Below are 72,089 nucleotides of genomic sequence, written 5' to 3' on the forward strand. Positions count from 1 at the left end.
TAGCTGGTGCGACTGACACAGGTAGGGAGTAGCGGCGTCTCCCGTGTGCCTGACAGTGCATACTGAGAGTGGTGTGTAAGCAGGGGTAATGGCTGTCAGCTCCTGACAGCTGTAAAATGGCCTTTTAGTTTGCCACGCAAAAGCTGTCACGGAGTCTCGCGTTACAAAGGCGGATGTAGTTAGCTGCGATGGCAAGGCACATCATTATTAACAAACGTTGTAGTGTTTGCCTTACTGGCCCCCACTTGCAAATGGAACATGCTCTAGGTACAGCGCTCCACCCCCACACCCCCCAACAACACACCTGAAACTGAGTTGTCAGAGGTAACAAGCCGTGGAGAACCAGGGCAACGGATTCGGGGTGCCAATCATTGTGGGGCACTGCGTTTGTTCAGTGTGAAGATGAAACAATCCCTGGTTGTGTTTGTCTGGTGATTCCTCACACTGGTCCTGGACTTTCCTGCCTATTCTTCTGATGTATACAGTACTGTTTTTTTGTGTGTGCGCTTGTTTTGTAGTGGATTACTTTGATACCTGCAGGCAAAACACACTTTTAAAGAGATACAGTTGCTTCTAGAAAAATGCAATGAGAACAGAAATGTACTTCAAACAGCACTTCATATGTATATATAACGTGCTGTTTGAAGTAGGGCCACTAAACATTTTTGGATTGTGAAATTTAAAAAATAAAAAATAATTTCTGCAATGCAATTAAATAAATCAAATTACACATTTGTAAAGTATACATACACAACTAATTTTATTAAAAACATGCCAAATATATTTGGATAAATGTATCCAAACATGATACAATATTTTCATTTTCATTATTATTATTGAGTTTGTATAGACCTAGGCATTGTAGTTGTCATTGTTTAAATATTATTATTATATTTTTAAACTGAGGAATTTGGGTTTTTAATTATAGTTTAATGTCATGATAAAAAAGTCTCAAAACATGCCCTTTTTTCCCTCTTTTGACTTAATATATGAGATTCACTTACATTATATGAATACTAGTGTACTGTTTAAATACAACTAAAATATAACCCGTTTTCTCTTTATTTGTCACCAGTTGGAGATGGAAATAAGAAATCCCACAGGTTTAGTTTGTTTTGTTCCTTATTGTATTGTGTAGACTTGACTCATATGCTTCCCCAGAGGCCTGTGTCGTGTGGAGAACTCCATGTGCCTAGTGTAAAGTCAGATTCACTTCTCTTAGATGGCTCTTTATTTCTAATTACATGATTGGCATAAGACAAGCCACGTCTGGTGCCTACTAGCCATTTGTGTTGTTTTAAACTATTCGCATCACAGGATTTAAACCTGCATCATCCATATGAGCACCACTCATGAGCACATGCGTTAACTATTGCAGCACATTTTCTCTCTTATTACATCAGTGTTTAATTGTATCCTAAATACACTCAAAAATGATTCATTGATGCTGTTCATTAATTATTTTTAATTTAACACCATTGTATCATGCTTCTCGTTTAAACACAATTGCATCATGCTAAACTGACTTAAGACAATACTCTTTGGCTTAACTGGATGTTTCATGCCCTGTTTACATCTGGTATTAAGATGCGTTTTGGTCGATCAGATAACAAGTAGAGACAAGTTCCCTTTTACACCTTGTGTTTTAATCCGTCTCTTTTGCCCACTTTCAACCACTTCTGTCCTGATTTCTTCGAGGGGAGGGTCTGTGGATTTGTAAATGTATGGGCTTTTTCTGATCTTTCTAATGGACGAAAATAAGTTTGCACAATTTACATATGAACATACATATGAACGTGACTGGATATGAGCATGACATTCTGTCACCTGACATTCTGTCGCCTCTGGCTTGCTTAGTTGACGACACTTAATATTCAACATTATTAATGATCTGACTGTACTCACGCTGTTTAATTTAATACTAATTTAATAATTGATGTTCTTTATAACAGAACTGAATCAACACTGAAATGACTTCAGCCAAAATGCATATTTTTCCTGTTATCACTGTAAAGCTGCTTTGAACTGATCTGTATTGTCCCATACGGAAATGTAATATATGTGCATATATGAAATGTCAATATATGCAATATATGCTCATATAAAGTAAAAACATATATGAAACCTATTAGAAATTGAATTGGAACAATTCCATATATTATATATGTTTATGTACTTATTTAAGGGCAAAAAATGTCAGATACGGTTTTACAGGTCCATTTACAACCTTAGAAATTGTCCCTGGAATGAAATGGTCTGTTTTTGCGTTATTTGGAAGGGTCATGAATATTAATGTAGAGTTCTGCTCTGATTGGCTGTTTCAATGCGCAATTTCAGTAGTTTCAGTGCCAACAAACTCATCATGACAATGGAGAGATTATGCATCCAACCTTATATGTTTGATCCTGTTTCTGACGAAGATGCAGATTTTGAGGAACAACCAATTGTTTTGAGATTGGAAATGGACTTCTGAGTGGTAAGTTTAGTCTTTATTTTCAGTAAGAACCTGCAGCATATAACATTAACTTTACACCTTAACTCATAACGTCAGCAGTCACAACTTTGTTTTTAGCATTGTAAAAATATTTTAATTATTGTAATGCGTCACCGTATGATTTTACAATGATAGCTTCTTCACTTTGAATCACAAAGTCTAAACAGCGAACTGGATAGCGCGTAAATATGTTGTTTGTACAGTACAGTAACGTTTTTTTTTTTAACAAATTGACTAGATGCATTGTCAAATGACTATCGTTTCAACTTAAAGCTACAAATATATGTGCTCCTTAATGTATATTTACTTCTTTCAAGTAATAAAGTATTCTCGTAAGTTTATAATATGCCATTGAAAATACATACGGCTGAGGGGTTCGAATGCCGGTCGCCATGTTGCCCCTCCATCGTGAAAGTTCATTAGCCAAAGAGGGACATACCCGTAAATTCAAATTTGGCCTTTCGCGTTTTAACACTCGATTGCACCGTGTTGAATGTGGACAAGGTCGAACTGGAAGCCATGTTAATCTTGGACTAAATCGGCCACTGTAGGAGTTAAAACGAAATCGGAATTGAGAGGAACAGAAACGTCTCGGTTACGGATGTAACCCTCGTTCCCTGAGGAGGGAACGGAGACGTAACGTTAGTGACTAACGAATGGGGGTTTCGCTTAGAAGCCTTTCATCTTCGAGCTTAGAGAAAACGCCCAATGGCGTGCCAATGCCAAGGGCATGCGGATTTTGCATACGTAACTCCGCCTCACCGCGTGAGTATATAAGGAAGTATGTGGCAATATCGCATTATGTTACCTGCTTGAGGAGCCAAGACTGAACTCCTGCGTTCCAGGTAGCACAGCTGATGTGGCAACGGGACGTTACGTCTCCGTTCCCTCCTCAGGGAACGAGGGTTACATCCGTAACCGAGACGTTCCCTTTCGTTCAGTCACTACGACGTAACGTTAGTGACTAACAAATGGGGGTCCCAATATAATCCCGCCACTCAGCTGTCTTCCAGTGCCCTGCGTAAGTGTGAGTACCCTGTCGTAAGACTAGTACAGACGAAGGACTCCCACTTATCACAGGATTACCAAGGTACACTGGGAAGCATATCCCAGTGAGGGAATGCCAAGGATGCCTACCCGTGGGGAGGACTTAAGAGATACATATGACCCGGCTAGGGGCTGCATATGGAGATCTCTAGGGTACCAGCCGAAGGTGGATTTTTAAACCTAGGGTTGGCGGGGGACACGCCAAGGGAAGAAAACCGCTCACTGCGGAGACTTACGGTGAAATACTCGTGTGGGGGTCGCCGGAGGGGAACCATGCACACGGGGCACCTGGCCGGAGACGAGGGTCTGGGCTCGCTACAGGGCAAACACACAGGTATCGGCGTAAGCAGTGCTGGAGGAGCTCAGGGCTCTCGGGGAGCTCACCTGAGGAAATATCGCACGTATCCAGTCCGTGGAGTGGAGTGGCGAGCAAGCGAAGACACCAAAGCCTGGTCCAATACCGGCCCCTCGGGGGGGCGAGTACATAGTCGGACACTGGCTCCACTCGGAGATTGTAGAATCTGGCGAATGTGTTGGGTATAGCCCAGCCTGCAGCTCTGCAGATGTCTGTCAGCGAGGCGCCATGCGCTAGAGCCCAAGAGGAGGCCACACTCCGAGTGGAGTGTGCCCTCACACCAAGGGGACATGGTCGACCTTGCTGCTGGTAAGCCAAAACAATGGTGTCCACTATCCAGTGAGACAGCCTTTGCTTTGAGAGAGCACTTCCCTTCCGCTCTCCACCATAACAGACAAAGAGCTGGTCTGAGGTCCTGAAACACTGCGTCATGTCTACGTAGGCGCGGAGCGCGCGTACTGGACAGAGCAATGCCAAGGCTGGGTCTGCCTCCTCCAAAGGCAGCGCTTGCAGGTTCACTACCTGATCTCTGAAGGAAGTGGTAGGAACCTTGGGCACATATCCAGGCCGGGGTCTCAGGATCACGTGAGAGTTAGCCGGCCCGAATTCCAGGCACGCTTCGTCAACCGAAAATGCCTGCAGTTCCCCGACCCTCTAAGAGAGGCCAATGAGGTCAGCAGAGCCGTCTTCATCGACAGGAACTTAATATCAACCGACCGCAAAGGCTCAAAGGGAGGCCTCTGCAGAGCACTTAGAACTACTGAGAGGTCCCAAGAGGGTACGAGAGGAGAGCGAGGAGGATTCAGTCTCCTCGCTCCCCTCAGGAACCTGATGATCAGGTCGTGCTGACTTACCTTTTTGTTCTCCAAGAGATCGTGGTGGGCAGATATAGCGGCCACATAAACTTTGAGGGTGGAGGGAGACAGCCTTCGCTCCAGCCCCTCTTGGAGAAACTCAAGCACGGACCCGATCGGGCATTTCCAGGGGTCTTCTTGGCGGGAAGAGCACCAGGTGACGAAGAGCTTCCACTTCAACGCATAGGCATGCCGAGTGGACTCTGCCCTAGCGGAAGTGATGGTGGTGACCACCGCAGGTGGTAGGCCACTCAAACCTGCCGCGTCCCGTCTAGGAGCCACACGTGGAGGTTCCAGAGGTCGGGACGCGGGTGCCATAGGGTGCCCCGTCTCTAAGTAAGGAGGTCCGGTCTCAGAGGAATAGGCCAGGGAGGGGCTGTCGCAAGGAGTATGAGTTCGGGGAACCAGGTCCGGCCGTGCCAGTATGGAGCGACCAAAAGGACCTGCTCCTTGTCCTCCCTGATCTTGCACAGGAGTTGTGCGAGTAGGCTCACTGGGGGGAACGCATATTTGCGTAGGCCCCGCGGTCAGCTGTGCACCAGTGCATCCGAGCCGAGCGTGCCCTCGGTCAGGGAATAAAACAGGCTGCAGTGGGAAGAGTCGTGGGAGGCAAACAGATCTACCTGTGCGTCGCCGAACTGTTCCCAAATCAGCTGGACCGTCTGGGGATGGAGTCTCCATTCTCCCGGGAGAGGCTGAAACCGCGAGAGCTCGTCGGCTGCACGGTTCAGGACTCCCGGAATATGGACAGCACGAAGGGACCTCAGACGCTTCTGACTCCATAGGACGAGATGGCGGGCGAGTTGAGACATACGGCGGGAGCGTAGACCGCCCTGGTGGTTGATGTACGCTACTACGGCCGTGTTGTCTGTCCGGACAAGCACGTGTTGACCCTTCAGCAACGCTCGGAAGCGGTGCAGGGCGAACCGTACTGCCAGCAACTCGAGGCAATTGACATGCAGTAGGCGCTGGGGTCCTGTCCAGGAGCCCGCGGCTGCTTGTCCATTGCACATGGCACCCCAACCCGTGGCAGAGGCATCCGTCGATACGACAACATGCCTGGAAACTCGTTCTAAGGGGACACCTGCCCGTAGAAAGCTGAGGTTCGACCACGGGGTGAGCGTCTGTAGGCAGGGCCGGGTCACTTGAACCCGGAGCGTGCCAGACTGCCATGCCCATCTCGGGAATCGATCGCGAAGCCTGTGCTGAAGCGGTCTCATATGAAGCAATCCGAGCGGCGTTACCGCGGCTGCAGATGCCATATGCCCCAGGAGCCTCTGAAACAGTTTCAGTGGAACCGCATTCTTGCTCTCGATTTGACGGAGGCAAGTCAGCAGAGACTGCGCATGCTCGCTCGAAAGCTGCGCGCACATGGCGACCGAGTCGATGTCCATACCGAGAAAAGAGATCCTCTGCGCGGGGCAGAGTTTGCTCTTCTCCCAGTTGACCCGAAGGCCCAGACGGGCTAGGTGTTGGAGCACCCGATCTCTGTGTCCGCAAACCTGCTCCCGAGAGTGGCCCAGTATGAGCCAGTCGTCGAGATAGTTCAGGATGCGAACCCCGTGCTGCCGAAGGGGCACAAGGGCTGCCTCGGCAATCTTCGTAAAGACGCGAGGGGACAGAGATAGCCCGAATGGGAGGACCGCGTACTGACATGCCCGCCCCTCGAAAGCAAACCGTAGGAACGGTCTGGGTCGAGGAAGGAGGAGATATGGAAGTAGGCGTCCTTCAGGTCAATCGCTGCAACCAATCGACCGGACGAACGCATTCGAAAAGGCGTAGGCTGTCAACATCTCAAACGGAAACCTATGTAGGTAAGGTGGCAATCTCCGCACACATGACGGGGGCATGGGCCCCAGTCACGGTATAGCGGACTCCCCTGTAGCGGGGAGGAGCCTGCGCGAACTGAATCGCGTAGCCAAGCCTGACGGTCCGCACGACCCAGCGGGACAGCCCCGGAAGCTGAAGCCATGCTTCCAGAGACTGCACCAACGGGGTCATACGGACGGCAGACGTACCCAGGGTGGGGCAGCGAGGCAGCGTTACCGGCCCGGACAGGGGAGGCTGTTGGGCGTCCCGGGGTCGGGGCACGGTTAACAGCTGCGTCCTGACAGAGGAGACAAGGGAAGGACGCACGTTCCACTGGGGTCTGCTCTGCCAGGAGGCTGGCGACAGAGAGGGATGCGAGTGGCGGGACCCGTGGGTGGCGCACAACGTCATCACCGGTCTCTGGGTCCTCAGAGACAGGAACAAGGTGAAGGCTGCTGCTGGGGCCGGGCGGGAAGAGGGAGGGCGCCCTTGGCGGCAAGCGGACTGAGGTGACTGAGCCGGCGGCTGGTGCAGCAGCTGGCCGCCGGGGCAGTACGTGTTACAGCCTCAGTCTGCTCTGGGGCGGCCGAGAACCGTTGGGCACAGTTCTCAGCCGCGCCGCCAAAGAGGCCAGCCTGGGATATGGGTGAGTTGAGGAGGCGGGCCCGCTCAACGTCCTCCACATCACCAGGTAAGGCCAGGTGTTCTCCCGGACCACAGCTGTGGACATCGCCCGACCCAGGGAGCATGTGGCCACCTTCACCGCCCGGGGACGGGATCAGTTGCGGCACGCAGCTCAATGAAGAGCCCTGGGTCGGCTCCACCCTTGTGCATGTGCAAAGGGGCAGCGGCCTGCCCGTAGCTCTGAAGGACCACGCCACCGAAGTAGACGAGCCCACAGGCTTTGGGAGGGTGCTTAGGACAGCCACACCACGCCACGTCAAAGCCCTCTGTGGACACCGTAGAGCGCAACAGAGAGTTCAACAGTGGGGGGGAGGGGGCCCCAGTGTACCCTAGGCCGCGGCCCCATCAAGGGCAGAGAAGGCGGAGGAGGCCACCAAACGGTCGCGGGAAGCACGGGGACTTCCGGGACCGCGTGATCTCCTCATGCACCCCGGGAGCGAAAGGCATTGGGGGCGGGGCCCAACAGCTGTCGGGTGCCGCCCCCAAAAACCAATCGCGCAACCACGAGCACCCGCGACTGGGCGGAGTTCCACACCAGCGCGAGACTCGCGGCTGCCCGAGATAACATGGCTGTCAACTTTAGGTCGGATCAGGCAGTGCTGACACACCCGGAGGCGAAGCACAACCTAATCGTCATCCCCAAAGGACTCCAGCCCACCTTGGGATGCGGCGATCGACATCTCACTGCTATCCGGAGCGTGAACTGAACGAACGGGGTGTCAGAGACGGGCCGTTGATTCAGTCCAACACTCGCGGGCAGCGATGTGTAAGAGGGGGGCGTGGCCCGAGGAATGAACGTCTGGGTTTTTAATACCACAGCACCGCCCTCAGGTCACCCTGGCCACCAGCCAAAGTACCATCTCACTCGGGGACGGTAGATTGGGGTGTGGCAGAGGGGACTCTCTCTCCTCACGGAGATCATTGAGTCTCGACCGCGACATCGCGATGGTCACGTTCCCGCAATGGAAACGTGACACATTCGCAAACACTGCCCGAACGTGCTGAAGCCCAAACACGCTCGAGCAGTGAATGCGCCCATAGACAGCAGCGGAAATCGATCGCACCCGGAAGTGCACGGGCGAGCCGTCTTAAAAAAGACGTGCCACGCGCAAGCTCTTTTTGTGAGAGGAAAGCCTCGCAGTCGATGCCGAAGCGCCCAGGGAAACACACACCAGCTGTCAAACGGACCACTGCGCAGATCAGCAGGCAGGAAGTATGCGATCACTGGAACGCGCCGTTACACCAACACCGACTGGAAAGCTGCTCGTCTTGAAGAAGCTGACAGAGTCTCAGAAGGCTGTAGGAGTGAAGAGGTAGGTTCTCTTGGCTCCGAAAGCAGAAACATAATGCGATATTGCCACGTACTTCCTTATATACTCACGCGGTGAGGCGGAGTTACGTATGCAAAATCCGCATGCCCTTGGCATTGGCACGCCATTTGGCGTTTTCTCTAAGCTCGAAGATGATAGGCTTCTAAGCGAAACCCCCATTCGTTAGTCACTAACGTTACGTCGTAGTGACTGAACGAAAGGGAACTAATATTCACTGTATGGTCATATACCTTTTCACCGCTAGATGGGGGAAAATATCACACAGTGTAGCTTTAACTCATAACGTCAGCAGTCACAATTTAGTTTTTAGCATTGTAAAACTATTTTAATTATTGAAATGCGTCACCATATGATTTTACAATGATAGCTTCTTCACTTTGAATCACGCACTCTAAACAGCGAACTGGGTAGCGTGTAAATATGTTGTTTGTACAGTACAGCAAAGGTTTTTTTTAACAAATTGACTAGATGCCTTGTCAAATGACTATTGTTTCAACTTAAGTGGTGGAGAAGGTGACGTTAGCTAGAAGGATCGAGTGAGCTATAAGCATCTAAACTAACGTAGTTAGCTCCCGAGTTGTGTGTTGTTGATGAAATATACGCTAAATTATAATTCTATCCGACAAAAGGGATTGCCAAATGTATCTAAGGTTTTATTTTGTAGATTTATATGACAACACTGGCAGGAAATAATATTAACCTTTGTCATTTGTCATGCTGTTATGTATGCTACTTGGAGTTTCCTAGTGTTACTGTTCTAGCATCTTGCGTTGGATCTAGACAACAGGGGATAAGATCGTTGATGTTGTCTCACTAAGAAACTTTCAATTTAATCAGAAATTGTTTAGACAGTCAATGAGTGGATAAAATCACTACTTACTGCTTGCGGAAATATAGTTTGAATTGCCGCTTCTCCAGTATCAGACGCTGAGTAAAGCCTGTTTGATATTGTCCCAGCCAGGTTAGAAAAACTGTCCGTGGTGAAATGGGCAGAGCAAACGAACAACTTTGAATTAAATTGTTACGGTGTCCGGTTATGGATAAACATCAACCATGCCTCTTGACAGTTTTGTTCTGTGGGAAGAGTATGAAAAGTCCTCAGATCCCCAGCACAGCCTGCAACATGACATTTATTTCCATGATCTGCCATTTTCGTTATCCTCGCTTGACGGTTGTTTCTTCACAATACCTGCAGAACTTCCGATGATTCGGCTGTGCAGTTCCGCCTGGCCTTGAACATGTGCTGGCATATGCAAATGTTGGGGCCGTACATATTAATGATCCAGACTGTTGCGTAACAGTCGTTGTTATGTTGAGATTCACCTATTTTTCTGTGGTATTTTTCACGCATGAGATTTACATATGAAGGAGGAAGCAATGGTGTTTGAGACCCACTGTATGTGATGTCCATTTACTGAACTCTTGTTATTCAACTATGCCAAGGTTAATTACATTTTTCATTCTAGGGCACCTTTAAATCATGTCTGGCTATTGGGCTTCCCATAATGTTTACGCATTAGGTCAGTAGGCGGAGAGATATAGTCTTTTGTGGCTGTTTGAACACATTTGACCACATGAGCATTTACTAGGGGTGTAACGTTACACGTATACGTACCGAACCGTTTTGGTACAGGACTTCCGGTACGGTGCACGTGTGTACCGAACGGTACCAAATGCAGGCTTTAACAGTAGGCCTGTTTTACGCCTAGAACATACTTCAATCCAAGTTCCCACACAAACATATTAAAGGTACCATGGCATCAAATTTTCATTTTATGAGGTTTTTCAACATTAATATGAGTTCCCCTAGCCTGTATATTTTTCCCAAGTGGCTAGAAATTTTGGTTGGTGTAAACCGAGTTCTGGCTGTCTTTCTCTGCCTTTGAGAAAATGACAGCCCAGACGAGCTGATCTTGAATTTTCCTGTTATGATGTCATACCAGGAACGGTAACCTCCCTTTCCTACGCCCAGAGAATTTGGCACGTTGAGCGCCATATTTGTTTGTCCTCGAGAGATCATGGCTTGTGAATGAGTCAATGCTGGCAGTTTCTCAGTGTTTGGATGTACAAATGAAAACAGAAGTCTTTTTTCAGTTCCTTATGATCTGTGATCAGTGATTTCTGATGTGTAGCTAATTATTCAAGTTCACACAGAACTTTATTATTCGTGCTGCGGCTCCTCTCTCTCCCGACAGAACAGTGTTTTCGTATTTTCTATCTTGAGTCAGTGTTTTTGTACGTCCTCATCGCGTCTATCTGTTCTAAAATGTGCATACAGTGTTGAGTTTCTGCTCAACATCGGCAGAGCCACATTTTAGAGATAAACCTCACGTACGCCAAGGCTCGGGCTGTACTGGCCGGTCGGCCTTCAACACCACCGACCCCCAGTACTGCATCTGGCCCACAGCGGAGGCGCCATACACGGTGCGAGATTAAGCAGAAGGGGGGTAAGCGCGAGGGTATCCGGGCTAGGCTAGCCAGCTATCCCCACAATAAACTGGAGTACATTTGATTACTGCGCTGTTGTGTCTTTGTTTGCGCTGTGTCCTCAATGCTCGTCACTGACGCTTTTCATATGATAGGAAAATATCTAAAAAATAATGCTATAATCAACACTTACTCGTAACTCGTTCATCTCTACAGCTGTAATGGTACATTACATGTGTTACAAAGTTGCCAGAATAAGGAGGAAGATGGCTCGGCGTGACTGGGACTCGTGTTTATTAAGAACTCTCAGATACAAACAAAATAAACTCACGCTGACAGCGCTCTCACAACTCAGTAGTTACGATATAACTTTGTTAGCAATCGCTCCGTCTCTGGTGATGTCCGGTTCAGAGAACGAACCGTTCTTTTGAACCGTTTTTTTTTTTGTGAACCGGTCGAACCAGTTCACCAAATCGGACTGAATCATTCTAAACGGTTCGCGTCTCCAGTCAGCGCTGATCCATCATTTACTAAACTTTCTGACATGAGTGACAGTCCCTCCGACTAGAAATAAACTAATAACCTGAAATATATGCTAGTAACTACAACAGTTCACTGAACTGAGACGTGCTGAGAACTGATGAGAAGTGAACTCCGTCTCTCTGGCAGGCTCGTGCCTCGTAGACCTCGTTAAACCACGCTCCCTCCGCTACAAGATCTAGTACTCATTTAAAATGCAAAGATGTCAGCCAATCACAACAGTGGGCGTTTTTACTGAAGTCTCACAGCTATACGCCCCTTGAAACAGGGCATTCAGCCAGAGGGCAAACATCAGTATAGAAAAAATGCCTTTTATTTCTAAATTATGACATTTTATGATGTAAAAATCTTACTAACAATATAAGTACACCTCAAAATACATTATAAAATAAAATAAAAAAATCCATGCCATGGGACTTTAAGTATTCTGTCTATTTTATCATGAAATTCAAGCGATAAATGACGTTTTGACGCTCTTTACTGCTCTGTAATGTCAGATCACTGTATAGGCGCATCAGTTCGAGCAGCAGCGGGGCGCGCAAGTGAACACGATCATCTCTTCCTTGTCAAAAATAAACATGAATCAGCATCTGAAGCTATGTTGATGGTACATTACAACTTACTGAAACGTATCATATGTCGTGTAATCGCTCAATCAGTGTTTCAGCGGTGGAAAGACCCCAACAGCTTGTAAACAATGTCACTAGCATTACATTTACCTCAGGCAAGTCATTCAGTGTCCACAGCTGTTAGTTCACTAGAGAAATCAACTCTTTCGCTAAATATATGCACTATATAAGCCTATTCTATTCTACTTAACTTGTTAGTGATGCCTTGTTTAATGTATGTTTAAATAAATATGTCATGAAAATGACAGACAATGTGTATAAATGATTATATTTCAACAACGAATTGGAGAAAAAAAAAACTTTCATTATTAGATTTAGAAGTTCGTGCAAAAACTGCCTTATGTGAAGTTTATATGTTTGCATAAAATATGTTATTTGAGTGTTGATTATTATATCTAAAAATAAATAGCAACTGAATTTAGGCTAATAATTTGGGCTCTGTTGTTAACCTTTAATAGCAATGTGCAAGTAGGCTCCCTATATAGTTTACAGCATTATCTTTAAGAAAAGTTTAGTTATAATTTAATTCATTTAAAGACAGACACATTTTTTTCAGTAAACCATTGTTTAATAAAAATAAATAAAAAGTAATTTTGTAAAACTGCTGTACCGAACCCGTACCAAACCGTGACTTCAAAACCGAGGTACGTACTGAACCGTCAGTTTTGTGTACCGTTACATCCCTAGTGTTGATTATTATATCTAAAAATAAATAGCAACTGAATTTAGGCTAATAGTTTGGGCTCTGTTGTTAACCTTTAATATTATAGTAATGTGCAAGTAAGGGCTTCCTATATAGTTTACAGCATTATCTTAAAGAACATTTTAGTTGAATTCATTAAACAGTGTTTGTTCAATAAACCACTGTTTAAAAATAAATAAATAAAAGCAAGTTTTTATTTAGTTTTCTCTCCCCTGCTGTACTGAACCCGTACCTTACCGGAACATCAAAACCGAGGTAGTATGTACCCAACCGTTGTGGTAAAGTAAAGAGTAAAATGTGCTTGGATTGAGGACCTGATCACAAGAATTCAAGTTGCTTTAATATAAACCAGGGGTGTCCAAAGTCCGGCCCGCGGGCCAAATGCGGCCCGGGGATGAATTTCAAACGGCCCGCGGCGTGTCTATTAAAATGTATTATATGTGGCCCGCCACGGATCATTTACAAGTCATGCAGTTTCACGATGTCACCGCAAGGTGGCAGTACTAGACTTTAGGCCAGGGAAACAGCGCCCAAAGCGGAACGAAACAGCGCTGCTTGTGCTCTGCGCAACTCGCGAGCTCTGACTCTGAACAAATGTGTTTACCTGCTGAGTGTCTCGATCACGCGCCCACTAAACAGCCTTCCGAAGCCCGTGAGAAGTGTTCGAGTTCAGCGCTGAGGTCTCCGGTACCGAATCTCTCTGTGATTTGATTTAATTTAAATCCAGTTAAACAGCGCTGACTTAATAAACAACACTAACGTGCAAATCAGCTGAGCCGATTCAAAATAATTTTCAAACAACAATTCGCATTTCGAATTCATCATGCGTTTACTGTGGTAACACCTGTGACCCTGGTAATTTGTCAGAAATGTAGGTTAATATCTAATTTTATTTAATTTGTAATGTAGACATGTATTACATGAGTAATAAAGGCCAAATTGCAGACTATTTTTTGTCATAAACTTGCAGTTTTGTGCATTTGTATTTATATGTCTATAGACTAAATACTTTAATACTATTCTATATATATATATATATATATATATATATATATATATATATATATATATATATATATAATATATATATGTATTACTTTTTGCCTTGTGCGCCCTGCAAAAAATGCTGTCATTTAGTATTTTTGTCCTGTTTCTAGTCTAAATATATCTAAAAATTATATCTAAAAGATGTTACGAGATAAGTAAAATGACATTAGATATTTTTTCTTGTTTTCTGGAAAACACTATTTAATTGAAGTGAGTTTTTGTTTAAAATAAGCAAATATATCTGTCAATGGGGTAAGAAAAATAATGTTTCTGTTTGGAATCTTTAAGGAAGATTTTGGAAGATTATTTTTCTAATCCATTGGCAGATAATTTAGTTTGTTTCAAGCAAAAACTCAATTCATTTAGATTTTTTCCCCCAGGAATGAAGAAAAAATATGTAATTTTCCTTAGTAAAAGCATCTTGATTTAAGAATTTTTTGATATTTGGACTGGAAAAAAGACAGAAATACCAAGTCAGAAAAGCATGTTTTGTAGTGTGGTTTTACCTGTGGTGATCTAAATAGAGCACTTATTAAATTTAAATTAGAATAGAGTTCTAACTTCTAACTCCGTAATAATATTAAAATTTCACCCATTAAAACTCGTTGGTTGATGAAAGTTTTACAGATATTGTTAAATATCTATACATTTCCTGTGTCCTATCTCAAGCTACTCTACTGTCAGCTCAAGCTTTTGTCAAATATATATATATATATATATATATATATATATATATATATATATATATATATATATATATATATATATATATATATATATATATATATATATAATAGAAAAGGGACCGGCCCCCAGGTATGTCCACAACATCAAATCCGGCCCCCTTTAAAAAAAGTTTGGACACCCCTGATATAAACTGTTAGGGAAATTCCATGGATGCAAAGAAAAGCTCTGTTTAACTGTTTTGCTGAGCTTGATTCAGTCATGGGAAGTCGATCCACTTGATGGAAACAACTAACCGTTGCATGAACTAAACTTAACTTAGACTTGTCTGAATCGATTCATTCCAGTTCATGCTACAAAAAATACTTGAGTGGCAATAACATGTTTCCATCATGTTGAACCACTGAATCAAGTTCAGCCAAAAAGTTTTTTGAGTGATAGTTATAAAATATGAATTCCTTAATCTCTAAAGTTATTGTTCCCTACACAAATATTCTTCAAGAAGTCACTTTGAAAATGGAAGAAATGTAAGGCAGAAAATAATGCTGTCATTCAAACAATGCACAAAGCACTGGTAACCCTCCAGCTATCAGGAACTGCCCAACAAGGCCATGGTCAAGTTCAGGTCAAATCAACAAGGGGTTGTGGCACCGCGGTCCGCTCAGCCATGAAAGCCAATTGCTTAACTCTAATTGGCTCTAAGTGCAGCATAATTAGACACACTTGACATTTGCATTACTTCCAAATTACATTGACTCTGATCAGTGCCTCTGATCATTTGACTTAATGTTAAACTGGCAACCTTTTGAAACTCTCCAGCTATGGAAACTTGGCATTCCCAGTGGAATGGCACCATTTAGATGCAGAAAGACAGACTGGACACCTGTCAACAAATCTCTAAGCGCTGATGAGCTTGGCTCTGGGACATTTAAGCAATGATCAGAATTTAAAATTGAAATGATTGAGCATTCCACATGGAGCTGAACATGTGATGGCAAGAAGAACTGGAAGGCAGTAATGCATGGCAAATCCTACAGGTTTTGGCAAATCCTAAAGGATCTGCATTGCAGAAAACCTCTATTTATAATATAAATACGGAACTCGATGCAAATCTGCAATAATTAAATAATATAACTTTCCCCATTCACACTTTATGAACAAAATGGTAACACTTTACAATAAGGTAATCATTAGTTAACATTAGTTAATTAGTTAACATGAACTAATATAAAAAATAATAACTAACCAAATATTCACCCCTCATCAACCGCGTGAAGCCATCAGTAAAGACCATCAAGGTGTGGCCTGCGGGGGCAGACTCCACACTCCAGGAAAGGTTTCTAAACACAGACTGGAGTATGTTTGCTTCTCAAGCCACCAGTGGCGCTCACACGGACATTGACTCCTACACCTCCTCAGTATTGGATCATATCAATACCACCATCGACAGTGTTACAACCCAGAAACAGATCACCACATACCCAAATCAGAAGCCTTGGATGAACAGGGAAGTACGACTCCTGCTGAAGTCACGCAATACTGCCTTCAGATCAGGAGATGCACAAGCCTACAGCGCATCCAGGGCAAACCTGAAGAGGGGCATCAAAAAGGCCAAGCACTGCTACAAGCTTAAGATTGAGGGTCACTTTTCCAACTCTGACCCTCGACGCATGTGGCAGGGCATCCAGGCCATCAGTGACTACAAACCCCCCCACTCCATCCCCGCAGCCACTGATGTCAACTTCCTGAATGAGCTAAATTACTTTTATGCTCGTTTTGAAAGAGACAACAGAGAAACTGCCACCAAGCTCAAACCCTCAGCTGACCACCCACCAATCACACTCTCCACCACAGATGTCTGCAAGGCACTGAGCCGGATCAGCGCGCACAAGGCTGCTGGACCAGACAACATCCCTGGACGTGTGCTCAGGGCATGTGCGGAGCAGCTCGCTGGGGTTTTTACAGACATTTTCAACCTGTCTCTCGCCCAAGCAGCTGTACCATCATGCTTTAAACGCACTTCCATTGTGCCAGTGCCAAAACACTCTAGCCCGAGGTGCCCTAATGACTACCGCCCTGTAGCACTCACACCCATCGTCATGAAGTGCTTTGAGCGGCTGGTCCTGGAACACCTAAAAGACTCTATACCATCCACATTGGACTCACACCAGTTTGCCTACCGCAGCAATAGGAGCACAGAGGATGCCGTTTCCATGGCACTGCACTCTGTGCTCACCCATCTGGACAGTAAAAACACTTATGCACGCATGCTGTTTGTTGACTTCAGCTCAGCATTCAACACTGTCATCCCATCCAAGTTAATTGCCAAACTTGGAGACCTGGGCATCAACACTTCAATGTGTAACTGGATTTTGGACTTCCTAACTGACAGACCCCAGAATGTTCGATCAGGATCCACCTGCTCCACATCCATCACACTCAACACTGGTGTACCACAGGGCTGTGTGCTAAGTCCGTTTCTCTACTCCCTCTTCACCTCCGACTGCAAGCCTGTGTATGGAACTAATTCCATCGTCAAGTTTGCGGACGACACTACGGTGATTGGTCTCATCAGCAACAACGATGAGACTGCCTACAGGGAAGAGATCCAGCACCTGGCCACATGGTGCGCTGATAATAACCTGCTCCTCAACACCACCAAAACGAAGGAGCTCATCGTGGACTTCAGGAAGGAGTCAAGAGGCACACACGACACCATCCACATCAATGGAATGGCTGTTGAACGTGTCTCCAGTTTCAAGTTCCTGGGGATCCACATCTCGGCGGACATGTCGTGGACGACCAACACCTCCAGCCTGGTCAAGAAGGCTCACCAGCGCCTCTTCTTCCTGAGGACACTGAGGAAGAATCAGCTCTCCTCTGCTATCCTGGTGAACTTCTACCGCTGCGCAATAGAGAGCATCCTGACCAACTGTGTGGCAGTATGGTATGGGAGCTGCTCTGTTGCGGAGCGCAAGGCACTGCAGCGGGTGGTGAAAACTGCCCAGCGTATCACAGGGACTCCACTGCCTGCCATCGAGCACATCCAGAGGAAACGCTGCCCGCATCGAGCTCGCAGCATCCTCAAGGACTCCTCTCACCCAGCCCACAGACTGTTTTCTCTCCTGCCCTCCGGCAGGCGTTTCAGGATCCTCCGGACCAGGACCAGCAGACTAAAGAACAGTTTTTTCCCCAGAGCTGTCTCTTTATTGAACTCAAACCCCCGTTGATCCACTTCCCTCATAAACTGATAACTCTCCTACCTCACATCTGCCTTCACTTTGTTATTTGCACTACTGACTGTTTATTACAGTAACAACTGTTTACTTATGCATTCTGCACCACCATACCGTAACTGGATTATGCTCATTTGCACTGCCGACTGTATTTACAGTAACAATGTTTACATTTGCATTTTGCACCGTACTTCTAACTGGAATATGCAACCACTTTCCACTGCACTTTTACACTTTCTTTCGGATAGCTCTGTCCATAATTTATTGTACTAACTTAATCCACTGCTATATTCCTCATATTAGCCTAACATATTATTGTATACCTCTAACTGTAAAATTCTGTTCAAGTAATAACCGTCTGTATATTTATTCATAGTACATAGTCACCTGTAAATTCTGTTTATAGTAATAGCCATCTGTATATTTATTCATAGTACATATTCACCTGTAAATTCTGTTTATAGTAATAGCCATCTGTATATTTATTCACTGTATATATTCATCTGTAAATTCAGTTCTACTTATAGTAATAACCATCTCTCTACTTATACATATTTATATATATTCAGAACATTTTTATGTCCTGCACTTACGCAACCATTGTATATATCCTGCACTTGCTGCTATTGCACTTCTGGTTAGACCTAAACTGCATTTCGTTGCCTTGTACTTGTACTTGTGTAATGACAATAAAGTTGAATCTAATCTAATCTAATAATAAACTGCACTTATAAAGCATTTATTTATCTTTGTTAATGTTAATTTCAACATTTGCTTTATTCAAATCTTGTTAACATTAGCTAATGCACTGTGAACTAACATGAACAAATCATGAACAGCTGTATTTTTATTAACTAACGTTAACAGCTGAACAGAGTTGTTGTTCATGGTTAGTTCATGTTAACTAATACAAACTTATTGTAAAGTGTTACGACATAATATTACATGTGCAAAGATGCCTGGTCATCTGGTGTTTGCATTTCTGTAAATAGCAGTGTTTGGCTTGTGTGTGATATTTCACTTATTGAGTTTGATAATGATTACATTTCACCAAACGAAGATTACAAATGATTTTACTTTAAATGTCCCATCTGGGTTGGATTTATAAACAAATGACCAGTAAAGAAGGTCTTTCTATATTTACTGATTCTACTTGGCTCTGCATGTTTGTGGTCCTGGTATACCCTATGAAGATAAAATATCCCCAGAAAGATGGCAATATTTGAAATTCTTGTTCTTCTGGGGACTATTTTTGATCCCTTTGAGGAAAACGGCTTATAAACAAGTGATGTTCTTTGAAAAAATAAAAATGTGGAGATTTTACATTTTTCTTCTAAGTTTTTTTTTTCAACATTGCTTTTCAATGAATGCTAAGTCAAATGTGATTTGAATCTTCACAAATTTGTAGCCATTATAAAGCAATGGTCCCTTGAGACTGTAATATAAGCACATATCACACGCACTGGATCATCACATGTTAAACGTCAATTCACCCAGCACACCTGAAATAAAAAAAGTCAGTGATGCACAAGACCTAATTGGGTTCATAAAGCAAACGTTTGCAAATTCTCCTTTTTCACAGGAAGCGTTTAGGGATGTTATATGACAAACTCCTTCAGTCTGTCAGCACACTGAGTCAAAAGCAGTCCTCTGACAGAAGATAGCGGTTACTGAAGCAATTCTTTATCCAGAGAGACTCAATTTAGCTGAAGTTACTTCTTCATGAGGGAGAATGGAAATAACTTGTTAGATCAGCAAAAAAAATGTTTTGCCATCTACATACACACATTTGTTTATGAGGTTGTTTAATGTTTACAATATTATGGTAAACCTGAAATGTATTAAATTAAATTCCCTAACAAGATACTTTGTAACAAAATGTATTGTGAAAAGCATTTGACAAATAAATCGGAATTGACATTAAATGTTTCTCTTGAAAACATTACTCTAACAGTAGGCAGAAAAAAATATGCTGTATAGATGATATAGGTGTGCTAGATATTATTAGAAGATATTTTAATGTGTTGTGGCTTCAAATGGCGAAATAATAGCGTTTCCATTAACCAATGTTATGCGTCCAAAACATATTTTTTGATTCCAAAAATCATGACAATGGATGTTGGTAGGTTTACAAATAGCCTATATTTTCGCGTGTTATCCAAGCATCAATGGCAAGGAAAGCCCCTTATTGGGAGCGGCCATGTATGAGTTTCTGGGTGGTTCTCCCTCTATTGCTTTTAGTCTTGATAAATTGTGGAATTCCTTTGTTGTTTAGAATCCCGTATTCCCGTAATTCTTCATGTAATGTCTCCTCCTCTGTCCATACCTCCATCTACGCCAAGTGACCAGTAAACATTTTCCATTGCAGTTGTGAAAAATGTTCCTTTTTCAAACTGCTTGAAAAACCACCTCATGTGAGCATACATACTTTTTTGCGATATATGGGAGTTTTTGCAAAATGTACGTGTTTCCATTGGGTGTATTTTCAATTAGTAATTTGAAGGGTAATGAAAACGCAGTGACACATTCTTCTCACGCAGCATAAATGAACCATCTTTTTATGATTTTTTGTTTTGTTTTGTCTCATCTCGTCTCGTTTTGTTTTATTAAAGGTAACTTTGTACTTTTTAGTGGTTAAAAAAATTAAACTGCATGCATTTTTGCAGAAGAACGTTGTTTTGGCTCTACGTGACTGTGCAGATGGAATATGGCAACCCATTCTCCCTTCCAAGGCGTCAAAATCCGAAGCATGGTCAAGTGCCTTCCGCGTCACAATGAAGACGTTAAAGGCACCCCTAGGTGTCACTATATCGAAGCGCTGGGTGCTCGATTAATTTCAGTTGTTTTCCCAAGGTGCATTTTATTCTTTGCATTTGGAAAAGCAGACATGATTTTATTTATATTTAAAGGTTACTTTTAGATTTTGGAGCAGCTAACCCAACTCCTACCCTAAACCTACCCACTTCTAAACAACATAAAACATGTAACAGGCAAATACAAGTACAGTCACATGTATTTATTGCAAAAACTTACCAAAGCAGTATAAAAGTATTAACTCATGTTGCATTCCAAGTATTCTGAAGTCACACGATGTCTTTATGTAAACATTCAAATAATACACACGACTCTTTAGCATGACGCAATCGGTCACAAGACACACGAGAGCCAAGGACATTTTACAATCAAAGCTGACGTAATGACGGAATTGGTCACGAGACATACGAGAGCCAATTCAGTTTCACTATGAAAACTGACGTAACAGGCTGCAATATTTGAAATTTAATGTGTTCATGATCTTCGGCAGATGGAGACGCTGATCGCTTTTGGGGATTTCCTTCACACAAATCAATCGCTTGGCCTCGGAACACTTGGATTATTTGTACTTTTTGAATAAATTTTGCATGCAATCGTATCTGCCTGTTATATCTGTGTTTTATATACCACACAAATGGGTAGGTTTAGGGATGGAATGGGGTTGGGTTACATGTTAAAACGTGTCTAGATAGCGTAAATAAAATTATGATGGCTGATTAAATTGAGAATCACACTCCAACATGTCATAATGGCAAAATCATAACCCAATATATGATCATCATGACGATAACGTTCCCATGCCCAACACGTCTCTGTATGACGCCAAAGGTTTCTCATTGAAATGAATGGAGCACTCAGCGCGTCGATATAGTGACGCCTAGGGGTGCCTTTAGCATCTTTATTGTGACGCGGAAAGCACTTCACCGTGCTTCGGATTTTGACGCCTTGGGAGTGAGAACGGGTTAAATATGGTTATCCTTCTGCTCATAAAATATGAGGCTTAAGAGATATAAGCACTTTAGATGGAAAGGATCTCAAGTTGACTAGCTGAAAATGTTACTGTATTTTTAAACATCAATAGACATGGTACTTACTTGAAAATAAATTTCAGCACAAGCTACAAAAACCATAATGAAATGACCCTTCACAATAGATAATGCTTTAATGAACTCTGTTAGAGAGCTACATATGGCAATTTATCTGTTCAATAAAATACCTTACTGACCTCTTGAGTAATAAAAACACTATTTCAAATCCCTGTTCTCGCTGTCTTCAAAAAGACAAGCCAATGTTTATTCTTGTTTTATTACAAGCTCTGTCGCATTCTCTTTTTGCCAGCAGATTCTCCTCTGTTTAGCGTTTTTTTTTTTTTTTAAAGATGATTCCCCAGAGGTTCGAGATTTAGCTGCTCCATATCAACATTACTCAACGTTTCTCTATTTATGGATATGACAAGACATGCATGAACAAGTGACGCAAGTACGCAATTTCCAGTGAAAATCATCCCACTAGGTCTAAAATATAAACACCATGGGCTTACCATGTGAATCAGGGTAAGACAAAATCATTGGTTGGATTGATGGTGTATATTTTGTTAATTTTGGAAAAAAAAAAAATTACATAGTGCACCTTTAAATAAATTACAATTATTTTGAGCTAATTATTTTTAAGTAACTTTTTGGGGGGTTTCTATATATTCTGCAGTGTTTATTTTTGTATAGTGCTTGTTTTTTATATTCTACAAGCTATCATGAATTGGCTACCGACTACCAAGTACCCAACAGAGCAAACTTCCATGTGAAACTCCATCCTGTGCATTAGCTGAAGGAAGTACATGTGTGTGTTGGCCTTTAGTCTATGTCATACAGTCAGCTCTATGGACAATCCAGACGGGTTAATAGGCTTGTCAGTGGCTGTGGGTGTCTGTCAGCACTTGCTTAAGTCTTTTCAGTAGCACCAGGACACATGTGGCACAGATCTTTCCCTATATTATTCTGTTTTACAGGGATCTCTCTTGGCTTGAGCTGGACCAGTGTGACAGGTGCTAACAACGGGTGGACGCTGTTAAATACGAGACTGACAGGTGAGCACAATGCAACGATGCCGAGAAATTTAGTAAAGCATGGCATCTGCTCCGGCAACTGGGAGGACAGTATGAGGTTTCAATTATCCAGATAGAGTCATTCGTAACTAGCTAAGATTAAACTGCAGCCGAGCGGAAGGCTAATTGGGGGACAGTCACTAAAGATTTGTGGCTTGAAGCCAAGTGTAGCCTACACTGCAATTTTTGGTTCTTATTCATTGTTGCTAGTAAAACTGGATGATATGACAGCAGTGTAATCTTGGGTAAATGATCTTTACAATAGCAAATGGGGCTTATTCACTAAGAAATTAGAGTCTGTTCTTTATTGTTATAATTCTTTATTAAGCTTTTAACTCAAGTGTTACACAATGTGAAGCTGCTTTTGCACTAATGCCATCTGTTATGAATATTCTAAAGAGAAAATAATCAAATGAGATAAGTAAAATATTTTTTTTTAAAAATTAAAAAAGAATAGGCATTAAAATATATTATTTAATATTATTATTATTGGTTTAAACACATTTTCATTGAATTTAAAGATAAAAATAACAGTACTTTTAACATGATATAACATTTCTGATATCTCATGATATATGATTTTGGCCAAACTACACTTATATATTTGCTACAACCAACCCCTAGTATTGTCAACACTTCTAAAAGGATTAAAAGGTGTTATAAACGGTGAATAGTTTGAAGATTTGTCTTAAAATGCATTTAAAAAAAAAAAAACTGATTATCATTTTCAACAAAGGGAAAATGAATACTTTCTGAATATTAATTTTCACTCTTGCTTTCCAGATACGACTGCACATAAAACATACAAATTTGTAGATATAAAAAACGTATGCACAGCACTGTAGTGTTGCGAAAACCCATGGGCCCAATTTATGCAATTTCACCTGGAAATGAAAAGTGTTTTTAACAGCTTTAGAGAAGTGCTTTGTCGTTCCAAGGTGAAGATGGTTTGTTAAAAGGATGTGATGTGTATTTTCACCTTTTTTCACTCCTTGGGTTTGAAATCATGTGTGTCAAAGTCCTATTTAATGGAAAAACTTTTAGGTAGGTGGGCTACAGAGCAGAAGGCAGATCATAATGCCGAACCTCATTCTCTTTTATGATTACACAAAGGCTCGTCTTTGATTTACAGAAGACTAAATCACAGCTCATGAGAAAAGCCATACATATGTTCCTCAAACAGCTATTTACACAACCAGTAAAAAGTTTGGAATAATTCAGATTTTTTTTATGTTTATGAAAGAAAGTCTTTTCCAAGGCTGCATTTATTTGTTTAAAACACAATAAAAACAGTAATATTAAAATGTTATTACAATTTAAATAAAATTTAAGTTTTCTATTTGAATATGTTTTAAAATGAAATTTATTCCTGCGATGATAAATCTGAATTTGCAGCAGCCATTGCTCAAGTCTTCAAGTGTATCGCACAGCAAAAACATTCATAATACAAATTTAAGTGACGTTGAATGACTTTACGTTCAACCAAAGTTAGAGGAACTTAATAATTTGAGCAGAAACAAACATTTTTAAGTTGATTACTCAAAAAAATTAAGTCGCTCCAACTACCAGAGTTGTAGTCCTGGAACCAATTAATCTTATTTCAGTTCAAATCAACAGCTATCATATAGCATATGCTAACATAAATTATTTAACATGTATATTTAATGAATATATTTAACTGGAATTAGCACAGTCATTGCTTATAGAGTCAATGTAGTGTTTACCTTCATGAATCTACTCTTCAGCACAATGGTAACCACAAAAACTTCAACATTATAGAAACTTGTTTAAATGTCAAACTACAGGTCTTTCCCTTCACTAAAAACAAATAAATTAACACTTAATTTCAACATTTATGTTCCTTATCCAGTCCTATGCAAAGCATGCTGGGGAACTAGAAATCCACTGCCTAATTTCCGAAGTTCAAGAAGATTTAGTTACTACAAACTGATTTAAAAAAAAAAAAAAGTAAATGAACGCAGATTTTTTTGTTTAAATTACAGACAATATTAACTTGATGTAATGATCAACATAATTGTGTCAACAGAACTCTACAGAATAATGTTTGCAACTTAAAAGGTTTAATTAAAACATTACATTTGAATTTTTAACTTGCAACCATGAATTTATTTAAGTTGTGGTAACAGGTCCCCTGAATTACCTTTTTGACGCAATAAATAAATTAATGACATTTTTAAATATACTAAAATAAAATAATATTTCATAATATTACTGTTTTTACTGTATTTTTATGAAATGCAGTCTTGGTGAGCATTGGAACTTCTTTGAAAACTTAAAAAAAAATCTTAATTATTCCAAACATTTGACTGGTAGTATGCACACTTTGGACAGAAACAAAAAGAGTGTGTTGTCATGACCCCCGTGTGTAGAAAATCCCAAATAGTCTGCAATTTGACGTATACTGTAGTTGTTTAATGACAAGTATTTTGGCTCCAATCAATGGGAACGCTCCTAATAGATGTGATCTTTATCTGGGTTTCCATGTCAGGTCCTCAGACTTTCACTTCTTATCTTAAGGTCACTTTATTGCTATTATAATGAGGCTTGTAATGAGAGCCCATTTCAATAAGTCCATTTTCACCCCCCCTTCTAAACAACCAAAATTACCCAATTGGAACATGCTGTAGGGTGTAGTGTGTGCTGCGTTCGCGCTTGTGCCTTTGTGTGTGTTTACTTGTTGCTTCGGACTTTGTTGAATCATAACCTGTTTTCATCACCCAACCCACCCTGCTCCACGGCATGTGTAGTCAGCTTATCTTGGCGAACCATTAAACAATCCCAATCTAAATATCTAATATCGCTGTCACACAGCATTTAGCAAGCACAAGGCATGCTTTGACAATGTCTGGAGCAACAATAAAAAAAAGAGCCTACCAGTACTTAAAGCATTATCATCTGTCTTGGACCCATAGCCGTGACCTTGTTCCTGCATGTCCTTCAGTATGTGCGAACATGTGGTAGTGACCTGCCGGCCAACCGCTGATAATTATTTCCACTGAATGTCTTGCTTTGGGCACAAAGTCTCGCTCCGTGAGCCCAATTGGGAGCAATTTGGTAACCCATACCCCTGAACATTAGTAATGAGAGCTGATCGAGTGGAGACCGGGCCTGCATTAACCTTAGGGACGCCTGGTTGTGTTGAGGGGGAAGAGCTGGCTTGCCTCCAGTGCTGATTCCTGGGGGCTGGAAGTAGGGCAGCCCACCCAGGACTGGACTCTTGATTGAAGGGTTACTGAGAGAGAATGGGCGGCAGCTGCACAGGAGGCTATTTTTGAAAAGTGGACATCTTTGTTTCTAGCAGGAACTGTCATGAAACTGTGAATAACACTATTCAGTTGGTTCATTCTATGAAACGGGTGACCGTTTCTGTTTGATTGAAGTATGCTTTTATGTGAATTTTAAACAATTTTCAATTATTTATTGTTGTTTACTGAACAAAATCATGTAACAGAGTTGAAAGAAACTATCTATATGAAGAGTTCAATTTTAAAGGATGATAATGTCACTATGAAAAGTGCTTTTGAACTAATGAATAGCACAAAAATTATGGTAACAGGTTTGATCAATCTAATCAAAGTCACAAATACTATAAGATGCTTACATACTGTAAAATCTGATTAGTTAGACTTATACTTTAAAAAAAGCATGCAAAGTGAAATAGGAATAGTATGTTGTGCTAACAAATGCTTAGTTTGTATAGTTCACTTACACAAGAGTTGTAAGTCACTAAAAAAGAACTTGATCTTTTTCTTTAGATTTACTCTTGACTTAGTATAGCTACCATTGTTGGGTTTTGCATGCTGGATGTTAAAGTCTGTGTGTGACTCAAGCATGGTCAAATGCAAGATTATTGTTACAAATAGATAATAACAACCCAATTAAAGGTTTCACAGGTGTTTATGACGTAAGTGTTACCAATACAATTATAGACGATCATTATACGACATAAAGAGAAATATTACAAATATTACTATAGTTAATTATTCAGTCAGAAGCTAGGTCAACTTTTAAAAGCAACTTATTTATTACTTTGCTTCCTTTGAAACCATTTAACTGTGGTTTCTTGTTGCTTCGCTGCATCTAGGAAGAGAGTTATATAATATGAATGTTCCAAGTAGCCAACCAGGTGAGTTTTTGTTGTTTTTTTTGGCTTGACAAAATTGCACTCAAACCAATCAATTAATCTTAACTTAGGTTTTCTGAGTTCTCACCTGTTCCCTGTTCCCTGTTCCCTGATCCGTAAATGATCTTCCCCTGTGTATTTGACCTTTCTGTTCATACTGTCCAACGTTAAAGTTATTTCGTTCATTCTGCATTATGCATCTGTTGGATTGACTACACAGCTCACTGTTACAGTAACAGGGTTTTTACAGTTAAATTCGGCTTTACAAGTATTGTGCTCAAAGTCCTGAAACTACTCCAGAGAAAGAGAATTCATTGTGGAGACTTTTTCTACTGTAAATTTCAATTAGTTGTTGTTGTTGTTTACTGAACAAAATCGTGGGAACAGAGTTGAAAGAGACTTTATCTTGTCCATGAAGAGTTTAATGTTTAAATGATGATAATGTCACTGTGAAAAGTGTTTTTGTACTAACGAATAGCAAAAATATGATGGTAACAGGGTTGAAGCATGCCATCTACAGTATCTAATAATGCGTTGTCAACTAAAATGTAAAAAAATGTGCTACTTTTCCCCCAAAACATTTTGTTTTCATCAGAATAGGTCATTGTTTTACAAATATTTAAATGAGGGACCGAGATGTAGAATGACTATGTATACATCACATATGGTAAAAATCGCAAGAATTTGCTCTATCGCTTATACTGCATTTCTATTATGTAAAATAACTGGTAACACTTTACAATAAGGTGCGATTCATTAACATTAGTTAATGCATTGGGTCTCATGAAATTAAGCTCTAGCGTAAGTTCTGCCAGGAAGATTCAATGTTATGTCACATTACAATCATACCTAACCAATCATGTCCCAATACTCAGAGTATAAAAGATCGGTTCTTACATATGTCTGAGTTCGCAGATGCTGACGCCAACATTTACTTCCATCCTCCCCACCACCACCAGGATGGTCCCTGCCTATACCTCCCAGGGGGTCGGCTGCACCCCTGCCTTCATCTCCAGGCAGGAAATACAGAGTCCGTTACCCCTGAGACGGGAGCTATGGACTGTCTGTTAATAAATTTGTTACTTCATTGTACTTCATCTGGCCTCCCGAGTCTTTCTGGTAGAACTAACAATAAACAACAAAGGTGTTTATTAATCTTGGTTAATGTTGATTAATAAATATAAATTATATTGTTCTGTGTAAATGAACTACTGTGAATGTATACACCTATATGGGTATAACTATACTATGCCTATATGTAGAAATGAATGTCAATGTAGATGAACAAATGCTGTTAAAGTATCGTTAACAAACTGAAACTAATTGTAAAGTGTTACCTAAAAACTCCACCATGAAATAAGATCTTGGCCGTACAACCCACTTCTGAAGTCATTATAGAGTAAAAGAGAAGCCTAATAAAAAAAAATCCAGTTCATTACAAATGACTTCCAAACTACTCGAACAGACGTTTTAGCAAGCTTCCACTTACGACAGCTTGCAATTAGTAGTTGCTCCTGATTGCATCAGGTTCTGAACATCTCAAAACTGACACCAGCTAATGATCATCCTAAATAAGGTAGCTATTTAAAAGACAGAATCTCATGAGTTCATCCTGCAGCACTGTCAATCAATCATTCAATGTTACATGACACCTCTCACTCTCATTAAATCGGGTGTAGGCCACTTCCATCCAGACTTCAGAGGAATCAGCTAAGAACTGGAAAAATGAGGGGATTTGATTCATTTATTGAGCATATACTTGACTAGATGAGGTTGGTCCCAACTAACTAATAAGGTGTTTGTTGACTGCTGTTGTTCCCACCGCTTAATTGCGTACTTTCATTAAACGACAACAAAGAACTCAAGTAGGAGTTAGCAGAAGAAACATTCGCCCCGGATCTCATTTCACGCGCATGAAGTTGAATATAGTCACCGAGTGCGTATTGAACATCTACTGTATGGAACATCAAACTTATTACTTACAATTTGTTTATTAATACAGAGGGTAAAGAAAAGTTTCAGATGAATCTGACATACGTATCAGAAAGACTTGCGCACCCCACTGATTGGGTGACAGAATGGCAAACAAAGCAGCTTTTTGTTCCCGTTTGTATCCGCGGTAATTACCGCCACAGCAACAACCTCGCCTTTCATCTCTTCAGTCACATCACACAGGGAGCTGCAGTCAGAAGCGGCAGACGCCACTGTGCCACATCTGCCGCGTGCCGAATCGGTGCGCTGTCCCGCTGGCAACATGGAGGCGTGCCTGAGATACGTGTGAGAACATGGAAAACAACAGCACACTGGTCAGACGTCTAGCTAATAGCTATTCACTTCAGTCAAAGTTGACTTCATTTTGCAAAATGGGCCTGTGAGACTGGCGTTCAGTATGTCGTAGGCCTGCCATCGTGTATATCATAAGGCCATGTTTACTTTTCGCTACTGTTTTCTCAACATAGATACACGGCCATCATTAAGGAAATTTGTTGGCATACAATTTAGAAGCTATAAAAAAAGATATCATAGCATATTGGTACGGCAGCAAAGTTCTTTGATTATTACGCAGGAATGAGATAATAGTTCCTAGCCATATCGGCCTAGAAAATCACAACTTTTCATTTTCCGTCTGTCTTAGTACACGATGTTACTATACACATAACAACATGTAAATAGGAAAATGTTGGCTTTATTTTGTCACTTATTGAGCAGTTGGCTAGCTGGAGCCGTTTACCTCCAGTGTTTGTGCTAAGCTAGGCTAGCAGTGGGTGTGTCAGACAGAGTTATGGCACGCACGGAGATGAGAATGGTATGTATGGACTTCTCTAACTCTGGGGGATACGGTGAATAAGCTAAAGTCCCAAAAAGTTGCCGTGTTCCTTTAATTGTCTCTTATAACCAAAATCTGGTAACACGTTTCATTTAATGTGTTAACTAACATGAACTAATATGCAGTACATTTATTACTGTATTTGTTAATATTCGTTAACGTTAGTTTATAAAAATACAGCTGTTCATTGTTTGTTCATGTTACTCCACAGTGCATTAACAAAATACAACTTTTGATTTTAATAATGTATTAGTAAATGTTGAAATTAACATTAACAAAGATTAATAAATGCTGTATATTCATGTTAACTAATACTAATGTTAGCTAATGTAATCTTATTGTAAAGTGCACCCAAAATCTTTTATTCAAACCCATGAAAATGCAGATCCTGTTTACATTTTGAAACTTTTGAAACCTATTGTTCCATTATCACTGCTTAGCAAATTTGGACTCATATCTGAAGTGTTTTGTCCAAAGGAAAACAGTAAAAAGACAAATATTTATTGTTGATCAGTTAACTGTCGATTGAAATTGCTTCAACGAAATAGACACTAATTAGACAATTGTTGGAATACAATAAGAATATAGAGCTATAAAAAGAGATATCATAGTTCTGGTAATTTATTTTTTGGCTGAATTTATTGAGAAATGTTTGAGTTCATATTAAGATTTCTAACCTTTGATTTCAGATTTTGGTAGGAGCTATTACCTTCAGTCAAAGTGATTTAATTTGTCACAAAATAGGGCCTGTGAGAGTAGGTTCAGTAGGCCTGCTGTCGTAGACCGTTTGGTTATGTTCACTTTTCGCAAACCGAAGTGTGTTGTAGAAAGACACTATAGCAGGGGTGTCCAACCCTGTTCCTGGAGAGCTACCATCCTGCAAATTTCAGTTCCAACCCTGCTCCAACACACCTGTCTGTAATTATCTAGCACCCTGAACACCATGATTAGCTAGTTCAGGTGTGTTTGATTGAGGTTGGAGCTAAAATCTGCTGGGTGGGAGCTCTCCAGAACCAGGGTTGGACACCCCTGCACTATAGTATAGGCTATTTTGGGATAGTTCACCCAAAAATTAAAATTCTATCATCATTTACTCACCCTCAAGTTGTTCCAAACCTGTATGAGTTTCTTTGTTCTGCAGAACACAAATGAAGATATTTTGAAGAATGTTTGTAACCAAGCAGATAGAGCAAACATTCACTACCATAGTATTTTTTTCCCTACTATGGTAGTCAATGGTTGCTCTATCTGCTTGGTTACAAACATTCTTCAAAATATCTTCATTTGTGTTCTGCAGAACAAAGAAACTCATACAGGTTTGGAACAACTTGAGGGTGAGTAAATGATGACAGAATTTTCATTTTTGGGTGAGCTATCCCTTTAATGTTAATCAGATAACTTCTCCACATCCAGGTACACACATTCAAATTCCAAAAAGAATAATTAATACTATAGGCCTACTAATAATAATACAAAAAAATAGGCACAAATGAGAGGCCTGTTCACATCAAGGACAATAACTATAAAGATACATAAAGATACGACAGTACAGACATAGTTCTAATAAACGGAGCAATTCCAATAGGGTCCTCACACCATCGGTGCTTGGGCCCTAAAAATCCTTCTCAGTATTAAAGAATAGCAGAGTTCACACCACAGCTATAATGATAACGGCACAGATAAATTATATAGTTGGAATCACTTTCAGAATGATAAAAACACTGCCAATCAGAATCCATCCTGCTGTACTGAGCTTGAGACGCTGGTGTGGACGCTAATATAGTTATCGTTATCTTTATATGTATCGTTGTTGGTGTGAACAGGCATTAAAGGGTTAGTTCACCCAAAAATGAAAATTAGACCACGATTTTTTCACCCGCAAGTTATTCTAGGTGTATATGACATTCTTGTTTCAGATGAATAAAATCTCTTCCAAGCTTTATATTGGCAGTGACTTGTTGGTTAATTTTTGAAGTCCATAAAAGTGCATCTATCCATCATATAACTGCTCCACACGGCTCCGGAGGGTTAATAAAGGCCTTCTGAAGCGAAGCGGTGCGTTTGTGTAAGAAAAGTATCCATATTTAAAACTTTATAGACTAAAATAACTAGCTTCCGGCGGTCAGCGGTACGCAAGTCGACTTGCGCTAAAAGAGTAACCCCTGACCCTTGGACCCTTGACTCGTATTGACGAATGCAGAAGCGCCAGAGAGCAAAACAAAACACCGGTCAAGAATTAGAAGTCTAAAACGAGAATTTTACAAGAGAAATGGGGGAGGATTCCGACATAATAGAAGAGGGGCTTGAGTTTGTTGCCCAGCCCTATCCGCGAGAGGTGTCAAAGCTTGCTCCTGTAAGCAATGCTCCTGTACATCCCGTCAGGTGTTGCTCTTTTGCGTAAGTCAACTTGCTTTCCGCTGACCACCGGAAGCTAGTTATTTTAGTCTATAAAGTTTTAAATATGGATATTTTTCTAACACAAATGTGCTACTTCACTTCAGAAGACCTTTATTAACCCCCGGGAGCCGTGTGGTGCAGTTATATGATGGATGCACTTTTATGGACTTCAAAAATGAACCAACAAGTCACTGCCATTATAATGATTGGAAGAGCCAGGATCTTTTTTAATATAACTCTGATTTATTTATTCGTCTGAAAGAAGAAAGTCACATACACATAGGATGACTTGAGGGTGAGTAAATCATGGGCTAATGTTCATTTTTGGGTGAACTAACCCTTTAAGACACAGTTGATAAGGGTCTTTTTCTCCAGGAGAAAAGTCTGAGGACCATTTGACATTTCTGTTTAGAAGAAACAACTGTGATCTCTTTTTTTAATTTTATTATTTTATAATTTTGAATGGGCTGTAGGCCACTGTGTGTACTGTAATATAACATCTAATAACTCTGCTCAAAGTGTATTGTGCTGTGGCAGATGTGATGTATCAATAACTTTTAAATGACAACACAACTTTAATATAATATATTGCATGAGAAATTGCAGGATATAAATTAAGCTTTGTCAAATAGGCTATTAGGTTTTTAATTATCTGACTAATCAATTACAATACTCAGTTCAGCAGACTCACACTTTTAATTCTGATGCAACATGGATCATGAAACGTTATGTTTGAAAATACATAAAAGACCAATAACGCAGCAGAATATAAATAGTCATGATTTTTTGACTGCTTGTTGGTTAATCAAATATATATTTGACGTTTCACCTATATATTTTCATTACAAAGCACAATATATTTTAAGGTTGTCTAATCTGCAATTTCACAGCTGAAAAACAGCACATTTTCAATGAATTAAAACTGACTATTTTCTTTCATCATATTTACAGTCAGCTCAGGAATATTCACAAGAATGCTTAGCAAATATGACTGCAACTATAAAAACAAATATATATTATTTTGTAATAACATTAGCATCAATCTAACTTCCACAGGGAAAAACAACAAAACAGACATACAAATAAATAAGATAAAAGACAGCTGGGAGATCTGTCATCCATAAACACGTGTGCATGAAAATAAAGTAAATGTCTAAAAATCGGTTTCGTTTTTTTCAAAATCTCATTCTTATTTATAATGAAATTAAAATCTTGTGACTTTTATTGAATGCATTATATTATCATTATTATTTTAATTATATCTCAAACATTGACAAATGGTTTTGGCTCATTCTTTTAAATGTGACCAATCTTCAATCCGCACATGAATCAAACAGAACTATGCTGCCCTCTTTTGGTCCTGAAGAATCATACCTTTGGGTCAAAAGTCATTTTGAAAAAGAAAAGAAAAAACAAGGTAGTCCAAGCTTGTCTATTCCAAAAAAAAGGGGGATGCAGCTTAAGAGTGCCTAAAAGAACCTATTATGTAGTTTAATAGTAACTGTGAAACGTCACAATACCATCTGCTCTACAGAAGAGTGGAGCGATTCATTGGCAGCATCCAAAGTGTGCGTCCAGACACCCTAATCTGACAGACCATCACCTCCCAATTGCTTTTGTTTGCATCATTTGCATGCACCACAGACGAAAAGGGCCTCCTATGCTACAAAACTAATCCTCAGCCCTTTGTTGCTAGTGGAGATGATCTTTTGACCTCCATAATGCAGTGATACTGGAAGCCGTCAGCCCTGCGGTGTGGGGTGAGTATCATCCTCACCTGTGTCCAGATGTCCCTAACAGCTGCTCAGCGTTATGGATCTTTCTGATGCCACCAGGAGTGTGCTAGTCACCTAGGAGGACGGACAGAGCGGATGCTTGCTAATCCTGCTCTGTTGTTTGCTAGTGATAGCGTTTAGCGAAAACCCAAGTGTCTAGTGATGAAAGAAAACAAAAGGGGTATTAGCTGCCTAGAGATACAAACTGAATATTAAATGGTCCACAAAATTTCATTTGCAAGCCATGGAGCACAAGAGTGTTGCTTCATGTGAAGCTTGCCTGCATTTATTATGCAAACATAAATTGAAAATTGTATTAATGCGAAAACTGACTTCTTCTATAAAGAATATGCTTTTGATTTCTGAATTAAAGTCATTTTGCTAATAACTATTATATTAATATAATCGAGTCTACTTTTGACATTCTACTAGTAACTCTGCAACTACATGTCAGCTAACTCTCATTAATGCGATAGCCAACAACACACAGACATTTGAAGCAGTTTTACTTCTTTCGGCATTAGACAACCTGCAAATCCGGAGGTGAACCGGGTCTTGTTTATAAAACAATCATCGCCGAAATGCAGGGAACAAACAAAAACACTTGCGCAACTCCATTGCTGCTCCGGAAAAACAAACTCCGTCCACTGTCCCATTAACGGTGGGTTCTTTGGGAAGCTGAACAGGGTTGTCTTGCCCTGACAACCAAAAACACACTTCTTTGGCAATTCGCTATGGCATTTTGGCGTGCTATCAAGACGCATAATCGCTTTTTAGTGTGTTTATCAACGCCGTTTCATTCTATCCCCCTACACTACCCCTACCCCTAAACCTACCCATCACACACATACACACACACACTGCCCCTGCCCCTAAACCTACCCATCACAAGAAACATTCTGCATTTTTACATTTTCAAAAAAACATAATTTAGTATGTTTATAAATCCATTTACATTCACGCGGAATCACACGGCGTAGACATACGCGCAGAATCACACGGTGTAGACATACACGCGGAATCACACGGTGTAGACATACACGCGGAGATTATGGTTTGTTTCGGCGTACACATACACGCGGATAGCTCAAAATGCGTACAGATAACACGCCATTTGGCTTTAGAAAGTGGCGTGTATGTTTACGCAAAGTCATGATGTCATGTTGTCTTTGGTGACATTGTTGATTTTGTGAAGTCATGTGACCAGTGCAGCGCATCCGATGACTTCCCTAAAGCTGAGCACAGCACGTTGATGGGCGTGTTTTTTGCGCTCTCGCTCTGGTCGATGTGTGTGTGTGTGTTCGCCCTTACGGGAGAAGTGCCCGAACAAGGAAATACGGCACAGAAATACTCCATCAAACGCCCAACTTATTTTTTGAAACTTTGGCCATGTTTAGCATGGGAATCCAAGTCTTTAACAGTGTAAAAAAAACTCAGAATGCATGAAATAGCATTATACATTTTATAAATGTAATTTTTTTTTAATATACTTTTTAACCTTAATTGTTCATCTTGTGCAGCTCTGCGAGATGCTAAGGATTGCGCAATCACGTCAGAACGGTCAAATGCCCTTTACCAAAAACACTAAATTTTCAACTTCAAAATTAGGGATATATCGTTGTTTTACCTTTTTTTTGCTAAAGAGCGTTTGTTTTAGTCTTCACACAAGCACTTTGTAAACACGGGGGCGGTACTTCGGCCTACGTCTAGCGTGACCGTTCCTACGTGATTACGTCATCCTTAGCACCTCGCAGAGCGGCGCAAGATGAACAATTTAGGTTGAAAAGTATATTCATTTTTTTTTTAAATGTATCCCCTCATCTGGGATCGTTTTGAAACTGCATTGATTTGGACCTTCAGCATTTTGGTTGCAACTGAAACCTAGTATGTGATGAAAAAACCTGGAACGTTTTCTTCAAAATACTTAATTTATTTTCGACTGAAGAAAGAAAGACATGAGCATCTTGGATGAGATGGGGGTGAGTAAATTATCAGGAAATTTTCATTTTGGGGTGAACTTATCCTTTAACTAATTAAAAGAAAAAATATAACTATCCCTTCATGTTTGCTCAGGTCCATTTATATTAACAGATACAACTTTTGATTTTAACAATGTATTATAGAAGGCTGAAATTAACATTTAATTAAGTTGTAAATGTTTTATTTTTAATTGTTAGTTCACGTTGACTAATGTAGTTAACCTATCTTAACAAATGGAACCTTATTGTAAAGCGTTATCAAATTTTTAAAAAATAATTATGATTACATGATAAAAAAATTAGCAACTGTTTGGATACCTTTACCGACAGAAAACAAATCATTGTTATATAGCTCAACACAGTTAGACGTATTGTTTGAATCTCTTGTTTTCTTGTTTTACCGCAAGTAACATGTTTGTGCCATGCCTCAGAGATAACACTACTTTGTCAAGTTAAATAACAAAATCAGAAAGAGCTTTATTTGTAGTAACAATAATACAGCATTTTCTCCACCATACAATATACACCGATTAGGATTAACATTATGACCACCTTCCTAATACTGTGTTGGTCCTCCTTTTACTGCCAAAACAGCCCTGACCCGTTGAGGCATGGACTCCACTAGACCCCTGAAGGTGTGCTGTGGTATCTGGCACCAAGATGTTAGCAGCAGATCCTTTAAGTCCTGTAAGTTGCAAGGTGGGGTCCCCATGGATCGGACTTGTTTGTTCAGCACATCCCACAGTTGCTCGATTGGATTGAGATCTGGGGAATTTGGAGGCCAAGTCAATATCTCAAACTCGTTGTGCTCCTCAAACCATTCCTGAACCATTTTTGCTTTGTGGCGGGGCGCATTATCTGCTGAAAGAGGCAATAGACACCAGGGAATTTCGTTTCCATGAAAGGGTGTACATGGTCTGCAACAATGCTTAGGTAGGTGGTACGTGTCAAAGTAACATCCACATGGATGGCAGGACCCAAGGTTTCCCGGCAGAACATTGCCCAAAGCATCACACTGCCTCCGCCGGCTTGCCTTCTTCCCATAGTGCATCCTGGTGCCATGTGTTCCTCAGGTAAGAGACGCACACGCACCCAGCCATCCACGTGATGTAAAAGAAAATGTGATTCATCAGACCAGGCCACCTTCTTCCATTGCTCAGTGGTCCAGTTCTGATGCTCACGTGCCCACTGTTGGTGCTTTTGGCGGTGGACAGGGGTCAGCATGGGCTAATAGATACTGACCCCTGCAGACCGGGAACACCCCACAAGAGCTGCGGTTTTGGAGATGCTCTGACCCAGTCGTCTAGCCATCACAATTTGGCCCTTGTCAAACTCGCTCAAATCCTTACGCTTGCCCATTTTTCCTGCTTCTAACACATCAACTTTGAGGACAAAATGTTCACTTGCTCCCTAATATATCCCACTCACTAACAGGTGCCGTGATGAAGAGATAATCAGTGTTATTCCCTTGGTCATAATGTTATGCCTGATCTGTTTATTTTAAAATTAATTGCATGCCATTTAGCAACACAAGTCATCCAGCTTTTATTAATGGTATTCTAATATCGATCTAGATTACTGTAATGTGCAACAAGTGTCTCATAGCAGCCACTTAGCGAACGCACAGAGTAACGTTAACATAACACACTCAAGCTTATTTTTAGTATGATTGTTTTGCCCAAGTAAAAAAGCGCTGCATTACCCAACAATTTTAATTTGTCAAATAAAGTGATCTTTAAATAATATTTCATTAGAATTAAATAAAATAATGTGATTTTCAGTGATCAAACATACCTATAACAAAGTTCAGGGAAGAAGAACCGAACTTTAATCGTATAAACAACCAAAAGAGCAGCAGCATTCGACTGCATCATATAAGCATAATAAATACAGCACCATAAAATGTCCAGGCTCTGCTTCGTAACATGAATAAAACTTTAATCCATTTGCTAGTCCATGAACATGATTTCTGCTCTCCATCGGCTGTGGAGGGGAAGACAACTTCCATGATTCCACGCTCATTCCCGGCGTCATCAAGCTACACCTTTGTTAGTGTTTTGAATAAGCGACCTCTAGCAGCGAAACTTACATACTGTGCCTTTAAAAATGGTGTGAAAATCTAGTTCTAATATTACTATGACTTGAAAGCTATATGAAGGAAGTGTGGCCAGATGGAATAGAGGAAGTGAAACAGGTAAGAAACCGTAAAGGGGTATAACTGTGCCCCACCTCACTTTCTTATAACCTCATTGTGTGCCAACATCATCCTTTAATAGCCATCTGAGGTTTTGGGGGTACATACTTTGTTTCAGCAAAGAAAGTTGCTTAATACCCATACCATCAAGAAGCCATTTCCGTTAGTCCAAAATGGTCACGGTTTATATATTTTCCATCTGCCTGGTTTCATAGAAATTTTTTCGAAATGGCGAAATCCGAAACCATTGAAACAAACCCAACCTTGATTTGTACTTGTATTTTACATGAGAGTATGGTGAAATACTAATGTCTTATAAGGCAGCAAAATGGCCTATTGCTCAGCACGATCATAGCTGGTTAGGAGAAAAACATTTCTCATTTAAATATGAAAAAAAAAAAACACTTATCGCTCTCCATCAAAAGCATTATAAAAGTGGACAATACGATTCACATGACATTCCAAGACTTTTGAAGTAATATTATTGATTTGAGAGATGAACAGAGAAATAATTGCAATCAGATCATTATGGAAGTTATTGAGCATTATGTTTTTGTTTTTATTAGGGGCCAAGCACCGAAGGTGCGAAGGCACCTATTGAAACCGTTCCCGTTCCTATTATTATTATTCCTCCGATTCTTCTTCCGCCACAAAGTCTATGGCAGCCCATAGAACCGTATGGTAAAAAGTTGTGAAATTTGGCACACTCATAGAGGACAGTCTGAAATGTCACCATAGCAAATTTGGAGTCTCTAACTCAATCCCTCTAGCGCCACCATCAGTCCAAAATTGGATTCATGTTTATGCTAATAACTTTTGAACCATAAGGGCTAGAAACAAAATTCTTTTTTCCTCTGATTCCTTGACAATTCGATTACACCATATGACGTCATTTTCCGTCATAATAATTTTCCCGCCATTTTGTATTTTCCGAAAAACCTACTTTTGCGAACTCGTCCTAGACGGTTCATCCGATTTGCAAGAAAATTGAACCAGATCATCTTCAGACCATGCTGACAAAAAATCTTGCAAATCAAGTTGATTCGTCAAATCGTTTTTGATAAACGCGCAAACAAATTTTACGTAACGCTTGCCAAAACACACTTAAGGCAATATCTCTGCAACGCTTTATCGTATTCAAACCCAACTTGGTACATGTAATCACAAGCATGACTTGAGGCAACATTCAGCGTTTCGGTGCAGCGCCACCTACTGGTCCGGAGATACGAAAAATGGCTATTTTTGCTTATAACTTCTTATAACTTTGTCCAAAAATCATAAAAGTGGTCTCGTTAGAATCAGGACGATATGCCGAGTCGTCTGATATTCAATTTTACCATATCGGCCATTTTGGCTGTCGCCCATTTTGAATTATATGCTAAAATGCTGTATTTTATGAACACATGAACGGATTGTTACGAAACTCGATATGGGTCATCAGCTCGATGCCCTGAATGAGCACAAGAAGTTTCGAAACAGCGCCACCTAGTGGAGATTTTTTTTTTCAAATGCTTATAACTTTGGGTGAGCTTGAATTTTTGTCTCCTGAATCCTCGCAGAGTCCAATGATACCAGACTTGCCAGGTTTCGGCGTATGGTTTGTGCAGCGTTGTAATTTAGCGCTTTAAAAACATTAGCTGATATCTTCGAAACCGCTAGTCCGATCGAGACGAAACCAGCGTCAGAAGTTCGGAAACATAGGTCGATAGATAATTGTAAATGCCCAAATGTCAAAATATTGATAGTTAGGGGGTGTAAAATCCAATCAAAGTCAGGTGTCAGTCATTTTTCATGTGTTTTTTCATATAAATGTTTATAACTCTAAAACGAAACAAGATATTTTTCACCAAAATTGACACAGACATGTATGGGCTCACTCCGAGGACACTTAAAAAAATGGTAGAATTGTGCCTCTTGGTGGCGCTATAATAGAACAAAACATGAAATTTCCATTGACTACAATGCAGAATTAAGATATAAAATGCTATACTTTACAAATGAATTGGTGTATCATTAAGAAACTTGGTATGTGCCATCAGCACCATGCCTTTAAGCTACTTAAAAGGTTTCAAAACAGCACCGCATGTGGTCCATACTTATAATGAAAAGACCTCTTGAGGCTATATCTCTGCAATGACATATTGACACTATATTGACACCCTGCTTTGATATATTGACACCAATCTTTGCATGTGTCATTGTTCCCTTATTCTGACCACACCACATCAATTTCGTAACTGTGCCACCTATTGGTTGAAAGTGATAAATCATTAAATCATTATTATTGACTGTATTTATCATTTTACAGCTATTTTGCCTAAAATCACCTTAATAGGTCTTTAATTGCTCATTGCTGCCGTTGATCTGACATTGCCAGCATATTTTGGCATGTCTTGTCTTCTTTGCGCTTGGCCCCGGTATTGCTGCTTGCAGCTATATTTGTTATTATTTTTATTGCATTTTCTGTATAATCAGCATTGAGAGTACAGGCACGTCATTAGTGGTTTATTACTGCAATTACTGAGTTGAACCAGGGTTATTATCATTAACTAAAACTAAAATCAAAACCATTAAAAAAAAACACATTTTCATTACTTGAAACAAAATAACGTTAACTTAAATAAAATTTAATTTAAAACAAGGCAACATTTTTCATTTTCTTTAGTTTAAGTTGAAGTACTATAATACAATGAATAAATATAATAATATAAATGAAAAGAAACCAAAATGACATATTCAAATACAAAAAGAACTAATACAAATTACTACAACTGAACTAAAGTTAACATGAAAATAGAAATACAAAAATAAAATCTAATTCAAAATATTAACAAAAATGATAAAAGTATATCAATAACAATACCATTAACATCATTGAATTAAAAAAAAAAAAACAGTCAGGATATTCTTCAAAATTCCATCTTATGTGTGGTACGGGGAAAACTGATTTTGACTCTCATTGACATGAGAGTAAATAAACGATTTACATTTTTGGAATCTATTAATTTTTTTATTTTTATTTGAAGGGGAAAAAAAATACAGATGATTTCTGCCCATGGTTATATTCCTGTATGACATCTCATGCTCCTTATACTAATAAACGAAACACTCTAAGACTTCCATTGATCTCAAAAGTAATTAACAAGAAGAGATTCAGAAGATTCTCTTCATTAAAGCTTCATTTTAGTGGTTAGTCATGCAGAGATGCCAATCACCTGTTTTTCACATGCTAAGTGTTAATAAACTCCCTAAAGAGGGGCAACTTGATTGAGTTTCTGAAGGTGAGATGACAAAAGCCGGATGGGGGATGAAAAGAGGAGAAATGAGGGGAAGGGTGGAGCTATTGCTTGATACACAGGCCTGTTGAGACAGGATGAGGTGGGTGTAATTGTTGGTGACACCTGGCTCACAAATTATCACCATAGAAAGATAATCTCCAAAGACTGCGGCAGATGTCAATGGTAATGCGGCACCACATTACAGACAGCTTTTATCTTTTCCCTATTGCCTAATGAGACCTTGTTCTGCAGACTAATAAAGTGCTCTGAATCGAACAATGGCACAGTATTTACCTCAATTTACCTTAATTTCACCACTGGAGAATTAGCCCTGATTAATTTCCCTACTAAACTCTTCACCCGGAGGCCCGAGCTTTAACAGAGCTTCAGGTCCACATACATTCGACAGAAAGTGTACCACTTTTGAGGCACTGATAAAAGTGTAAAACATGACAAAAGTATATGACAGATCCCAAGGCACTTGCGGTTCAGAGAAGCCCCTTCTAAAGCCCAGTGGGCATCAGCTATGCCAGTCACGAGTGGCACTAAACACAATGGCAGAGTGCCCTCAGCAAAGGAAAAAGATGGAGAGCGAGGGAAATGGAAGCAATTAAGTTTCTAGATCACCATGTTAAGAGCGAAAATTGAGAGTTTCCCACAGAGACCTGCCACGGGGCTGTCCTCTTGTTTTACCCATGCTCCAGGAGTGTGAAATGCAAGCACTTATCAAAATGTAATTATTGTAGGCCGCTAGATTTGTGTGATGACGTCTATAGCGCATACAGTGGATTAGGGTGATATAACCAAATTCTTTTTTCACGATAACGATATATACCACAATATACAATAGGACAAATACAATATAACACAAATATGAATTAAACAAATTAAGTTTTTCAAGTACAATAGGTTTATTTAATATGTAGTTAGAATTAGTACAGAAATGTAATAATCAATAGTAAAATATTGCATAGTCTTCACTGTATAAATGCAAATATATTCTTATTAAAACTAAAAAAAAAAAAAATCAGTCAAAACCAGTAAGTTATTTTCTCTTTTGTTTGTTTCACATTAATGACACAGAGATCATTATGTATATTAGGCTGCTGTCACTTTAAGACCAAACGCACGGATCCATTATACTGATACACATCCGGTTTATACCCAACTGTTTACTTTCACTTGAGACATAAATGGCTGTGTTTACAGGAATTATTTTTAACATCAAGCGCGTCCCGCTCTTTATATTCTCATTGATGCATTTTCAGAAGTGTCAATAGTGCTATATATTTACATACCGCGATATACACAACATAGCAAAATCTCCCTACAGTGGATAAAAACATTTTAACTTGGGCATTCTGCTTTTGAGAATCACTTGTTAGGATGTATGATTTTTCATGAAAAATCGGTGCAAAAACCCATAGAGATTAAAAGAGGGTCCCATAGCATATCTAGGGAGTAGAATATCAATAAGAGGGGGGGTGGGCTTTTTCGCCATGAGCCAGATACCAACCCCCAACTATCCAGAACATCCTATCAAGCTACCTAGAAATGACAGTTGAAGTGAATAACACTGATTATCTCTTCATCACGGCACCTGTTAGTGGGTGGGATATATTAGGCAGCAAGTGAACATTTTGTCCTCAAAGTTGATGTGTTAGAAGCAGGAAAAATGGACAAGTGTAAGGATTTGAGCGAGTCTGACAAGGGCCAGTGTGCAGTGTTCAGCTCTTGTACCAAGGAAGGAACAGGCTGGCCCGTATGGTCCGATCAAACAGACGAGCTACTGTAGCTCAAATTGCTCAAGAAGTTAATGCTGGTTCTGATAGAAAGGTGTCGGAATACACAGTGCATCGCAGTTTGTTACATATGGGGCTACATAGCCACAGAACAGTCAGGGTGCCCATGCTGACCCCTGTCCAGTGGGCATGTGAGTATTCCCTGGTGGCTGTGGCCTCTTTCAGCAGATAATGTGCCCTGTCACAATGCAAAAATGGTTCAGGAATGGTTTTAAGAGCACGAGTTTGAGGTGTTGACTTGGCCTCCAAATTCCCTAGATCTCAATCCAACTGAGCATCTGTGGGATGTGCTGAACAAATAAGTCCGATCCATGGAGACCCCACCTCACAACTTACTCTAAAAAAAAATGGTTCTTTGCTCGTAATCATAGGGCAACCACTTTAAGTGTCTTGGTGCTTCAGTGGTTCTTCAACGGTTCTTTGGGATGACTGAGGTGCTATATAGCACCGCTACCATATACAGAACCTGTTAAGATATCGAGACAAGAACAACTTTTAGTTCCATACAGCACCTTTTTTTTATTTTTTTTTAATGTAGGACATAAAGCATCTGCTGCTAACATCTTGGTGCCAGATACTACAGCACACCTTCAGGGGTCTAGTGTCCATGCCTCGTCGGGTCAGCAAAAGGGGGACCCACACAATATTAGGAAGGTGGTCATAATGTTATGCCTGGTCGGTGTATATATATAAATATATATATATATATTTTTTTTTTTTTTTTTTTTTGCAGTTTATATTATTATTAACAAATATTTTTGTCTTTCAGTTACAATATTTTAAAATATTCGAAATGAACTAACACTTGTTTTCAGAGAAAATATCTTGAATAAAAGTATATTTTGGCAGATGTTTTTCATTTGTTTTAAGTATAGACATTAAGGCAGTAAGACAAAATACATTTATACTCAAGATACACTCTACACTGAAAACAAGTCTTAATATTTCATGCAATCTTGCTTCGTAAAGAGATGTATGTTGTTTTTAGGATTCCAAAAGGATGAATTTACTTTGAACTCCATTTATAAGCCATTTTTGCACTGTATAAGCTAGTCTGTTTAAGATTGAATTTAGAGATATTACCCACCGTCTTTTTATATCAAGTTTTGCTATCAAAAACAAGGTTTGAAAGCTCTTACATCTGTCATTCAGCACTAGGTATTTTCATTTCATCAAGTTAGGACTGATGACGCTCCAGTGCTTTTATAGGAAACTCCCCTCATTTCACTTCCCATAAAGTGCGAAGATATTTCACCTCAACCTGTGACAATCGAACATAATCCTAATAGTAATAACCTTTAGTCCACATCTAGTTTCATTGTTCAAAATAAGCATGGTATGCGCAGACAACCCTGCTAATGAGGTATTGACCTCGGCCCAGACGCACTACATTGTTTGAGCTGCTTATTTATTTATGACTGTTTGATGTATAGCGTGCTACTCATGATTAATTCCTTAACACCGACCTTGATCAATATGCAAGATTAATGGCAGATTTACTTTAATGTTATTTTTATTGGAAACATGGATGCAGTGCATTTTCCCCCTCTCTCCGACACTCGCAACACTTGATTGATGTCTGTGCCGCATCAACTCCAGCTTTCCTTTAATTCCCTGCATAATAATTCCTTTTTTCTTTCCTTTCGTGGGCTCCGTCAGTTGCAGAGAATCTGCCTTTGTGGCACATTCCAAATGTCTTGTTAAAAATTAAAGTGATTGTATTCTGCTTTCTAATGCAAATGCCGTCCCACGTGGCCTGCACATGCATATGAGGTCCAGAAGACGAAGAGCGTGCAACGGTGAGAATGCAACTTGCAGCAGAGGCACACACGAAACAATGAATAGGTATGAAGTCGGCATTATCAAAACGTCCCGATAACCTGTCTGTCTTCCTGTCAATCAAAAAAAGCAGACAGAGCTTATGGGACAACGTGCTTATGTTTTCTTCGTTGGTTTTGTTTCACTGGCTGTGAAGTTGGACCGCATGCTGTTGGTAATCATAAAACTATATGTGCATGAATTTCTTTATTCTTTTTTCTTTTTTTGTCTGTACATCGTCCACCGATAGTCCACTCAAAACTGAAAATTCTCACACAAATCACAAAAGAAGATATTTTGAATATTTTGATTCACTTTTTGGGTGAACTATCCCTTTAAACTGAACATGAGATCCAGTTTAATAGCACTAATAGTGTGTGTGTGTGTGTGTGTGTGTGTGTGTGTGTGTGTGTGTGTGTGTGTGTGTGTGTGTGTGTGTGTGTGTGTGTGTGTGTGTGTGTGTGTGTGTGTGTGTGTGTGTGTGTGTGTGTGAGTGTGTGTGTGTGTGTGTGTGTGTGTGTGTGTGTGTGTGTGTGTGTGTGTGTGTGTGTGTGTGTGTGTGTGTGTGTGTGTGTGTGTGTGTGTGTGTGTGTGTGTGTGTGTGTGTGTGTGTGTGTGTGTGAGTGTGTGTGTGTGTGTGTGTGTGTGTGTGTGTGTGTGTGTGTGTGTGTGTGTGTGTGTGTGTGTGTGTGTGTGTGTGTGTGTGTGTGTGTGTGTGTGTGTGTGTGTGTGTGTGTGTGTGTGTGTGTGTGTACATATGCCAGTATGAGTCTGATGGGTTTCTCGAACTGTCTTGTGCTTGACTCTTCAAATCTTCACTTCTCAAAGGTGAAGCACAGGCAAAAGCTTCTTCTGCTCTCTCATTGCCATTAAATAGTCATTCTAGAACTGTCTAAGATTGCCATGTACTGAAATATTTCAAGAACATATGAGAACCATATCAAGTCTGGTGGGGACAAGAACAAGAGGGCATGTGTTTCATTGAAATTATTACGTTGACACTTGGGCCATATGTAGGATTAATGAGATCTGTCATAATTTTACTCTTCCTCATTTTGTTCCAAACCCATATGACTTTCTTTCTTCCTCTGAACCCAAAACATAATTTTAGAATGTCAAGATAATTTGAAGAATACCATGCCTGCTCTTTATCAGAAAAACAATAATGTAAAAAAAACACAATAAAAGCAGCATGTTAGTAGTCCACGAGACATGCACTATTTTAACCCGTAAATGCATGAATGTTTCGCCAATCATTATTACGTATTTTGGTCTTTAACGACCAAGACCTATATCTAACACAGATGGAAAATCACAGAGCGGGGTCAGCGCATGCTGAGGCGCACAGTGCGCAGAAGTCACCAACTTTCTGCAGAGTCAATAGACCTCCAAACTTCGTGTGGCTTTCAGATTAGTTCAAGAACAGTGCGTAGAGAGCTTCATGGAATGGGTTTCCATTGCCAAGCAGCTGCATCCAAGCCTTACCTCACCAAGTGCAATGCAAAGCCTCCGGACTCTTGAGCAGTGGAGACGTGTTCTCTAGGTTGACGAATCACGATTCTCTGTCTGGCAATCCAATGGATGAGACTGGGTTTGGCATTTGCCAGGAGAACGGTACTTGCCTGACTGCGTTGTGCCAAGTGTAAAGTTTATTATGGTGTGGGCTGTTTTTCAGGGGTTGGGCTTGGCCCCTTAGTTCCAGTGAAAGGAACTCTTAATGCTTCAGCAACCAAGACATTATGGACAATTTCATGCTCCCAACGTTGTGGGAACAGTTTGGGGATGTTCCTGTTCCAACATGACTGTGCACCAGTGCACAAAGCAAGGTCCATAAAGACATGGATGAGCGAGTTTGGTGTGGAGGAACTTGTCTGGCCTGCACAGAGTCCTGACCTCAACCCGATAGAACACCTTTGGGATGAATTAGAGCGGAGACAGCGAGCCAGGCCTTCTCGTCCAACATCAGTGCCTGACCTCACAAATGCACTTCTAGAAGAATGGTCAACAATTCCAATAAGCACACTCCTAAACCTCTTCTTCCCAGAAGAGTTGACGCTGTTACAGCTGCAAAGGGTGGGCCGACTCCATATTAAACCCTACAGATTAAGTATGGGATGTCATTCAAATTCATGTAAAGGCAGGCGTCCCAAAACGTTTGGCAATATAGTGTCTCTCCTGATATTAGACTAACAGTTATAGAAGAATAAAATAAAGCATATTTTGTTACCTTTTGGAGCTTGGAAGGGTTCTGTTTGAGCAGATGTTTATACCATCATTACTGTCCTCGTCAGAGCCCAGTACATTCAGCATCTGGTTCATTCTTGCAATCTCAAACATTTTCTCAAAACTATCATTTTGTAACTATCAAGCTTGTATTTCCTGAGGAAAGCAACCAGTAGCAGTAGCACTCAAATTAGAACACATTATTAAAAGCTTACTATTGTGAATCAGGCTAAGGTAAGGAGATTGTTTTGAACAATGGCTGGTTATGTACTTGCTCAAAATTTATTTTGTATCAATATTAACCAAATAAAAAGTTACGGATTGCAGATCTTCAAGATCAATGTTTTGATCGCTGTCAGCTTCTTCACCAGATGCACCATCAAGTGACGGTGACGCTAATATTTGATTGCGTTCAGTACTTGTTTTGCAGTAAATCGCTGAGCCATTTCAAGTTTTGCTGATGATACTTCCTATTCTTTTGTTTTCTGCCTGCGTTAACTATGAGTGAAACGTCACTTCATCATTGTGTATCAGACATCGCCACCTTGTGGAATAAAGGGGAATTGCTCTTAATCAGTTATCAGAGATTCAATTATTGTTGTGCAGAAAAATATACTTACAGTGTTATTATCGGGTCATTAGCGACCCTATTACATTTTTACAAAAAATTTTTGGGGAAAACTGGCATTCTTTTATCATTTTTATTTTTATTTTCTTGTTATATTGTTTATAATGAATTGATTGAGGAATACCAAGAAGTTTGATGTCTAACTTTAAAAAATGAATGAGGAGGAGGGTAGTGAATGACGTCCCGGTTCACTAAAGAACCGACGTACGCGTTTGAGGGTTAAGTCTTCTGAAGTCATACGATCTAGCTTTGTGTGAGAAAAAGACCGAAATGTATATCGTCATTTACCGATAACTGGTTTGTAAACAAATTGTTTCTATTAAGTCAATTAATCAGTTGATCCATTTCACACAAATCCATACATTTTGATTGGTACGGCAATGTAAAAACAGTAAGAATGAAGCTTCCCCCATCTCTAACCATAACCCTCAATGGGACATGAGCAGATCATATGAAAACATATGAAAGAGATTATACAAATTTATATGAATTTGTCCTACCAACATAAAATAGTTCATTGTTAATGACAAAACAGTCTTATAAGACTTTAATCAGCTGTATTTTCTGGCTGGAAGGGCATAAGGTGGTCAGTCTCGATCTTTGTCTCTCTCTAGGTGGTCTCTGAGTTCAGGACTCATGAATTAGTCATCTGTAGAACTTTCCACAGGGGGAGACCGGTTTGCTTTGTCTTCTCTGGCTTTTGACAAAACCACAATCTTTCACACATACACACAAGACATACATCACTGCAACATACACACTTCATGGGAAAATATGCAAACTTCCAGAAACACAAAGACAGAAACACGCTCACAATCTAGTTTCAAACCATTTTCTCCCTCCCCCCTCTCTCTCTCTCTCTCTCTCTCTCTCTCTCTCTCTCTCTCTCTCTCTCTCTCTCTCTCTCTCTCTCTCTCTCTCTCTCTCTCTCTCTCTCTCTCCTCTCTCTCTCTCTCTCTCTCTCTCTCCACACACACACACACACACACATCCACCTGAATTCAGTGGCACTGCCAGGGGTTTTTTATGTTGGGTTTGATAACCATATTCTCTTAGAAATTATGCCTTTGATGCTCTTGAATTTGCATCTCTAGGCTTCATTCTCACTTCTGGAAAAAAAAAAAAACTGGGTAAAATAGTTTTTATTATTCCTACTGAAGGATGGAAATTTGAGGATGTTAGTGAATATAGTTTTACATTATAATGTTAAACATAAGCATATGTTTCATAATCTAAATGTTTATGTTTGCCACAGGAAATTAATTTGAACATTTTACCGCTTCTTCACTAGGATGTTCTCCAGTATTACCTTCGTTCTTAACTAGACAAACACTTTGAAGTAAAATATAATAAACCAAATAATATTCTTGAAATGTTCAGCCTCTTTAAAGGTATAGTTCACCTTGAACACAAATTAATGTAAATGGTTTTTATTTGTTTATTTGCTTGTTTGTTTGTTCATCATTCATTCTGCGGAACACAAAGGGAGATGTTATGAAGAATGTTAAAACTGTTCTTTTCCATACAAATAAAGTGTATGGTGTTCCAAAAAGCAGAAAAAAAATGGCCTTCCATTATTTATACTGCAAAAGATGATTTAATTACTTAGTATTTTTGCCTTGTTTTCCAGTACAGATATCTAAACATTCTTAAATCAAGATGCATGTACTTTAAATCAAATTGAAATAAAATGGCATAAGATATTAAGTCTTGTTTTCTGAAAGATTTATCAAAATTATGTCTGTTTTTGCTTAAAACAAGTAAATCTGTCATCTTAAAATAATCTAGTTTCCCCTTTTAATAAAGTTAATTTTCCACAGAAATAAAACACACACAGGTTAATATAATGATTTAGATTGTGCTGCTGCTTTTATTTTATTTAATGTAATCTAGCTATATCAAATTTTCAAAACTTGTATTTACAATATGTAATTCATGAGTAACATGACTATTAACTCACACTGATTGTATTTCACTTTCATTTGTGGCTTATATCATAGATTTGTTTTCAATAATGGAGCAATTCTATGATTGTTCACTCCAAAATATGAAAGTACATTGACATGTGCAAAGGTTCATGTTTAAATGAATGGAAAGCGTGGCAAGATGCCAGGGATTTTCTCGAACTCCCAAATGTGCACCGATCACACGTCCACAAAAAGAAGCTCCGAGCCTCAAATGGAAGGGAAAAAAAACATACTACTCCCTGAGGAGCTTCCCATACAGTGAGTGAGGGAGTGTGTTTGTGCGTGTGTGTGTGTGTGTGTGTGTGTGTGTGTGTGTGTGTGTGTGTGTGTGTGTGTGTGTGTGTGTGTGTGTGTGTGTGTGTGTGTGTGTGTGTGTGTGTGTGGTGTGTGTGTGTGTGTGTGTGTGTGTGTGTGTGTGTGTGTGTGTGTGTGTGTGTGTGTGTGTGTGTGTGTGTGTGTGTGTGTGTGTGTGTGTGTGTGTGTGTGTGTGTGAGAGAGAGAGAGAGAGACAGAGAGAGAGAGAGACAGAGAAAGGAGAAGAGATAGGGTGTAAGAGGTCAAGTAAGTAACCATATTCCACAAATTATTTTTTTGGTTGAAGAGCGCCATCTAGTCAGTGGCTGTATTTTTAATAAGAGTCATATTAGTCTAAAAGCATTCAAGCTATAAAATTATGAATGGAATAGCATATCCATTAATTTGAGGTACTACAGGTGAAAAGCCCTTTTTTATTTATTTTTCTTTAATCGAAAGGAATGTTTTCATTATAAAATGCCCATAACAATAAGACGTTGTATTGTGACTTTACTCATTTAAACATTTAAATACAAATTAGGCATTCTTTTTTTATACGCTCACAATATTATGCAATACTGAATTTTTTTTATCTATGCAAATTAACTTTTTTGTGTGTGCTTTTTTTCAAGATAAAATTTTCTTTAAAATGGTATTTAAGAAGCAAAATCTGATATTAGCGATCTCTTACATGATATATTACATGTATCAGTGCAAAATATCCCTTGGCATTGAAATTGTAAATTATTGTGGAAAGTCAAAATCATCACTTATACATCGCCTTAAGGTATATATCCTTTACTATCAGAAACATATATAATATTTATAATAAATTAAAATGGCTTTTTGAACGGCAGTTATTCATCATAGCAATACAAAGACCATACAAAACAATTTGTCTGTTGTCAACAACTCGACTCTTTCAGTGTTTTATTTCATACGAGTGCAAAGAGAACTTGACACTGCAATAAGCTACAAAGCGCACCCGTTTCCTGTCTGAGCTGGGACATTCTCATAACCATCTACATGAAGGCAACATCTGTACAGGCATTTCCTGCCTGACCTTGAGACTGGCTCACACACACACATACACATATACACCCGCGTACACACACACATATATAAAATCACTGACAGCCAGAAGAAATCCAATATACACTAAGGCTTTGGGAGTTATTTTAATAAACTCAGATCTAATGCTTAATGTTATCGTTAAATGTTAGAATGGGCTGAATTTGGTCTAAATGTTTAATGTCATTCATTAAAACATGATTGTAGGATTTAGCATTTATGCTATGATTTACACTGTAAACAATGGTGCAGGATAAGATTTACTTTGAAACCATTTTTACTCAGAAATTGCAAGAAAATTCCACAAATAATTAAAAAGAATGGCAAGTAACATTAAATTACCTAGCAGATCTGGCGCCCCATTGACTACAATAGTGGGAAAAAATATTATGGTAGTCAATGGGGGCAGAGATCTGCTTGGTTACAAACATTCTTCCAAATATCTTCCTTTGTGTACAGCTTGAGGGTGAGTAAATGATAACACCCACCATTTTTGGGTGAACTATCCCTTTAAATGTGAAAAGTTGAAGACTGAAATGTTGTGTAATGAACAGATCCTTCATCAAAGCCAGCAAGAAATAATTCTCACAGACTTTAAATGGCAAATTATGAAGATATGAAGTTCATTACAACCCCCATAAGGAAGAAAAAGAAAAAACATATTCCTACTTATGTTTAATTCTGCAATTGTAAGTATTGGGCAAAAATTAATTGGCCTATAAAAACTGTTGTGCTGAAGATTTTTTGCAATTCAACTTCAACACATGATTTGCAGAATAATACTGGATGATGTCAGATTTAAATGGGATTTTAAATAGGATATAGTGTGATGTGAGAACAAATTGGTACCATATCCTGAAAAACATTATGTTTTCACCTGCCAAAACTTTAGGGAACTCTTACAAACACACACACACACAGAGAGAGAGAGAGAGAGAGAGAGAGAGAGAGAGAGAGAGAGAGAGAGAGAGAGAGAGAGAGAGAGAGAGAGAGAGAGAGAGAGAGAGAGAGAGAGAGAGAGAGAGAGAGAGAGAGAGAGAGAGAGAGAGAGAGAGAGAGAGAGAGAGATCTCTCCAACCACACCCGCTTAAGAGTGCTGGTATTCCCACAGGCCGCACTCATGTTTTCCAGCCTGTAAGAGTTGGCGTAATGGCATTATGAGGTCATGGTGCTGGAACAGGAAGTGAAGATCTTTTTCTCTGTGCTCCCATGAGAGAATATAGGGACAGGATGTGTTATGCTAAATGTTGGTGTTGATATGTAGAGATTTGTGGGTCTGGTCAATGTTCTCTCAGCCCTGTTGCGGTCATTGGAAGTGATGTGCTATGATTTATAGAGTAAATCATAAAATATGATCAAAACATTCTGATATCCCAATGACCTAACAGCTGTTGTGTTCCATAATGGCTTTTAAATTTAAATTAAATTCCTAAATGTTAATTGTATATATATATATTGAACTCAAGGATCTAAGACTTTTTCTATGTACACAAAAGGCCCATTTCTCTCAAATATTGTTCACAAATCTGTCTAAATATGTGTTAGTGAGCACTTCTCCTTTGCCGAGATAATCCATCCACCTCACAGGTTTTACTGTATTGTGGGGGTCCGGGGTATTTCGAAAACCAGTCAGTATCTGGTGTGACCACCATTTGCCTCACAAAGTGCAACACATTTCCTTCGCATAGAGTTAATCAGGTTGTTGATTGTGGCCTGTGGAATGTTGGTCCACTTCTCTTCAATGCGAAGTTGCTGGATATTGACAGGAACTGGAACACGCTGTCGTATATACGCCGATCCAGAGAATCCCAAACATGCTCAATGGGTGATGTGTCCGGTGAGTATGCTGGCCATGCAAGAACTGGGATGTTTTCAGCTTCCAGGAATTGTGTACAGATCCTTGCAACATGGGGTCGTGCATTATCATGCTGCAACATGAGGTGATGGTCGTGGATGAATGGCACAACAATGGGCCTCAGGATCTCGTCACGGTATCTCTGTGCTTTCAAAATGTCACCAATAGAATGCACCTGTGTTTTTTGTCTATAACATACGCCTGCTCATACTATAACCCCACCGCCACCATGGGCCACTCGATCCACAACGTTGACATCAGCAAACCACTCACCCACACAACGCCATACACGCTGTCTGCCATCTGCCCTGTACAGTGATAACCGGGATTCACCCTAGAAGAGAACACCTCAACAAAGTGCCAGACGCCATCGAATTTGAGCATTTGCCCACTCAAGTCGGTTACAACGACGAACTGCAGTCAGGTCAAGACCCCAATGAGGATGATGAGCATGCAGATGAGCTTATAACTGTCTGAACAAACAGGACGCAGTGCGAGTTCCCTTTCGAAAGGGAACTGAATTTTCAGCATCATTACTCCAGTCTTTAGTGTCGCATGATCCTTCAGAAACCATTCAAATACTGATTTTGCTGCTCAAAAAACATTTCTTATTTTTATCAATGTTCAAAACATTGTTGTGGAAGCCATGATACATGTTTTTTTTTTTTCCAGAAATTTTTAATGAACAGAAATTTAAAAAGATCTTTGTTTTAACCAAAGGTCTTCAAAATTGAGCCATAAAACATTTAGTTGCCAAAAACTATTTATATTTTGATCTGTTTTTCACTCAAAGCTATTATATGGCTTCAAGCGGCCTGGAAGTGGAATATAGCAACATAGAGTACAAGTTCAATGGACTTCTTTTATGATACTTCGATGATGATTTTGTGTCCTTTTTAAACTTTTAAAGTTTCTGTCCCAGTTCATTGTGATTCCATGGAAATAGCATTCTTCAAAATAATCCCTTTTGTGTTCCATAGAAGAACGAAGACAAATTGTGAAATGCACATTACTGTAAAGCTTTGTCAATTCAAAGTCCAACTCATGAAAAGAGAAGGGACACATTCTGAATTGCATGTACCATTATAGTCACAAACATGCAAGCACACTCCCATATTCATCCAGACATATGTCCTGTGTCAGTAAACGTGAACCGTGCTCTTTGGGCTGACAGAAGATCAGACCCTGTGTGTGACAGACAGCTCTTACAGTAATGCACATTCGCTGTATAGACAGGTGCACATCTTCACACTGTCCTGGCTCATCTGTCACAGAGGGAAGAAAGAGACTCAGAAAAAAGGCATGGAAAGTGGGAGGAGGGAACCGCTGTTTCAGGGCTCCCTGAGGGTGGCTACTCACTGACAGACCGGATTCAGCAGGCCCTGATGGCCTTGGCGGTGGTCCCCAGGTGCCCTGGAGGGTCCCTCTTGCGCTGAGGGCTGACAGCTGCTCTTTCCCCTGGGGTGAGACAGAGAGAAAGGGAGAGAGAGTCTATAGAAAGAGTGCCGCCTCAATTCATGTCTCCGCTACATACAAGAGCTGACAGGGTTCTCACGGGGCCAGACTTTTGAGTGCAGGCAAACAAATATACACAGTCAGTTGAAAAAGAAAACAGACCCTTGTTCAATTTAATGGTTTTATCAGGCCATAAATCATCAACTTCTAAAATTTGACAGTCAACCATCAGATAAAAGACTACACAGATTTTGCAGTTTATTTAACAAACAAATCAATAAAATAAAATAAAAAAGTTAAAAAATAAGATATTTAGCAGATGGAATATTAAACAATATCAATAACAATACCAACCATCCAGTATGCAACCTCCTTTTTATTCCAAAGTCAGAAACCCACTCATCCAGTCATGAAAATAATTTTCTTAATAAAGCGTAATAATTTAATTTTGTCAGGGTTATGTTTAGTTTAGTTGTCTTTTCATTCCTATGTCTTGTGTTTCCTTTCAGTTTAGATTTTGATTAGCCCTAGTTACTAGTTAGTTTTACCTGTGTCTAGTTTAGTTGCCTTTGCCCCCAGTATATGTAGCCTAGTCCCATGTCAATTATTTGCTGCGTCCCAATTCGCCTACTTATACAACGCCCTTATAGTATGTACTCTTTTTGTGACGAATAAATACATACTTTTGAGTGTGTAGCAGAAGAGTAGGCAATCTTTAGGACTACTTCGTCATCTTTAATGGACAGCTCTGTCGCTTAGTTACGTGCACCCTGTCACCTTTTAAACTGCCCTGTCAATCATCTTGTCACAGTTAAAATCCTCCACATTCAATTTAATTTCCTACCGTATCAGAGAGAAAAGAAGTCATTTCATGCAGAGACTCTCCTCCTGTGTTAGCAATTTGAATATAATGATGCATTTAAAAATTAATGGCCAAACGTATCATTACAAAATTCACAGCGCTGTTGCAGATGAAATATAATGTGGATAACATTGAATAAATATCTTTTCATCAGGTCAGATACTGATAATTCATTCCTTTATCTAAACCTCTCAACGTAATGTCAGTTTGTAGTTTTTTAACACTTTTTATCCGTGTTTGTAGTTCTAATCGAATCCTCGTCCAACTCGCAATGGATTGTGGGCAATATCAGCTGTTACAGTGTGCATCGATCTGCACTTCGAATTCTGACTGGAAAAAATAGACCATCTGGGTATCTTTGGAATATTCATTTCGACATACGATTTGGGACACACCTGACGTCGTCATACTCAGATTCTAGTCAGAATATGAGTCTGATACTACTCCTTTGGGCTGTGATTATAGGACGTGTTTCAACCCGAACCAGAAGCAGCAGAAGGAGAAGATGCTGCAAACGTTTTTTGCCGGTGTAGTAAAAAGAATTTAAGGATACACGGAGTACTTACCACCACGATCATCATTTTTGAGAGAAATAGTGAAGGTGAATGCATATACGTACAAGTTCTCCGTTTAGGATTAGAACGAATTCAACCCAAGCGCTCTTTGGTGACGTGGATGATTACGTTACTGTTGATCATCTGTCCATCATCGTATAAAGCCCGCCCTGACAATTTGATTGGACCGAACAGCTCTGGTTCGCGCATAGTTGCTCCACAACGGATCAAGTCTAGACTGAACATCCCAACCTCAAATGTTGTGGGTGGGGCTAAGTTCGGCTGGCATCCAGGCAAGGACACACCAATCTCTAATTTTCGAATACTATTTAGGATGGATAGTATGCAAATTGGGACGCAGCAATTGTCTTTATCTTGTGTGTTTTAATGCTTATTTAGCGCACGTTTGCACAACAACGATGCTAAAAATTGAAACATTTTTCCTTCATGTTTTTTGCGTACAGATGAAACAATCACAGTTCACAAGGATCCCTGAAAACATCTAAACGCTGTATTCTGCTGCCAGGACAGTAGTTGGCAATGTCACTTAGTAAAGAAACACTATGCGCCTATAGACTGAACACGTAATACACATGCACATGACAACACCGTTTCCACAAATTCATGTTTTTTGCAGTTTACACAGAGACGATGCCGGTATCGTTTTCAAAAGCTTGCATTTTCAGGGCCCCAAAACGCCATTGTCGTGTAAATGAAAGGCCGAAACATATAAAAAGTTATTTGTTGAAACGGTGTTGTGCAAACTTTCCCGAATACTCCTATGTATTCTCCTGCAATCTTCTGCATTTTGGTGTATTAAAGTCTTTTGAACTAGTGTTGATTAACACACCAATAAGAGGTTCTTCTGTAGATTTTCATGGGCTAGAGGGTTGTTTTATTTTTTATAAATTCAAGAAATTTCAATAAACCATATTTTCTCTTTTGCACTTCCAATCATTTTTATCTAACCTTACTTTGTATTCAAGATTTGATCAGTTCATGCATTCCCATCTGAATCAAATGCATGACTTCATGACTAGGACCTCAGGCCCAAATTATCAGGGCCATAACCACCAAAGATTTTAGGGCACCACCTAGGGGGGACATCACCCCAATATTCAGATTAGTAGTTTGTAATTGCAAATCATTAAAGGTGAATTGCTGATGCAGTGTTTTTTTTATATCCATAAGCTATGATGAGTCATTAGTATGTTGGGGTGTCAGGATAGATAGATGTTTTGTGGTGTGTAGTTATATAACTAATATTTTCAACACAACATCAACGAAATATCAACACACAGTTGGCCCAAAAATTATTTGGGCATTTCAATAATTAAAAACCCACTTTTTACACAAAAAACCAGTGCCATTTATTTTAAATAAATAAAGCACAAGCACACTTTTCAATCAAAAAGTTTCTAAAATTGTTAGGTTTTAAAAATAAGAAAAACATATATTGTTTAAAACAAGTCTTGGACACTTTCTGGTTGTCAAACTTTGGAAAATGTGTGGGCATGTACATGACTTCATACATCCATGAAATATTAAATAGCATATAGAACCTGAATCATCCTGGCAGATGTGACATATGACTCCACTGCAGAGCCTTAAGTCTTGCTACCTAGACTTAAGGGGAGGAGCACAAGCTGTCTTGGTTTGTCGACTGACAGCATTAATCTACTGTAGAAAAGTCTCTCAGGATTCATCACAGATAGGTGGAGAGAGCGCAAACACCCATCTGCGCAGATTTCTCAGGTTTCTCTGAGCATTAGTGATAATAATTTTCTCTCAGCTGATTGCTGACAATTAATGTTGATGCGGCTCCTCCTCCTCCTGTGAGAAAGCCACGCTCAACACCGGCGTGAGGCATAATGAAGGAGGAGTCTGATTGGTCAGGACAGCACATGCAAATATGACATGAAAAATTGATGCTCTGGTTTGGGGTGTTGAAACTTCTACCGATAGGCTCCTAGTAAATATTTACCCTATACCCTACCTAACCTAACACAGTATAAATGGTGTAAATATCCCTCATTGATGTACATTGGAAAAATGTTTTTAATGTTTTTTAAGGCGTTTTAAAATCTTTAAAAGCACTTTAAAGTCCCTCAGAGTGGCATTATATCTTTGGCCTATAAGCTGGAGGAAGCAAACTCATAAAACCAAATGAATAATGTAAATGTCAGAGAGAGATTTCTGCTATAAGTGTGCAATTATTGACAGGATATTGTTCAGTAATTAAGTTAAGAGGAACTCTTAATACAGAAAATAACTCTGGAGTTATTAATAACTTAACTCAGAAAATATAGGCAGATGTGGCTTCTGGCTCTTAATTAAGGGGTTAAGGCATGAGATGGCTTGAAGTTTCAAGTTCCCACAATTAACTATAACAAAATATTGAGTGGAGTGAAGTGATATATACGTAGTTTGACAGTTTACAGACATACTTCTGTTTTGAAGAATTGACTTAAACTTGAATTGAAATAACTTTTTATCATTTAATTTCATAAAAATATTTAGCTTAAAAAAAAAGGATGCTGTTACTTAGACTATAATTGCAACCCTTTGTTTGAGTCCATCAGTCATTTCAATTCAAGCGCATGTGAGGGATGTAGACTTATATTACTATATACTTAGAAGTACAACCTGTAATAGTTAAATAATTAAAAGAGACTCAATGGCCGCTGACACAACACTGTTTTCAACTAAAAACTGAAAAAAAATTTATGCATTTTGGCCATTTATTTACATGACAATGGTGTTTTGGGGGCCTGGAAACGCAAGCTTTTGAAAATGGGTTTCAAATTGCATGTTTTTGAAAAAGATGCCGCTGTCATCCCCTTGTAAACAAAACAAAATGTGAATTTGTGAAAACGGTGACATCATGCGCATGAGTGTGTTACGTGTTCCGTCTATAGGCACGTAGTGTTTCTTTACAAAGTGACATCGCCAACTACTTGCCTGGCAGCAGAATACAGCATTTTAGTCGTTATTGCGGATCCGTTGACAATGTTGCTGTCTGTCTGTTTTTATTAGGGGAGAGCGGGGCACAACCTAACGCTTTTTGACTTTCTCAGTTTGTGTAAATCCACTTGGGGTTCAGAGAATTTATTTTTTCCCACATTAATTTCACACGTCTAGTACAATTATGGGGTTTTGTTTCATTAATACAGTGTATACTTTTTTCTTGATTTACCCCAAAAGAAAGGAAGTGAAACGTGACAACATGTTACACATTGTAACATAAACATATGACAGCTTAAAATGTTACCTGATATAATCAAAAAATATCCATGACAAACGTGTCGGTAACGTATGTAACCCTCGTTCCCTGAGGAGGGAACGGAGACGTACGTTAGTGACTAACGAATGGGGGTTTCGCTTAGAAGCCAATCATCTTCGAGTATTCAACAGCGCCCAATGGCAGTGCCAATGCCATGGGCATGCGGAATTTGCATGTGTAACTCCGCCCCACCTCGTGGGTATATAAGGAAGTACGCTGGCAACATCGCATTATGTTACTGCTGCAGGAGCCAAGACTGAACTCCGCGTTCCAGGCAGCACAGCTGACGTGGCAAAGGAAACGTACGTCTCCGTTCCCTCCTCAGGGGATGAGGGTTACATACGTAACCGAGACGTTCCCTTTCGTTCAGTCACTATGTCATCCAGTGCCCTGCGTAAGTGTGAGTACCCTGTCGTAAGACTAGTACGGACGAAGGACTCCCACTTATCACAGGATTACCAAGGTACACTGGGAAGCATATCCCAGTGAGGGAATGCCAAGATGCCTACCCGTGGGGAGGACCTAGAGAATACACATATGACCCGCTAAGGGCTGCATATGGAAGATCTCTAGGGTACCAGCCGAAGGTGGATTTTTAACCCTTGGGGCGGCAGGGACTTGCCAAGGGAAAGACACCTGCTCGCTGAGGAGGCTTACGGTGGAAATACTCGTGTGGGGGTCGCCGGAGGGGAACCATGCACACGGAGCACCTGGCCGGACATGAGGGTCTGGGCTCGAAAGGGCAGACAGAACTGATGTCGGCGTAAGCAGTGCTGGAGGAGCTCAGGGCTCTCGGGGAGCTCACCTGAGGGAAAATATTGCACGTATCCAGTCCTTGGAGTGGAATGGCGAGCAAGCGAAGACACCTGAGCCTGGCCCATTACCGGCCACCCGTAGGGGCGAGTACATAGTCGGACACTGGCTCCACTCGGAGATTGTAGAATCTGGCGAATGTGTTAGGTGTCGCCCAGCCTGCAGCTCTGCAGATGTCTGTTAGCGAGGCGCCATGCGCTAGAGCCCAAGAGGAGGCCACACTCCGGGTGGAGTGTGCCCTCACACCAAGGGGACATGGTCGACCCTGCTGCTGGTAAGCCAAAACAATGGTGTCCACTATCCAGTGAGACAACCTCTGCTTTGAGAGAGCACTTCCCTTCCGCTCTCCACCATAACAGACAAAGAGCTGGTCTGAGGTCCTGAAACATCGCGCACTGTCTACATAGGCGCGGAGAGCGCGTACTGGACAGAGCAATGCCAAGGCTGGGTCTGCCTCCTCCAAAGGCAGCGCTTGCAGGTTCACCACCTGATCTCGGAACGGAGTGGTGGGAACCTTGGGCACATATCCGGGCCGGGGTCTCAGGATCACGTGAGAGTTAGCCGGCCTGAACTCAAGGCACGCTTCGTCAACCGAAAATGCTTGCAGGTCCCCGACCCTCTTAAGCGAGGCCAATGCGGTCAGCAGAGCCGTCTTCATAGACAAGAACTTAATCTCAGCCGACCGCAAAGGCTCAAAGGGAGGCCTCTGCAGAGCACTTAAGACTACTGAGAGGTCCCAAGAGGGAACGAGAGGAGAGCGAGGAGGATTCAGTCTCCTCGCCCCCCTCAGGAACCTGATGATCAGGTCGTGCTGACTTACCTTTTTGTCGCCCAGGAGATCGTGGTAGGCAGATATTGCGGCCACATACACTTTAAGGGTGGAAGGAGACAGCCTTCGCTCCACCCCCTCCTGGAGAAACGATAGCACGGACCCGATCGGGCATTTCCAGGGGTCTTCTTGGCGGGAAGAACACCATGTGACGAAGAGGTTCCACTTCAACGCATAGAGACGTCGCGTAGACTCAGCTCTAGCGGAAGTGATGGTAGCGACCACCGCAGGTGGAAGACTATTCAAACCTGCCGCGTCCCGTCCAGAAGCCACACGTGGAGCTTCCAGAAAGCTGGACGCGGGTGCCAAAAGGTGCCCAGTCTCTGAGTGAGGAGGTCCGGTCTCAGAGGAATAGGCCAGGGAGGGGCTGTCGCAAGGAGTAGAAGTTCTGGGAACCAGGTCTGGCCGTGCCAATACGGGGCGACCAACATGACCTGCTCCTTGTCCTCCCTGATCTTGCACAGTACCCGTGCAAGGAGGCTCACTGGGGGAAACGCATACTTGTGTAGCCCTGGCGGCCAGCTGTGCGCCAGTGCATCCGTGCCAAGGGTGCCCTTGGTCAGGGAATAATACAGGGAGCAATGGGAAGAGTCCTGGGAGGCAAACAGATCTACCTGTGCGTCGCCGAACCGTTCCCATATCAGCTGGACCGTCTGGGGGTGGAGTCTCCACTCTCCGGGGAGAGGCTGAATCCGTGAGAGCTTGTCGGCTGCACGGTTCAGGTCTCCCGGGATGTGGACAGCACGAAGGGACCTCAGGTGCTTCTGACTCCACAAAACGAGATGGCGGGCGAGTTGAGACATACGGCGGGAGCGTAGACCACCCTGGTGGTTGATGTACGCTACTATGGCCGTGTTGTCTGTCCTGACTAGTACATGTTGACCCCTCAGCAACGCTCGGAAGCGGTGCAGGGCGAACCGTACTGCCAGTAACTCGAGGCAATTGACATGCAGAAGGCGCAGGGGTCCTATCCAGGAGCCCGCGGCTGCTTGTCCATTGCACATGGCACCCCAGCCCGTGGATGATGCATCTGTTGATACAACAACATGCCTGGAAACTCGTTCTAAGGACACTCCGGTCCGTAGAAAGCTGAGGTTCGACCACGGGGTGAGTGTCTGTAAGCAGGCCCGAGTCACTTGTACCCGGAGCGTGCCAGACCGCCATGCCCATCTCGGGACTCGATCGCGTAGCCAGTGCTGAAGCGGTCTCATATGAAGCAATCCGAGCGGCGTCACCGCGGCTTCAGATGCCATATGCCCCAGGAGCCTCTGAAATAGTTTCAGTGGAACCGCACTCTTGCCCTCGATTTGACGAAGGGAAGTCAGCAGAGACTGCGCGCGCTCGCTCGAAAGCTGCGCGCACATGGCGACCGAGTCGATATCCATACCGAGAAAAGAGATCCTCTGCGCGGGGTAAAGTTTGCTCTTCTCCCAGTTGACCCGAAGGCCCAGACGGGCTAGGTGATGGAGCACCAAATCTCTTTGTCCGCAAACCTGCTCTCGAGAGTGACCCAGTATGAGCCAGTCGTCGAGGTAATTCAGGATGCGAACCCCGTGCTGTCGAAGGGGCGCAAGGGCTGCCTCGGCAATCTTCGTAAAGACGCGAGGGGACAGAGATAGCCCGAATGGTAGAACTGCGTACTGATATGCCCGCCCCTCGAAAGCAAACCGTAGGAACGGTCTGTGTCGAGGTAGAATGGAGACATGGAAGTAGGCGTCCTTCAGGTCGATCGCTGCAAACCAATCGTCCGGACGAACGCATTCGAAAAGGCGTTTCGCTGTCATCATCTTGAACGGAAACCGGTGAAGGTAACGGTTCAAGACGCGCAGGTCCAGGATTGGTCGTAGCCCACCGGTCTTTTTGGGTACAATGAAGTACGGGCTGTAAAACCCGTAATTCATCTCGGCTGGAGGGACAGGTTCGATCGCACCCTTCGCCAGTAGGGTGGCAATCTCCGCTCGCATGACGGGGGCGTTGGCCCCGATCATAGTGGAACGGACTCCCCGGAAGCAGGGAGGAACCTGCGCGAACTGAATCGCGTAGCCGCGCCTGACGGTCCGCGCAACCCAGCGGGACAGCCCTGAAGGCTGAAGCCAGACATCCAGAAACTGCACCAGCGGGGTCATATGGAGTACAGACGTACCCGGTGTGGGCTTGCACCGATGCAGCGTCACCGGCCCGGACATGGGAGGCTGAGGGGCGTCCCGGTGCGGGGGCACGGTTGACTGCTGCGTCCTGACAGAGGAGACCAGGGAAGGACGCACGTTCCACTGGGGTCTGCTCTGCCAGGAGGCTGGCGACAGAGTGGGATGCGAGTGGCGGGACCCGTGGGTGGCGCGCACCGTCATCACCGGACTCTGTGGGCTCAGGGATGGGAGTGTTAATTCTTTCTTTGACCAACATAGGGTGCTGCTGACCCGGGGGCCAGCAGCTGAACAAAGGATTCTCCCCCGGCCCTCCACCGGGGGAAGGAGTGGTCCTGCTACCATCTCCTCGAAAGAATTTCCCATCCCTGAGCCGTCCGTCTCAGGAGCGCCGCTTGGCCTGGCTTTTAGCGGGGCGCGGGGCGGCCTGAGGGGACTTGGACGCCTTCCTACGGCTTCCTCCGCGACCCGGCCCGGGTGAAGGCTGCTGCTTGGACCGGGTGGGAGGGGCGGGAGCCTTAGGAGGGCGTCCTCGGCGTGGAGCAGACTGAGGCGACTGTGCCGGCGGCTGGGTGGAGGCAGCAGCTGGCCGCCGGGGCAGTACATGTTTGATAGCCTCAGTCTGCTTCTGGGCGATTGAGAACTGTTGGGCAAAGTCCTCAACCGCCCCGCCGAAGAGGCCGGCCTGGGATATGGGGGCATCGAGGAACCGGGTCCGCTCGGTGTCCCGCATATCGGCCAGGTTCAGCCACAGGTGACGCTCCTGGACCACATTTGTGGACATCACTTGACCCAGGGAGCGTGCGGTCACCTTCGTCGCCCGGAGAGCGAGGTCGGTGGCGGCACGCAGCTCATTTAAGAGCCCCGGATCAACTCCACCCTCGTGCATGTCCTTGAGGATCCTGGCCTGGTAGACCTGAAGGATCGCCATGGCATGCAACGAAGCGGCAGCCTGCCCCGCGGCTCTGTGCGATTTCGTCACCAAGGTTGATGTGAATCGACAGGCTTTGGAGGGGTGCTTAGGATCACCGCGCCAGGTTGAAGCGCTCTGAGGACACAGTTGCATCGCAACAGAACGTTCAACTGGGGGGACCCCAGTGTACCCTTTAGCTGCCGCCCCATCGAGGACGGAGAAGGCGGAGGAAGTCGCCGAACGGTCACGGGAAGACAACGGGGACTTCCAGGACCGCGCGAGTTCCTCATGAAGCTCGGGAAAGAAAGGTATTGGGGGCGGGGACTGACGGTTGTCAGCGCGCGCTCCCAAAAACCAATCATCGAGCCTTGAGCGTTCGGGACAGGGCGGAGGGTTCCACTCTATCCCTAAGCTCGCGGCTGCCCGAGACAACATGGCTGTCAGCTCCGGGTCCGACTCGGGCAATGCTGGCGCGCCCGAAGGCGGCAGCACAGCCGAGTCATCATCCTCTGAGGACTCGAGCCCACCTTGTGATGCGGTGACCGACATCGCATCTTCCTCCGGAGCGCCAAACGAGATGCGCGGGGGGGCAGGAGCCGGCCCCGCGATCTGCGTCTGAACACTCGCGGGTTGCAGTGTGCAAGACGGGGGTGTGGCCCGAGGCATGAGCGTCGGGGCTTTGTTCCACACCGTAACCGTCAGGTCACCCTGACCACCAGCCGAAGTACTGGGCCTCTGGGACTCAGTAGATCGGGGTGTGGTAGAGGGGACTCTCACTTCAGTACGAAGGTCATGGAGTCTTGACCGCAACACCGCGATGGTCATGTTCCCATGTTGTAGCATGGTGTATCATTTCACTGCTATGAGGATGATACCCAAATTTATCTACCTTTAAAACGCAACGAACATGCTACTCTGAAATCTCTTTTTGCATGCCTAGATGAAGTGAAACTGTGGTTTTCTCAAAAATTTTTATCTTTGAATGAATCAAAAACAGAGGTTATTGTATTTGGCTCTCATGGTGACTCTGGAAACAGAAGCATTGACCTGGACTACCTTGCTCCATTTACTTCACCCTGCATTAAGAATCTAGGTGTTTTCTGGGATCAGAACCTCAAATTTGACAAACAAATAAATGCTGTGATCAGCTCCTGTTTTTTCCAGCTACGTCTTCTATCTAAGATTAGATCTTCTCTTACTGAGAAAACCTTAGAGATTGCTATCCATGCGCTCATTACAACTCGTTTGGACTACTGCAATTCTCTGTACTTTGGTATGTCCAAAAATTCTATTGCTCGCCTTCAATTAGTACAGAATGCCACAGCAAAGTTCCTCAAAAGAAAGCGCAAATTTGATCACGTAACTCCAATTCTAAAATCACTACATTGGTTACCTGTGCATCTCAGAATTGATTTTAACCCTTAAAGAGTTTCTGTATCTTGGAGGATACAGACATTTAACAGGCTGTAGGGGGAAGGGCCATGGGGGGATGGGCATTATGTGGTTGCAGTTGATGAGAAACACTAATGGGAGGATGGGTCATGTAATCAGGGTCATGTGACTTTATGCCAACATTCCAAACATTTGTATCAAAATCCAAAATGGCAGCATACGTGGAAAAAGACACTGGCCATGAGGTAAGTGTTTTTATATTTTCACAATTATGATATTTTAGAGTGATTTTGTTTTAGAAAATAGTTTTTTAAGGATAGTTTTACATGTTCTTGTGCATATTTTTAAAATAATCGTCTCACAACTTTGATTATCAGCCATTGAATGTCTGTATCCTGGGGGATACATTGCCCACATAAGGGTATTTAACAGGGCTGATCACTCACAGATATTCTTATGTTTTGAGGCCTAAATGTTAGTAAATGAGTGGAGGGAAGAGGGAAGGAACCCCCCTTCCCAATACTTTATTTCACACACACACACACACACACACACACACACACACACACACGTGCGCACACAGACGCGCGAACACACACACATACACACGCACACAGACGCGCACACACACACATACACACGCACACACACACACACACACACACACACACACACACACACACACACACACACACACACACACACACACACACACACACACACACACACACACACACACAAATGTATACCCTGCATAGGCATCTTGGGAGAAAAAGTTCAGTTTTTTCCAATTTTTCTAATGTTGCATGGATAACATGAAAAAATTTAGCTAAATAATTGTTCATTCAATGTTTTAAAAGTTTTCATATGAACTATAATAAAAAAAGAATACATGTTACAATGTAACCCTAAATGGGCAATGTATCCTGGGAGATACAGACTGTAACTTTGAAAATAAAGGTCATATTTTGGAAAAAATGTATGAACTGTGTCATTTTAGTCTAGATACATACAAAAATAGCAATGAATCATTTTTCCATCAAATTTATTTATGCTTGCCCCTTTAAGGGTTAAAATTCTACTCTTTGTCTTCAAATCATTAAATAACCTGGCACCGAGCTATTTGTCTGAGCTACTCTGTCCACATAATCCCACACGAAATTTGAGGTCTGGTGATAAGAGACTTTTATCTGTCCCCAGATCTCGATTAAAACACAGAGGAGACAGAGCCTTTGCTATTGCCGGCCCTAGGCTATGGAATAGCCTTCCGGATTATATCAGATCGGCTCAGTCTGTAACCACTTTTAAATCCTCTCTTAAAACCTACTTTTTCTCTATAGCTTTTAATTCACTGTGATTTTATGTTTTAAATGTTGGGCTATGTCCTTGTTTCTTTAACTTGTGTATTGTTCAGCACTTTGGTCAGCCATGTTTGCTGTGTTTAAATGTGCTATATAAATAAACCAAACTTGAAACTTGAAACTTCCCGCAGTGGGAACATGACTCATCCACAAACGCTGTCTGAGCATGCTGAAAGCCCAAACATATCAGACAGTGTTTGTGCCCATCAGAGGGAGATAACGACCGGCCACACCCAGAAGTACACGGACGAGACATCCTGAAAAGGACGCGTCACGTGTAAGCTCTTTTAGGAGAGGAAGCTTCGCAGAGAACGCCGAAGCGCCCAGGGACCACACACCAGCTGTCTAGCGGACCACTGCGCAGATCAGCAGGCAGGCAGTATGATGATCACTGGAACGCGCCGTAACACCAACGCCTCTGGAAAGCTGTTCGTCTCGAAAAGCTGTCGAAGACTCAGATCAGGCTTGAATGAGTGAAGAGATCCTCTTGGCTCCAAAGCAGAAACATAATGCGATGTTGCCAGCGTACTTCCTTATATACCCACGAGGTGGGGCGGAGTTACGCATGCAAATTCCGCATGCCCATGGCATTGGCACTGCCATTGGGCGCTGTTGAATACTCGAAGATGATTGGCTTCTAAGCGAAACCCCCATTCGTTAGTCACTAACGTACGTCGTAGTGACTGAACGAAAGGGAACTAAAATATTTTGTCAATAATATACAATTATGAAATTTTTTGAATAAAAATAATGGCATTTTTTAATCATTAAAAAACAAAAAATGTAGTTTGACAACAAATACACCTCAAAACACAGCTATGCAGGATAGCTAAAAACATAATAATAATGAATAATTTCTGAACATTGACTCTCAGTCATTTTTCACCCTTTTCTCATGGTTTCTCAAAAGAATTTTAAAAAGTATAGAATATAATAGCATAGTTCTAATAGGGGCTCATTGTAACGCAGTGTTACCTTTTTTCCACCGTAATGAACCGGGTGCTAGTTCAGAGCCAGTGCTAGTGCCAGTTCGGAGTTGGTTCGACTGACGAGCCTTCTAAGAACCGGTTTGCCTTTCCACAGGCTAGAGAGCCGCCACAGAGCCAGTCTTACGTCACTGTATACATCTCATCTTTCTCAGCAACGCTAGCGAGGCAGCGGGAAACACAAACACACCAGGCTTGTTCGAGATGCATTGAAGCTGCGCAGACTGATCCGCGTATGGTATCAAAGTAACGTTACCGCATGAGCGATTCAAAAGTATAAGGAGTCGTATGTCATACAGCGATTGGTCTGCACAGCACCGATGCATCTCGAACAAGCTTTCCATTAACAATGGGGAACGTTACGTTACTATTGATGCACATGGCTTTGTGAAAAACAGCGAATCCAGCGCATTCATGCAGCTCGTCGTGATTTGCATAGATGGAGATTACAATTGAACCGCTATTAGCTCCATTAGCTGCTATTTCAAAAATGGTGGTCACAAGTTTGTGTTCATCTTGTTGGTCACGGTAACCAGCAGACCAGCAATGCTTTGGTGCTACTTAAGAACCACTTTTCCTGGTTCGGAGCTGGTGCTTTGGGTGTAGAAAGAAAAAGAACTGATATGAAACTAGGATCTGGCTCCGAACCAGCATCAGCACTGCCTTGGTGGAAAAGGGGTATGTGACAAGGCAACCCGTCTGCACAATTAGGATTTAAACCGCGGCTCATGTCTTCTGCTGGTTAGATCAGCATTAAAGAATTAATATGTGTTGATATGGCAACTAGTAAATACACTAAGTTTCATTATCCTGGCATGTGTGGAAAGTGTTAAACCATGTGTGTTACAACTAATTCAAGTCAAGTCACCTTTATTTATATAGCGCTTTTTACAATGCCGATTGTTTCAAAGCAGCTTCACAGTGTTAGATAGGAAAATAATGCAGCAGAATTTGATTCGGCTGTACAGCCGCTCTGGAGAAAACGGTGATGTTATCCAGCTCATTTCAACTAACCCCGCGTTCATATTATGTTACACAGTTAAACGGCACATCACAAAACACAAAACTCTTGTCAATCCAGTCACATACTGTAAATATATTTAAATCGTTGTAAAGATCTTCAATGAGCTCCACAATATGTCCTTTTCTCCACCCTGTAGACACAGTATCCCAGCATTAATTCTGACCGACACCTGGACGAGCCAAAAGGGTAGGCCTCGGGGCATTTATCCAACGTCTCACTGTTTCATATTGCTTTCGTCAATTCCTTTACCACTTTTCCCAGCTCTACAATGATCAGGATCAGTAACATTGAGTTTGGTCTGGAGAGCTACAGTTGGGGGGTCTGCTGACATTGCTCAGAAAAAAAGGGTGTGTATGAAGGGGATTTCAGACTCTACTGCCAGCAATTACCCTCTCTCCTGGGTTTCTAGTGTTTTAGTTAGTGGTGCTTTATGATGAAATATGTTGGCTTTGTAGGGACTTTCTCCATCAAGATGTTTAAATGCACACAAAAATGGTAATTGTATTAGATTTTTGATGTAAGAATATAGTACTTAAAGACACACAATATGAAGTGGCACCATGTGCTCAATGAAAATTCTGTCATAGTTTATTTACCCTCATGTCTATCCAAATCAATATAATAACATAAATGTAGCTAATATCAATGAAACATAATCTTCTTGATTTGTTTGCTGTAATGAGCAAAAGATATTTGTGTATATAATTGTTTTCAAAAATTTTAATCAAGACACCAGGAGTGTCAATAAATGAAAGCAATTAACTGTGATTAATTTTTACAGTTTCAATAACTGTACGCTCTTTGATAAAAAATAAATAAAGTAAAAAATAAAAAATTACATTAAAAGAAATGCACACACCTTCATTTTTAGCATTTTAAGGTTTAAGTTAAAAAAATAAAATAATAAAAAATGTTAAACTTATTTCTCTTTATAATTTCGACTGGCCACTTTAAAAGTGTCCAAAATGGCTTTCCAACATGCACGACAGCCAAAATACAAAGAAGCTGTCTTTATTAAACTAAACGAAATCTCAGGAAAACTACAGGAAAAATATTACAGCTTTCCACACACAATCAAAAGATGACACAGAACAATGAACAGAAAGAACTGAGGCCTTAAATACACACGGATAATCAACGGAACAAGAAACGTGTGCAACTCAATCGGAAACCATGGGAACAGACAACAAGAACTCAGGGAAACAGTTACAGGGGACAATGAAAACGAAACCAAAACAGAACTTGACCTAGACAAAAAGTTTGCTAAAGCCCACCTCCTTGAGAATCACTAATATGACAAGCTGAAGAAACCATAGCTATTCAAACATGGTGTGTTAAGCACCATTGTTTCTTGGCATGTTTGGTTCGATTGAAACGAACCCTGGTGTGATTGCTCTGTTAGTGAAGTTCATTTGAATAAGTGTGAACGCTGCCATCTGAACCCTGATGTGCACCAAACAAGCGGACCGAGCCCCCTGAAAAGATGTGTCTCTGGCCGCTTTTAAACAAACTCTGGTGCTGTTCTAATGAAATATGAACGCAACACAGACCACATGTAAACTAACCAAATACAGGACGTGATGTCACAAGATGCGACCCTAAAAAGGACAGAATGCTCAAGCATACTTGATTTTCCTCATCATAGGAGCTATGTTACCAAATTACAGCAGGCGTCAGAAACGCCATCTCCTTGCGGCAGATCTTTGTTTGTGTGCAACCAAGGATTTAATTCCTGCCACTGTTTTGACTTCTTTACACATTTATAAACTTTTCATGAGTTCTTAGCTGGTCAAAATGCCATCATATGTACAATCACCTAAAGGATTATTAGGAACACCATACTGATACTGTGTTTGACCCCCTTTCGCCTTCAGAACTGCCTTAATTCTACGTGGCATTGATTCAACAAGGTGCTGAAAGCATTCTTTAGAAATGTTGGCCCACATTGATAGGATAGCATCTTGCAGTTGATGTAGATTTGTGGGATGCACATCCAGGGCACGAAGCTCCCGTTCCACCACATCCCAAAGATGCTCTATTGGGTTGAGATCTGGTGACTGTGGGGGCCATTTTAGTACAGTGAACTCATTGTCATGTTCAAAAAACCAATTTGAAATGATTCAAGCTTTGTGACATGGTGCATTATCCTGCTGGAAGTAGCCATCAGAGGATGGGTACATTGTGGTCATAAAGGGATGGACATGGTCAGAAACGATGCTCAGGTAGGCCCAGGCATTTAAACGATGCCCAATTGGCACTAAGGGGCCTAAAGTGTGCCAAGAAAACATCCCCCACACCATTACACCACCACCACCAGCCTGCACAGTGGTAACAAGGCATGATGGATCCATGTTCTCATTCTGTTTACGCCAAATTCTGACTCTACCATCTGAATGTCTCAACAGAAATCGAGACTCATCAGACCAGGCAACATTTTTCCAGTCTTCAACTGTCCAATTTTGGTGAGCTCGTGCAAATTGTAGCCTCTTTTTCCTATTTGTAGTGGAGATGAGTGGTACCCGGTGGGGTCTTCTGCTGTTGTAGCCCATCCGCCTCAAGGTTGTGCGTGTTGTGGCTTCACAAATGCTTTGCTGCCCAAAAGAACCAAGAGTACTGGTTCGGGCCAAAATTCTGAGCTCGGAGCCCTCCCCTACGACAGCACGCCAAATACACATACATTTCATTATATCTGATTATTTGTAAGTGTGAACTCCTGAATAAAAACATTGCGCGACGAGGAGTGTTTTCACGCACATCATCAACAACATTTCTTTCTGCCATTTTTTCCGTCATCAAACATGTTGTAGATAACAACTCTTGCTGCTCTGTATCTGTTGTGGAAGTCCCAAAATACGTCGGAAAGCCAAATGCCGACGTGGCTTGGTTTACAGCACCAGAGCGCACACAACTCTATGAATTTCACTGTCTTCTCGAGGAGAAACTGCGCATGGATGACAGCCGCTTCCAGCATTACTTGAGGATGATGGATAGGCCTACCCAGTTTGATAGCCTGTCAAACTGGACGTGTCAATAAACTCTTCACTGATTGGTTTGTGTGGCAGCGAGGCAACACGTCATGCTAATTTTTCACTAAAATAAAAAATGTTCAACTTGCACGGAAGACGCGATTGAGGCGAATATCACGAGAATATACCCACTTTGCGTCGCCAGGTGCGAATTTACGTCTATTCGTATCTTTTCATTGACTTTGTATGCAATCTACTCGCGCAAATAATTCAATTTGCGTTTAGTGCACACACAGCAAGTCTTATCACTTGTAACTCACTCAAGTTTGAATATGTGGCCTATGTGCCAATTCTTTGTCTTTTTGAAACTTGATAGCTCCCAGTCACTATATACCTTGTATGGAAAAGATCCGCTGGACAATCTGCTTAACATCTCTTCTTTGTTCCACAGAAGAAAGAAATTCATATAGGTTTGTAACATCACAAGAGCGAGTAAATGA

The sequence above is a fragment of the Gobio gobio genome (assembly GCF_949357685.1).
Source record: "Gobio gobio genome assembly, chromosome: 14".
In the NCBI taxonomy this organism is placed as follows: Eukaryota; Metazoa; Chordata; class Actinopteri; order Cypriniformes; family Gobionidae; genus Gobio; species Gobio gobio.